General features: G+C 33.7%; 4 protein-coding genes and 4 pseudogenes across 5 annotated transcripts; 2 read left to right on the top strand and 6 right to left on the bottom strand.

Moving 5' to 3' along the window:
- The first annotated feature begins 9,053 nt into the window (after positions 1 to 9,053).
- On the top strand, positions 9,054 to 13,077 carry LOC132170408 (eukaryotic translation initiation factor 6-2). Its single transcript, XM_059581388.2, has 7 exons — positions 9,054 to 9,311; positions 9,442 to 9,538; positions 9,684 to 9,769; positions 9,896 to 9,940; positions 11,086 to 11,216; positions 12,123 to 12,233; positions 12,324 to 13,077. The coding sequence occupies exons 1-7, from the start codon at positions 9,302 to 9,304 to the stop codon at positions 12,579 to 12,581; spliced, it is 738 nt and encodes a 245-aa protein (XP_059437371.1). The 5' UTR covers positions 9,054 to 9,301; the 3' UTR covers positions 12,582 to 13,077.
- A 6,283-nt stretch (positions 13,078 to 19,360) lies between these two features.
- On the bottom strand, positions 19,361 to 20,992 carry LOC132172203 (putative F-box/LRR-repeat protein 23; annotated as a pseudogene). Its single transcript, XR_015909393.1, has 3 exons — positions 20,642 to 20,992; positions 19,802 to 20,274; positions 19,361 to 19,708 (listed from the first exon to the last, which is right to left on the bottom strand). The product of XR_015909393.1 is annotated as a putative F-box/LRR-repeat protein 23 (transcript).
- An 8,659-nt stretch (positions 20,993 to 29,651) lies between these two features.
- LOC132171441 (putative F-box/LRR-repeat protein 23) lies at positions 29,652 to 31,469 on the bottom strand. The gene is made up of 3 exons (XM_059582752.2): positions 31,043 to 31,469; positions 29,970 to 30,460; positions 29,652 to 29,841 (listed from the first exon to the last, which is right to left on the bottom strand). Exons 1-3 carry the CDS (start codon positions 31,360 to 31,362, stop codon positions 29,783 to 29,785), a joined length of 870 nt encoding a protein of 289 aa, XP_059438735.2. The 5' UTR covers positions 31,363 to 31,469; the 3' UTR covers positions 29,652 to 29,782.
- A 5,248-nt stretch (positions 31,470 to 36,717) lies between these two features.
- On the bottom strand, positions 36,718 to 38,659 carry LOC148588136 (putative F-box/LRR-repeat protein 23 pseudogene; annotated as a pseudogene).
- Positions 38,660 to 41,892: 3,233 nt separating this feature from the next.
- Positions 41,893 to 43,717, bottom strand: LOC132172681 (putative F-box/LRR-repeat protein 23). The gene is made up of 3 exons (XM_059584224.2): positions 43,309 to 43,717; positions 42,236 to 42,723; positions 41,893 to 42,107 (listed from the first exon to the last, which is right to left on the bottom strand). The coding sequence occupies exons 1-3, from the start codon at positions 43,626 to 43,628 to the stop codon at positions 42,034 to 42,036; spliced, it is 882 nt and encodes a 293-aa protein (XP_059440207.2). The 5' UTR covers positions 43,629 to 43,717; the 3' UTR covers positions 41,893 to 42,033.
- A 14,587-nt stretch (positions 43,718 to 58,304) lies between these two features.
- LOC132172682 (putative F-box/LRR-repeat protein 23) lies at positions 58,305 to 61,002 on the bottom strand. The gene is given in 4 exon segments (XM_059584225.2): positions 58,305 to 58,447; positions 58,555 to 58,864; positions 58,867 to 59,024; positions 60,592 to 61,002. Coding segments are annotated over 4 exon segments (798 nt in total). The 5' UTR covers positions 60,912 to 61,002; the 3' UTR covers positions 58,305 to 58,437.
- A 5,040-nt stretch (positions 61,003 to 66,042) lies between these two features.
- On the bottom strand, positions 66,043 to 67,151 carry LOC132169497 (putative F-box/LRR-repeat protein 23 pseudogene; annotated as a pseudogene).
- A 3,238-nt stretch (positions 67,152 to 70,389) lies between these two features.
- Positions 70,390 to 71,312, top strand: LOC148588135 (putative F-box/LRR-repeat protein 23 pseudogene; annotated as a pseudogene).
- Positions 71,313 to 72,089: the final 777 nt, after the last annotated feature.

Raw genomic sequence — 72,089 nt, 5'->3', positions numbered from 1 at the left:
GACCAAAATATCCTTGATTTTTGTTTTTTATTTTTTAATAAAAAAAAACATTTTAAAATGAAGGGTAAAGATAAAATTTTATACAAAAATTAGAGGTATAAACGTCATGTAACGTTTAAAGTTTGACGGATGGGTCCACATTAAGAGCAATTGAAAATTCAAAGGTCTAAAGTGAGAGATTTGAAGGTTGGAGGGGGAGAGAGGTTTGTCAAATCGCGTGTAAGTCAAGGGAGCTAAATATGTAGTTTAAGTAACAGTTAAGATTGAATCTTAAAATTGGCTTATTATTATAAGCTTTTAATAGGAGAGAAAAAATAAAGAGGAATTTTGAAAGATTCAATCTTGACCGTTGCTTATAGTACAACATACATGTTGTTATTAAAATATCAACATGTAAGCCGAATCCTTAAAAACGGCCCTCGATGCTTGACACGTGGTGGGCTTGCAGCTATCTAACTAGCCCTCCAATAATTTTCCATTTAGTGGGGGTGATCGAGTGGGGCTCGGGTAGCTTATATCCACTCCTAGATAGATTACGCGTTTTACATTACATGATTCATTCAGCCTGCCCCCCATCTCCTTGCAATAGAACATCTTACAACAACTTGCATGCTTTTGCCATACCGAAATGAGATGTTAAGATATTGCATTTATGTCCTCTCTATTTTGCCACTTCAATTTCATTACATATTTACTTGTTTTGATCCCATCAATGTAAGTGTTAGGCTCCTTTAACGGTATAAAAGCAAACGTATTAACAGACGATTCATAATATAAAATGCTTAAAATTATTTCATTTTTATGTCATGTCACAACAAAAAGAATATATTATTTAAAAAGTTTTGACAAACAAATATAAACAACCCTAAAGAAGTGATCTTACGCCATTACTTGCCAAAAGAGATCAACAAAAATACAAAGTCTTTAACTAATTACTTTATGCATGAGACAAGTTTGTTCCTTAACAAAGCGGTAAAAAGAGAAACACCTTTGCGGATTACTTTCAAATCTCACTTCTATAAATAGAAGAATACTTGGAAACATTCAAACTTTAAGACTAATGAAGAAAAATCTCCCACAAATTCCGTAGCCGTCGATTAACATCTAGGGGGACCCTCATTGATATGCGCCGCTTAGAGGGCGGGACAAGTCGTGGTGGGAGCAAAAGTCTAAGCATCAAGCGGCTTGCTTTATTACTTTTTTTTTAAAAAAAAAAATTATATTTAGTAATTATTTTATTATTGCATCATTGGATGATAATAATTTAGTTGAATACATAGGATAACTGGATTTTGCAGAAGCCGAGGTTGAGAAACAATCTTAGGCCCACGCGCTGACGAGGGGTTTTAGGAGCACGTACGAATCATAGTATGTCGTGTGGAACCAATCATTGGTGTTGGGTGGATTTTGTTGTGTAATAGAGTGGGGAAAAGTAAAGGTGAGTGACAACACATGGAGGTGTCCATGTGACCACCTGCCAACCAGGCAGCCCTACTAGCTCACTTTAAAGCGCTGTCCCCCTTCTTGTCCCAAGCCCCGGGTCCCACCCAACGCCCGGCAGAAGGTGGACCCACTTATCCAATCAAATCCTCACACGTGGCAAATATTCTTCAACTCCCCAAGTTCCCGGTTCCCTCCGTCTGAGTGCATGACTAATTTGCATGTGCGTCCATTTAGCTTTGTTGTTTGGACGTTGAGAAAGGGTCGATGAGTGGGAGAGCACACACAGAGGGACTTGAAGGAGACTGGATGGATGATGATGATGATGATGATGCATCGTGCATGGCTATATATGTCAATGATATAAAGGGAAAGAAAAGAAAAGAAAAGCTTGAGAATGATGATGGTGCTGATTGCATAGAAGAAAAGACATGGTATGATTGAAGAAGACAGGAATAATGATCAATGTAAACGGTAATGGGAGTAGGCTTCACAGTGTATTGCATGGGCTGGAATGTTCTTTTTTTTTTTTTTTTTTCTTTTTAACGGTTCATTTTTAAATAAATAAATAAATAAAAAGTTAAAGAGTATTTTTGATTTTTTGCTAAGACATATGGCCACTCCAAACTAGCCGTAGGAGTGGCTGAACCACCCAATTAACCATGCCAGGAGTAGTAAGAGTGGATCGATCACCACACATATACCAAGTGTTTGGGGTTGGCTCATAACCACTAAAGTCACTTTTTCTTTTTTGGCATTGTTTACTAGATGTGGATCATTCATTTTAAATGAAGGGTTAAAAAAACTGTATTGCATGGGATTGAAATCCATTGGTGTAGATAAAGGTATTTAATGTAACAGATAACATGCTTAGTGTTGGTTATATGGGTAAATGTTGTCACTAAAATCTAGAAATGGGTGAGTACTAGTATTGTCTTGACTTAATGTATAAGATCTATTAAACATTTTTAAAAAAATCTAGTGAGAGAAAGAAGCCATAAAGATAAGGACACAATTTTCCTCTTAATTAACTATGTTGAACTATGTTTCAAGGAACTTGGTTCAACTTAATTGGGAAACGAAAGGAAAAATAGTATGACACATGGCAGGCGGTTAATTATTATAATATGTTGTGATGATGAATAAGGTAAGATTTTGATCTAGAAAGGTTTTTAATTATGCATGTTAAAATAAAAGTCAAACTATTCAATACTTGGCCCCATTGAAAAGAATGCCTCCCCAAAAGAAAGTCATCCCAAATCTCTCTTACCCATGAATATATGTCTTATTTATTTTAATTTTCCTATAATTAATTCAGTTTCCATGAAATATATATATATTTTAACAGAGAATTTTTTTATTTGGGTTAAGAGAGAGAGAGAGAGATGGGGACTTGGACAGGAAAAGTTTCCTAGTTACTGAGATATGATTGAGCAAAAAGGAAAATGCCAGCTATATCGGGTCTTAATTGTTTGACTATTTTATGAAGTGTAAAAATCGAAGTCAGCGACCAAGATGGCAAGATTGAACATCTTCACCTAACTTACAACAATTTTTTTTTTGGATATCGATCTGCCAACATGCATGTTAGCATTGATTGTGTTGTTCTATTTTTATGACAACACGTACATACCATAAAATTTATGATTTTCCATAGATTAAATGGTGAACTCTCTTGGTTAAATTTCGTCAATATTTTATTGGATCAGGTCATGGTTAATGAATCTTCAGTAGAAGTAGACAAAATAGCTATCAAAAAAGTATAAATTTTTTATTTAGCTATTCATTTTTTTATACACACTCCAACAGATTCTTAATTATATTTTTTGTTTTATTTAAATATTATAGATAGTATGAAAGAAAGAGGAGAAGAGAAAGAGTAAAAGAAATAAATGAGAAAAAAAAAATAATAAACAAAGTTTAAAATGTAAATAGTAAATAGGCTAATCAGTTATTTACCGTTCACACTAGAAGAAAAATCAAGAACTTAACTATTCTGCTGGAGAGAATAAAAGCCTCATAAGCTTTTAACTATTCTTTTGGAGATGCTCTAAAGAGAGTATTTTACAGCCTTCGATAAAAAACTAAACTGACAACTCAACTTTTCTCACAAATAAGAAACACGTGTCACTTAATTGATTAAATTAGTTTGTATAATTAGCTACGAATTAATGAAGTTATTGCAAATTTATGTCCCTATTTATAATTGCGGTGGGCTTTGTTTTTGGGCACTACTAATAATTACCCTTCTCTCTGTTATGAGTTTTTCTCTTGAGTTGATTTTTTTTATTTCAGGTACTTCTTGAAAATTTTTCTTTTAATTTTTTAGTCCAATTATTCAACGAAAAAGAAAAGAAAAGAGAGAGCTGCTACATATGCTCCTAAGTACATATTTTTTGACATAATAGGAAAATTCATCACTCTTGCCACCCACTTCTCGGTCGTCTCTGCTGTTCACCAGCAATTCATCACTGCTATTTCCCCCTCCGTATCAGACTTCCAACTTCCATCATCCGTCGTGTACGGTGTCCCTTCACGCCCGGAGTTCTTCACACGTCACACTTCAATAGGCCCATTCCATGCTAACATCCAAGTTTACATTCGCATGACGCCAAATTCTCACTTGTTTAAAATGCATTTGGTTGTAATCAAAGGTCTCAAGGTCGAGTCACACTTAGATTTTGCTTCTTGTCACAGTGGATATACTCCAGTCAAAAAAAAAATCATTTCCTCTATCTTAGTAGTTTGAGGAGGATGTTAGAACCATATTTTTTTCATTTAAATTTGATTGGAATCAAATCTTACCAAAGTGTATTCTTTAACCTACCACGGTTTTTTTTATAGACAGAAACCTCTATATTGTATACATGGATAATATGTAATTCTTCGCACAATTCACAATGGTGCACGTTTCTAACACTGAACTATTTCAAAATTTATTATGTTTTTTCTATCACTTTTGCTTTCGCTATAAATCTCATATTTCATATAAAATTTTACAAAACCAATTACCACCTCATTTAATGCAATATGAAAATTTTAGTAATTAGAAAATCTAGTTAGAATTTAGATTATGTTTTGCCAAAAACGAAAAGAAAAATTACAAAATTACAAAAATTTTGAAGTATAAATAAACTTGGAAACTTTTTCTCTTTTGGTTCTTGAAGCTTAAGAAAAAAAAACAAAAAACATGAATAAAAAATCCAAACAGACAAAAAAAAAAAAACACGACCTCTTACAGGCTTACAGTCATATTTGCTCCTGAGCATTATCTTCAACTTTTTAAAATAGTGACGTCATATTTAAATTTAAATTTTTCAAGACTGTGTCAGAGAGAAGGGGAAAATAGGTACACATTTCGGACGTCAGTAAGTACGTGGCAGTCAGTCGTTCACAGAGAAGAACGCAAGGCTGTGACAGTACCAAAGGACCCCCCGTCCACGTGGCATCCAGGCCTAGGGGTTCGAGGGCAGCGCTCAGGTGTCAGATAAACTGGTACAATCGTCACGATTCGAGAGTCGATGGATGGTGATGATGATGTTGACGTAAGCTTTAAGCTTCTCTCTCGGGTCCTACTTTGTCAGTTTGAACCGCTAGTCGCAACGCCAATGGTGGCTCAGCCTCTGCCAAAGACGGCGTCGCACGCGCTCCTACCTCTTCCATTTAATTTAATTAATTTAAAAAAAAAGGGTAATTACTAATTAGCATTGAAAAGTTCAAAAGAAAGAGGGTGGGGTCACGTGAGGTGTGAATGCACCCAAACTTGTGCCTAGTGAGACTATAAAACCTAGTCTTACGTGGCCTACCTCTGAGAAGTAATTATAAAATTATTTATTTTAGGCTGTTATATAGGCCTGCCACATAGCACAGAAGGTCTATTTATTATTAATTGCTTTTTTTGCGAGAAATGTTTATTACATAAAGTCAACAAGGCTGCAGTGGTGGTGCTACTGATTTCAATGAAAGGTCTTAACTCAATCTTTTCTCTTTACTATTAATGTGGTTATCTTTTTCTTAAAATGATTCAACCAAACTTATCTGAAGGGGATTTTGGGAATTGTATCATGTACGAATTTTTTAAAATTTATTATTATTATATTCAAATTTAATATATATATATATATATGTTTTAAGAAAAAATTACAATTTACTCTTAAAAGTTGACATTATTTTTTAATTCGAATATCAAAGTTTTAATTTTTACAATTTACTCCCATAAAGTTTTAATTTTTTTTTTTTCAGTTTGACCAATATTATTCTAAAATTTCTATATTGCTCATGATTTTTATTTTTATTATTTTATTTTTTATGAAAAAAAAAAACAAATTTGGAGGTGCAAAAATGACCAGATGGCCAAAGAGCCACCCCGAATTTTTTTTTAAAATGTTTTATAAAAAATGAAAAAAATAAAAATTATGGGCAATATGAAAAGTTTTTGATACAATTGGTCAAAGTACAAAACTTTGGAACTTTGAGGGGTAGATTGTAAAAATTGAAACTTTGATGTTCGAATTTAAAAACACTGCAACTTTAAGGGGATAAACTGTAATTTTTCCCTTTTTTTAAAAATATATATCATTCAATAAAAAAAGAAATGAGTTACAAGAAATAGTTTAAGAAAAAGGTGATCCTCCAACATCAAACTTAAAACCGAAGCAAGCAACGCCAAATTAGCAACACCAAACAAGAAATGAGTGTGTTAATGATTCTATAAGGATAGAAAATGTCCCGATATGATTCTTTATTCTTTATACAAAAGCTAAGGAATGAACGGTTTAAAGTAGTATAAGTACCAAAAGAGAGGAAGGTAGTAGCATGACCTTTGCGAAACCTTTCAATTCTACCCAAAGCACTAAAAAAAAGAGATACGAGTAGGGATAAGAAGGAGGACGGTTACTAACCGCACAAACCATTAATTACTTTTGAAGGTGGTTAAGAAAAACTATTAACCGTTAACTGCTAATCGCTGTGTATTATATAATATTTATATATATAAAAATACATGTAACCACGCCCATTTTGTGTTTAAATATATATAAAAATCTATAAATAATGTCATATGTAGTAGTGTATTATCTTATTATCATAAAAATAATATTGTTTTCATTTTATTTTTTTAATTTTATAACCTTTTGTTAAAATAAATTTCAGTTTCTTTAAAAAATGGTTAGCGGTTATTATGGTTATTAATCGCTAACCACCGGTTAATTACATAGGCAATTAGGTACTTTAGTAACTGTCTAGGAGGTTACAATTAGCAATTTTAGCCAATAACCATTAACTTTAAATGCACTTTCACCCCTAAACACGAATAAGGGCATAACCCTTGAAAGACAAATTCAATAGCTAAAATTATAGAGGGTTTTAATTGTTACGCTTGTGAAAGAAAATTTGATTTGAAGACTCCTTTTAAGTATTTAAGTCCCAAACAACTGATAATAGAAAATATAGAATTGGTTTTAACTTGAGGCAATAAGGGGGTCATCGGCCTGCATCTCCTCTTAAAATAATTTAGGAGATTGTGGTTTTGTAGTTTCTTTAGTTGTTTGTTGCTTTCTTTGTAGTTTGATGTGGACATTGGTTTTTTAAATCCAGTGTTTACTTGAGGGATTTCATTGTAATGTTTTGTTTGGTTATAAAAGTTTTAGCTTATTCACCCCCCCAAAAAAAAAAAAAAAGTTAATGAGGTCATTGTGAACAGTAAGATGGTACATGTAGATGCAGATGTAGTTATTTATAATATATGTAGCCGCATTCGTAAAATGTAAATATTTTATTTAGATATCCGTATGCGCATCATACTTTTACTAATTACATTTGTATGGTTATTGTAGTTAATAAATGCATTTATTATCCATTATCCGCATATTAGGTAATATACTTTTTGTGCCTAGGGCTGTTAAGTGAGCGAAGCATCTCGCGAGCAAGTTCAGGCTCGACTCGCATAAGTTCAGCTCGTGTTCGACTCGAATATTAAATGAAGCATTGAACACAAATCCTACCTCCAATATTAAACGAAGCAAGTTCGACTCGACTCGGTTAACTCGTGAGCTCGGCTCATATAAGGCTCGCCTCGCTTATTAAGCTCGGCTCGTATATTTTTTTATTAAGTAACAAATAACAATATATAATCAACATTACTCATTTACTCAATAATAACAAATATACTATATACCTTTGGTTTTTTTTTGTTATTTATGTATATATGTGTCTATATATTATATATATAATATATGTATATATTAATATAAAAACATATAAGAAATATATATATTATCATTAATCATTTTATTATATGATATAATCATATAGTACAAACGCACAAGTTATTGTGTCATTTAATACAATATTATAATTAGATAGTTTATACTTTAGAAATTGGAATCGTATATATCACATAATCATTAATCATTATATAATCATATGATATATCTGCATAAATTATTGTGTTATTTAATCAATACATTATAATTATATACTTTATTCTTATAAAACATATATGATGTATCACATGATCTTAAATCTAAGTTAATATTAATATTAATTGTGAGATAATATGATCATAAAATTTTAGTATGAGTGTACGACCATTAGATCATATGAATTTATTACTTAGAGTTTGAGTATTACTATTAGATTTAATGATTAATAATTAAGTAACTAATGTGTTTTTTTTTTTTTTTTTATAATTTATACATTATAATCACAATTTACGGTAAGTAAAAACTTAACAATTTGAATTTAAATCATATATCATGAATCGTGATAATGAGAACATATAATATAAGTATATAAGTTATAACAATTAACATTAACCCATTACCCATATAAATTAGATAATGATACAATCATATAACCATATAAGTATATAAATGTTTACATATAAGATACAATATATATTAATATTGACATTATATACTTGATCCGTGTTAAGCATTAACATTTTAATGTATTAACTAAATAATACTATATGTAATATGATAATAGTGATTAGTGTGTGTGAGTGTGTGACATAAAGCGTTTTGCATTGTAATTTAAAAATACTTAATCTAAAATAAGAAGAAAAAAAAATACGCGATTGAAAAAAACACAATTTTTTAAATTGTAATTATTAAAATTGAAATAACAAATTGACCATAAATAATACTACATAACACAATTTTTATTTATAATTTCTAAATTTTGAATTTTTTATTGAATTTAATAATTTACTTGAATTTGAATTTGATTTATGGTGTATTAGTGTAACCGTAGCCGTCTAAAATGTTTTGATGATCTAATAGTCGTTGGATGATATTAATGAATGACAACTATCAAGCATTTACTAAGAAGAATGTATATGGTATAATAGAGATACCGTAAACTTGCTTTGTTTGATCTAATCTGACGAGTAATATTAAATGTTGAAAAAGTATATATGATCAATGGATCATATTAAACAAGCACACCAGATCTACGTAGACACAGCCACATGGGATAAGTTTTTGGTAAGAATCCAACCGTTAATATTTAAAATTTAATTATTTTTCCAAATCCAACGGTTGTAAATTAGAGAACACAAATTTAACCTAAATCTATCAGATCTCTCCATTCTCTCGACAGGTCTCTCCATTCTCTCGACTCTCCTCTCAAACTCTCCACCATCCTCCTCGCCTCCTTTCTCTGTTGCCGCTCCTACCACTCTCCCAGTGCCCCCAACAGCATCCACCACCACCACCGCACACCTCGACGCCTGGCTGAAGCTGAGCGGCTCGTGCCCGGTTTCCAACAATTATTTACGTATTTCCCCCTTTTTTTTTTGTGTTTTGTTTTTTTTTTAATTGTAGATAAAGTTGGCAGATATCTGATTTGAAGTTTGATCATGGCGACTAGTAAGTTTTCTGCTATTCGTGGAGAAAATTATTGAAATTTCTCTTTGTATTATTTATTAGTTTAGTTATTTACAATTACGAGAGAGAGGATGACTTGAATTGAATAGAATACGTAAATACATAAATACAGGACTTCAGTTTGAGAACTCGTGCGAGGTGGGTGTGTTCTCAAAGCTCACCAATGCTTACTGTTTAGTTGCTATTGGTGGTTCCGAAAATTTCTACAGGTTTCCTGTACTTTCGTTTCTTTTTCTCTTTCTAATTTCTAATTTTTTACTTCTTATTATTATTACTTTTTACTCCTCTTTTGATCTATTTATTTATTCGTTGTACAATGAATTCAATGCAAATGCACGTCTTTTGCCTTTACAGTACGTTTGAGTCGGAGTTAGCAGATGCTATCCCTATTGTTAAGACCTCCATTGGCGGTACTCGCATTATTGGACGCCTTTGTGCTGGTACTAATACCCTTTTTCTTGATTTTACTATTTTTCTTTTCTTTTATGGTATTATTTTGCTGTTAGAGAAAGATAGATAGCTGCAGAAAACCTTCATATCACTTTGCTTTCAATTGCCATTTGCAGGAAACAAAAACGGGCTTCTCGTTCCTCACACCACGACTGACCAAGGTTTGTATCATTTTAATTTGTTTCTCATGTTACAAATCATTATCTAAGTTGCACCTGATTATTGGTAATGTTTGCCAATAACTTGGAGTGGGTCATGTATTTGTCTGTTGCTCTTGCTTCTTTTTTCTTCTTCCATGTAAATTCATAGTTTGAAAGTTTGTCATCCTAATTGAGCTAAAGTTGCTTAGTGATCATGATAAATTGAAGTAAAATATTTAAGCTTTTTTTTTTTTGCCAAAATATTCTGCAACTTAATATGATGGTTTTTTGATTCTTGTACTTCACTGCTTCTGTTTTATTTGGCTTGAAGATGTGTTATATCATCTTCTGATTTTGTGGAGGAAATGCTATTGGCCTTGATTTAAACTGAAAAAATGCAGTGTGTTTGATGGAGACTATTAAAGTTAAAATTGGATGTTCTATGAAGTTTCTCAGACAGTATAAGGTTTTTCTTGAGAGCAATTCTGTAACTTTGGCTAAAGGGAGGGAAATACATAAGATTATAACTTTAATTTATTCATGTGCACTGGTGATGCTAATAAGAGGATGAGGTGGTATTGGCAATGTGTGAATAGTGTGAACATGGAATGATGAGCTTTGTATAGTTTTTCTTTGTTTTTCTGCTTGAACCATGAAAAAGAAATTTTCATGTGTCATAAACATATGGATCTCAGGTTAAATTATATAGAAACATTTTCTTGTAAATTCATTAACAATGGGAAAGAAACTTGTAACTCATCGTAATAATTACAATAAATGGTGCTGTTCAATTCTCCAATTGTACCTCGGAGACATGAGGATGGTCTCCAACAGTTCATGTCCTTCTTTAAGCTGCATGTATCATATTTAATGATATCTTGGACTCTGCATGAGTGGTCCTTCAATCTCCTAGTATTTGGAATATCTATTGTTATGCTCGACAGTGCCTTAAGTTTTGGGGCCAGCATAATTGATCATTTATCTGTTTATTAAGGAAAAAAAAAAGTAGTGAAAAAAGAAACTTTCTCATTTTTTCTTGATTGCTTATTATAAATTCCATTGGAGGTGTAATTACTACAGATCTCATTGTATTTTTCGATATGCACAAGCAATTTATCTACCGACTGACTTTCTGAGGTCTTATTGTTTTGTGGCTATTGCTGCAGAACTCCAGCACTTGAGAAACAGTCTACCGGATCAAGTAGTTGTTCAGCGCATTGATGAGAGGCTTTCTGCTCTGGGAAATTGTATAGCGTGCAACGACCACGTTGCTCTCGCGCATACAGATCTTGATAGGGTATCATTGTCTTATATTTAGAGCTGATAATTTTGTAATTTCTGACTTACAGCCCAATCTGAAAAAGAGGCTTTGTGATTGCATTCATTTCATGAACCTCTCCTCCCCCTCCCCACCCCTTTTCTTGTCTTCATATGTTAATCTCCCTTGCCAAAGTATTCTTAGAAATTTTGAGCAAGTGACCATAAGTTATCTTTGCATAGACAAACAAACGGAAAATCCAACAGGTTGTAAACCTTAGATACCCTTTGCTTTCCTTTGTTCTGTTTCTGATCAAATTATCTATTGAGAGGTGCTTGATTCTTAAATGACAATTTTGGAAAATTTCTCTGAAAAGCATACAGAATAGATAACATCAAGTGTATTGTAAACTGCGATTAGTTTTATTGCTTTCATTGGTTGTTATAAATCTGTCGAAGTTTGAGGAGGTGATGCATAAGGTTCCTTTGTAGAGGCAACTAAAGTAATTGGATAATATGAAAGAATATGTGGAGTTGAACCCTTAGATACATGCTCATTTTTCCTTGAAGATACCCTAAAAGGTGCCTTGAGAATTTTAATGGGGCAAGGTTTGTTGTGGAAGTTTAGATCCTCTTAGCAACAATTTGGTATAGAATTGTTTAGCATTCATTTTTGTTGGATGGTTGGATTTGGGTTGTTATATCTTAGAATCTTTTAGCAGGTATATTTTGGTTGTATGATTACCAAGGGTTTAGTAATGTGAGCTAGTAGTGTCTTTTGTTAAGAAGCAAGCAATTCTGGGTATTGTAATTTTCTTTTGAGAAGCACAGCTGATGCACCATTCCTTCCACTGAAATCTTGCTCCTTTTTCAGCTGGCACCATTAACCTTGTCAACTTGGAAGTTGGTAAATTATTCAGAATTAATTTATTTTATTTTTGCGCAGGAAACTGAGGAGATGATCGCTGACGTACTGGGAGTAGAAGTTTTTAGGCAGACAATTGCTGGTAATATTCTTGTGGGCAGCTACTGTGCTTTCTCTAACAGAGGTGGTTTGGTAAGTAAAAATAAATGGCTCTCCTCGAAATGGTGTTTATTGAGGCATCATCCGCTTACTAGTGACTTCATCAAACACTTGTTGTTGCAGGTCCATCCCCATACTTCCATTGAAGACTTGGATGAACTTTCAACACTTCTTCAGGTCCCTCTGGTGGCTGGGAGTGTGAACCGTGGTAGTGAAGTGATAGCTGCTGGGATGACAGTGAACGATTGGACAGCATTCTGTGGTTCAGATACCACAGCAACAGAACTCTCTGTCATTGAGAGCGTTTTCAAATTGAGGGAAGCCCAGCCTAGTGCAATCGTGGATGAGATGAGGAAATCATTAATTGACAGCTACGTTTGAGGCTTGAAGCACGTACATGTTAATTTTGACTTGTTTGGCAGTTATAATTTATTCTGTTTTCCTGACGTTTCGATCAAGAAGCATGAATTTTGGAATTCTTTCTTTCAATGGTACGAAAGAATGAATTAATTGTATCTGTTAATCTGACAGACAAACACCTCCTACCTCTGTAAATGCTTGTTTGAATCATCGGATGCTCGCCCAAGTTGGGCAGTTTTGTCGCCTATCGAGAGAGATCATTGCTCATTAGTGATGGGTATTGCTGGCCAGCAGCGTTCACCTGGATGTTCCCTAGTGCTAGGCAATGACTTCTACTCAACTCAACTCAACATATTTTTTAGTGTTCATCTCTTAAGTGTTTCTTTTTCTTCTTTTGTTTTTCTTTTAAAAAACAAGTGGATGTGAATGTGCCATATAAACAAAAATGTTTGAAGATTGTGAATGCTGATTATGGATTTTCCATATGTTATGATTTATGATACATGTTTTGATGTGACATGCTGCCAATTTCATTTATACTATATGCGATAAATATTTTGTAATTGTAAAATCGACACAAGCTTGTCTTAAGAATTTAACCCTTACAAGAATAATTTACTCATTTCACATTGATTGAAGTTGAGTGTTTTAATTACTTTTTTTTTTTTTTTTTTTCAAGTGATTGACATAAAAAAATAGCCAAGAATAATAGCATTAGCCTCCAAGTATTGAACTTGCTTCTGATTCTATAGAAGCTACAACCGTCACAACCTTAAACAACACCACATTTAACTAAACTAGGGATTCAATTTCCGCCATATATGCAACCTTGTCACTTTAACACTCAACAATAGTAAATTGTTTTAAGTATTTCAAAAAAAAAAAAAAAGCGTAAATTTTTTTAAGTGAGTACAAGTTCACAATTGCTCCCATAACAGACGAGAGGTTTCAAACAACAGATGGAAAATGAGTACATGCATGGATCCAAAATTTTCAGGGCATTCAAGTCAAGCCACTCACCTTTTCTATGCCTTCAATAGATGAACTCTTCTGCTTCAAAGTAGCTGAGACAGTTCACCCTGTAGCACCACCTCCAGGAAGAAGTTTTGGATTTTATTTTTTATTTTTATTATGTTCCTTGTTACAGACATGGCATCCTGTAATAGAAATAGACTTCAGAACACATCATTAAGTAGCTGCAAGTTCTTTCCACTTCGTTCAAGAGATCCTTACTGGCACCTCTTAAAAGCTTTTGGATCTTTGCAGTCAACAATGAATGCAAAAAATTCGTCCCCCACCAATTTTCTTCACTTGAAACAGCCCAGCTCCAGTACCAACAACAGACTCATGCCTGGGCTATTCTATCATTGTCTGATTGCACTGATTCCATGCTTGCACAGATAATGGCATGCCAAATCACTAAGACCCTTCTCTGTGATTACTAAGTCCGGTTTGAACATCACTATCTGATCATAATGACCTCCCAATCCTCTTCTCTAACCAGTTCCAGCATTTGTTTGGTTTTCAAGAAGAATGATGCGTGGGTTGACAATCTGTTACTACATCTTTGTTAATCATAACTCCATTAACAACTCTTGAATCAGTGGCGGAGCCAGATAATTGTTATTGTAGGGGCCCAACTAAAAATATGATAAACATAATTTGAAATAAAAATTGAGTAATTTATCACACAATATATGTATCACAAGAAAAGATATCTGAAAAATTTCATAGATATGTGCTAAAATTAGTATATTAGAAATGTAATATGTCGGCATTAGTACAAAAAGAGAAATACAAAAAGCGTCTAGAACTACAATTTTTAGTCTCTTAGAAAAACAAAATCATTAAGTATCGAATCTAAATTGAAGCTTTCAGCAATTTCTCTTTCAATATAGATAACTAAACTGTTTGCAATAAAATCATCTTCCATTTTGTTGCGAAGTTTTGTTTTAACAATTTTCATAGCTAAAAATGCTTATTCGGTAGTCGCTGTAGACACAGTAAGAGTAAAAAAATACAAATCGATCAATCAATAAGATAGTATGCCTTTGATTTTTTTTTTTGTCTTTGCCAATCCTTGAAATAATTCTACATTGAAAAACAAATTTTGTAGTGTCGGATCATTAAGTATATCAAATTCAAAATACCTCAACTGATTTCTCAAATTAATTTTCTCCTGCTAAGAAAAATCAAAAGGATAATACTTCTCCATAAGACTACATATATCGTCAATTTTAACGAATTTATAAGCATTCTTTGGATTCAAAGTTGAGCTAACTCTCAAAAGTTTCATCATCTTTTCACCAAACCTACTATCAAGTTCTTGCAATTGAAAGTTTATAGTAGTATTGAATATGTCAAAATGATAATGATGCTCTACTATAATGTGATTCTTTTGATTATGACCTCGGCCTTCAATATAATGAGCACTCAAATCTGGAATGTCAAGTTTTTTGGAGAAAGAGACACGTTTTCAAGCAAATTATCCAAATTATCATCTCTTAACTTTTGGATAAGTTTTTTTGTAATAGAAACTAAATGAATAGCATTCAAAATGTCTTGATATTTTTGTTGCAAAGCTTGACAAAGAACATCAGTAATGCCCATGATTTCCTTCATTAAATATAAAATAAGGGTTAAATTCACTTTACTCCCCTGAAGTTTCAGGAGTTTTTCAATTCGAACCCAAATGTTTAAAAATTGGCAATGTACCCCTCTAATGTTTCAAAAAATTTTAATTCAGACCATCTGTTACTAATTTCCTTCTAATTAGACGGAAATTATCCTACGTGCGTCTCATGTGAGATTTTGATGCCCTCTATTCCAATTTTGTCATCAATAAAACCTATGAAATTACATAATTACCCTCATTAAAACCTATGAAATTGAGGATAAGTACATAATTTCATAGGTTTTAATGATGGCAAAATTAGAATAGAGGGCATCAAAATCCCATGTGAAACGCTCGTGGGATGATTTCTGTCCAATTAGACGAAAATTAGTAACAGAGAGTCTGAATTGACAAATTTTAAAACATTAGGGGGGTACATTGCCAATTTTTAAACATTGTAGTTCGAATTAAAAAACTCCTGAAACTTCAGGGGGTAAAGTGAATTTTCGCCATAAAATAAATATGAATTCAAATGATATATGCATTTTATAAGCAGCATTTGCATCTCTTTGTTGAGAGTAAGTGCCTCATTCTCTTCTAATATTTTCAAGCACTTTACAAGTAGCATCAAACATCCTTATTAGGCTACAAATAGAATTAAAATGAGAAACCCAATGAGAATCACCAACTAGCTTCAAAGTGCCAATTTGGTTAGCCCCTTTTCCAGTTTCAAGTTCACTAATAGCTCCAATAAATGCAATTTGTGTTGCATGAGAAGCTTGTAAGTAGTTCATAATGACGTTTACATGAACTGTCAACCACATTGATAATGAAATTCAAATTTGTGAAGAACTCATGAACAGAAATCACTGTAATACCTCGATAAAACACTAGTTTTAAAAGGCTAACAAATTACTACAAGGCAACATAAAACATAGTTTTATAACCCTAAAATCTAAACCCCTTATGAGTAGCCCAACTCATTGAGCTCTTTTAAGCAAAACCCAAGACACTCACTCTCTGACCAAACGTACGCTAGGAGGACCACCCGAATGTACGCTCTTGACCTAAGTGCGAGCGTACACTAGGGGGACCACCACGAGCGTTCATTGACCAGTTTTTGAACCATTAGGTAATACGCAAACGTACGCTTGAACCCTTTTATCCATTGTGTAATAGTATACGAATGTTTGCCCCTATAGTATTCGAACGTTTGCTCACAACTCTAAAGATTATTTTTAACTCATTCTCCACATTTTCAGAAGAGAGCACGCCCCAAGCCCTTATATAAATCCTTCCCTTCGACCCTCAGCCCTCCTTACACCAAGAAACCCTAACCCTAGAATGAGGAGTGATTTTGAAGAGAACATACGCTCTTGACCTTTCCCTTTGCCTTCATTTTGTTATTACTGTTTTTTTGGTATTACAAGTTTTAAAGATGTTTTGACAAATTCTTGCACCAATTTGATTTCTTTAAAGTTTGCATGTTAGCATGTTTTGTACTTTGCATGTGTCCATTAGGAGCCTAGAATAAGATGTACCATACCCTAAAAGCATAGAACCATGTTTGGAGCTTCTAGCCGAGAGTTTTCACTCTCTGGCCGAACGGTAGCCCACGGGCCCAAGCGTTTGCCTAAAGAGCACAACACACGCCCAGAAACCCGAATGCGCAGGCTTAAGGTTTCGTCGACCCCCTTTCTAACGATAGAACTTATTGTGTCTCTCGGAGAGCTCTCTAGTACTGCATATAACGATGTGTCGTATTTTGTTATAGTAAGGATTTGTGATGTTAGAAGACTCAAGCGAGCGCACGAGGTAAGTAAACACTTACGACTGTTTTCCTTCAAAACGTGCGATATGTCAGCTGACTGAACATGCATATGATATGAGCATGCCTTAGAGTCAATGTCGATGTATCTTTAACATGAACAAGATCAAAGAAGTGTTCTTGTATTTGTCAACAAATCTCAAAACAATAGCCATTTGCTCTCTCTTAGACTCATCCCGTGCCTCATCAACAATAATGCAAAATTTAGAGTCTCCAATATCTTCATGAATTTTATCTCGCACTTTATTTGCAATAACTTGTAAAATCTCCTTTTGAATTGTATGCGAATTATACTTTGCATATTTTGGAGCATTTTCCAAAAAAACATGCAACAATATCATTATATGATGGCAAAATGTTAATCAACTCAAGAATCTCTATTTTTTGAATCAAGAGTCTCATCATGACCTCTAAAAGCACATCTTTGAAATGCACGCCACCAAACAACATCAATAGAAGTTTTCACACTTACTCGATTATTTAGAATTTATTTGGTAATTTGTGCATTCAATACTTTATTGATATGCCATGATTGCTTTCGTAAATCCTCACAAGATTTCACAGCATATTATGAGGTCAACAAGCATCCTCCCCAATATGAGTAAAAAAGACACAATTCTTTCCATTATGAACCTTTTTCCAATTTTTAAATCTTTTGATATATATAAAAATCTAGAAATGATGTTATATGTAGTAGTGTATTATCTTATTATCATAAAAATGATGTTGTTTTCATTTTTTTTTATAAATTTTATAACCTTTTTTTTTTTTTTTTTTTTTTTTTTTTTTTTTAATTTCAGTTTATTTAAAAAATGGTTAGCGGTTATTATGGTTATTAATCGCTAACCACCGGTTAATTACATAGGCAGTTAGGTACTTTAGTAACTGCCTAGGCGGTTACAATTAGCAATTTTAGCCAATAACCATTAACTTTAACCGCACTTTCACCCCTAAACACGAGTAAGGGCATAACCCTTGAAAGACAAATTCAATTGCTAAAATTATAGAGGGTTTTAATTGTTACGCTTGTGAAAGAAAATTTGACTTGAAGACTCCTTTTAAGTATTTAAGTCCCAAACAACTGATAATAGAAAATATAGAATTGGTTTTAACTTGAGGCAATAAGGGGGTCATCGGCCTGCATCTCTTCTTAAAATAATTTAGGAGATTGTGGTTTTGTAGTTTCTTTAGTTGTTTGTTGCTTTCTTTGTAGTTTGATGTGGATATTGGTTTTTTAAATCCAGTGTTTACTTGAGGGATTTCATTGTAATGTTTTGTTTGGTTATAAAAGTTTTAGCTTATTCACCCCCCCCCAAAAAAAAAAAAAAAAAAAAGTTAATGAGTTCATTGCGAACAGTAAGATGGTACATGTAGATGCAGATGTGGTTATTTACAATATATGTAGCCGCATCCGTAAAATGTAAATATTTTATTTAGATATCCGTATGCGCATCATACTTTTACTAATTACATTCGCATGGTTATTGTAGTTAATAAATGCATTTATTATCCATTATCCGCATATTAGGTAATATACTTTTTGTGCCTATTTTAGTTTTTTTTTGGCATTATGTGGATCTTCATTAGAGCCTATTTTAAAACCATTTTGAAAATAATTTAGACTGATTTTTAGTGTTTTGAGCTTATTTTAAACTTCTTTTAAGCCCTAATATTTTGAAAATATATTGATTTTACATTACTTTTGAAATGAAAACAATGTAAACATAACCTATACTTAATACAAAAAAAAGTTATTTTGGTGAATATATATAGGGTATGCGGTTAAGAAGAACCACAACCGCATACTTTAAAACCTCTATCTGCATCCAAATAGCGAATCGCATGGGAGGACAATATATAGTTGCTGATAGCGGATGTGAACGGTTTAAAATTTAAAATTTCTTCTAAATTAATATATTTTTTTTAATGGATAAACCTTCCAAAACTAATTTTTTTACTCTACCAAAAAGTCATTCTTTTAAAATAAAATTTCCTACCTCTAAAAGTACGCACCTGACAAAGCATATTTCAGCAATGTTTTGCTATATATGTTCTTTGTGCTATAAAAGTTGCTTAACATCAAAATTGGTCGCATGGTGTGAAAAAATAGAGCAGATAAAATTAATAATCATTGTTCTTCTTATTTCTTTAGTATATTCGATCGGTGGTTCTTATACCCATCCGGCCATCATGTTTCATGCTCTTACCCATTGCAACTTTAGTTGTGGATTATATAGGCAAATCCATGGAGGATCACCGTACGTTGATTAGTTTTTGAAATATGTAAAGACTTGCACAACATATGGCCAGATCAAGATAACTTGCTTAGGGAAAATAAATAGATTATATGACAAATAGTTTAAAGCTTACCATTTCTTCCATTTCAAAAGCACACCCGTTAAATACAACTGTACAATGAAGAAAGATGATGGAATTTGCGGACAAGGATCATCGAAATTTAAAAGTAGTGCATTTAACAATGGAGAAGAAGCAAAACATTGAAAATATTGGAAGACAAGATCAGTTGGGTACGTACAACATAGGAATCCTTCCTTTTATGCTGGTCAAAATAAAAACCCCCATTGTAAAAATCTCAGTAGATGGGGTCAACGTAGTAGTAGTCGTAGTCGGAGAAATTGCTGCCACCTGAGTTGTACTAGGAGAAACCGCTGCCACCTGAGCCGTAGTCGGAGTAATTGCTGCCACCTGAGAATTCATAATATACTCATAAGTATCAGACAAATGATATATATATATATATATATATATTAGACAAATCATCTATGTCCGAAAACCCACCAGATAAGTCATCAAAAGAATAACAACCATTAAATTCATAGTCATCAATGGAATCATAGGGAAGACGCAAGTGTTTAATCTGTTGAGCACATCTTCTTCCCAAATCCCCTGCCAGAGTGACATTCAAACATCGGCGTAGGTCAAGCGATTCAAGGTGAGGACAACCATCAAGAATGGCCTGCAAGCCCAGATTAGTCAGATCATTTCCAACAAGCTGGAGGCGGCGCAATTCACTCATGTTCTCTGCAATAGCAACTGCCTCCTCATCTTCATTACTCTGCCTCCAGCTGTTGAATTTGAGTGATTTTAGGAGAGGGCAACAGCGGCCCAGAGCTTCCAGAGCTTCTTTTGACAATGGACAACATGAAATGGAAAGCTCCTCTAGTAATGGAAGTTTTGCAGCCACATCACTCAATCCCTTGTCTGAAATGTCATAGCAGTATGCAAGCTGAATGCGTTTGAGCTGACTTGAGCTGTTAAAATACCATGAAAGGAAATGACAAAAACAGACCAGCAAACACAAATATGTGGAAGAATATTTCTACATGAGCCAATTCATCATTGGGAGATTGAATCTACAACATAGACTGTGAAAATGGTGGCAGAAATTCTTTTTTTGATGAGTAAACTTTATGGTGCCAGAAATTCAATAAAAGATGCATTTGTATCAACATGGCGTGGCATCAAGCCTTTCATCTTTTTTGGGTAAATAAAGACATACTCTTCTAATTTGTTGTTTCAATCTACAACAAAAAGGCACTCGCTATTAAAAATTAAACATAAACATATTAATCAACATAAATCAAACCAAATCCGAACAAAAAATATAAAATAAAATACCTGTCAGCAATGTGCCGGAGGAGCTCGTCGGTGCCGAATTTCCCGACGTTGATCTCGACCAACTGGCCGCAGCGACGGCGTCGCGGCACATCCTCTCGAGTTCGTAGTCGACCCATGGGTAGCCACGGTTGCCCATGTCGACGGCACTGCACATAGACGGGTCCTTGCAGAGTTTGAGCCACGGCGAGCACACCCTCTGCGCGCGCGTCAGGATCTCGATGGCACCCAGTTTCAGCAGGATCGACGCCATCACGTCCGGGGGCAGCTCCAGCCAGTTGCGGAACTCACCTGCGGAGTCAGGAGGAGGGTCCATCGCGAGATTTTCTTGAAAAGGCTGGATTGTGTCACTTGTGTGTGTGAGGGGGGGGGGGGGGGTCGAGATTGAGACCCCCGTTAATTGGGAAGATTGTGTGTGTGTGTGTGTGTGTGTGTGTGTGTGGAGGGGGGAGATTGAGATCCCCGTTAATTGGGAAGAAATTAAAAATTTTCTAATTGTTAGTGTGTGTGGGGGTTGGGGGAGATTGAGATTCCCGCTAATTAGGGAGAAATTGAAAATTTTTCAATTGTTAATCGTAATCCTTCATTTTAAATTTAGTGGTTTATAAAATACTAGCTACTTTTGTATAATCGAGGCATTAAATGCTGACTTTTATTTTACTAAGATTTAAATGATTTTATAGACCATTGGTTTAAAATGAAGGGTCACGATTAACAATTAGAAAATCTCTAATTTCTTCCCAATTGGAGGGGATCCGGATCCCGGAGGGGTTAATTGAATTCAAAAATGAGTTGTCCTTTCAATTTCCACCTTGAGAATTGCAAAGGATTGAGATCTCCGGCTATTTTTCAAGAATTGTCCATTTTATTTTTTTGAATTATTTTATTTTTTAATAAATTATTTTATTATAAAATTTAAATAATATTTTGGAGGGGGATCCCTGCCAATTGGGAAGAAATTGAAAATTCTCCAATTGTTAATCGTGACCCTTCATTTTAAATTTAATGGATTATAAAACGCCGGATACTTTTGTATAACAGATGTATTAAATACTAACTTTTGTTTTACCAAGGTTTAAATGATTTTATAGCCAATTAGATTTAAAATGAAGAGTCACGATTAACAATTGGAGAATCTCCAATTTCTTTCCAATTGGTGGGAATCCGGATGGAGGGTTTAATTGAATTCAAAGATGAGTTGTCCTTTCAATTTCCACCTTTAGAATTGGAAAGAATTGAGATCCCCGGCTATTCTTCAAGAATTGCCCATGGATTTTTTTTTGAAATCCTAGCTACTTATTTTCATCCAACAGCCACAAATCCGTCACGTGTCCCACCCAATATAAAACAATAAATAATTCATTAAAAAAAATAAAATAATTAAAAAAATAAAATGGGGTGGTTTGGCCACCCCATTCTCCCCCTAGGGGGTGGAAGGCCACACTAGCTCAGCCTTCTCCATGGCCTTTGGGGGTGGTCGACGCCACCCCCTAGGCTGAGCTGGGGTGGCTGGCCACCCCTTCGGGGGAAAATGGGGTGGCCAAACCACCCCATGCTTTTTTAATAAATTTTTATTTTTTTATTTTATATTTATTTTTAAAATTTAAATAATATTTTATTATTTTATATTAAGTGGGACAAGTGGCGAATTTTTAGTTGTTGGATGAGAATGGATAGCCAGGATTTAAAAACAATTTGATGGACACTTTTATGAGTATTGCTGGGGATCCCATTCTAAGGGTGCGTTTGGGAGTGCGTTTTTTAAAAAATAATCTGCGATTTTAAACCAAATCGCAACTTTAGGGTGTTTGGGATTGCGATTTTAAAAATGTAAATTTTAAAATCGCAAAAAAATCTGCGATTTCCATAAACTGATTAGAGGGTGCTTATTTGAAAAAATGCAAATTTAAAACAAAATCACGATTTCTATTAAAAAGATATTTGGTGCAATAGTTACCTTTTTTAGAACGGGAATGAAAAAAAATACCAAGAATACCCACCTAAAATATATTAAAACCTTTTTTTTTTTTTTTTTTTTTTCTTCATCCTCTCTGTCTTGTTCATCCTTATTGGTAATTTGGTCATGAAACCGCAATTATATGCTAATGTTATCCAAACACTCAATTGATAAAAAAGTTTTAAAAAGTAGCAATTTTAAAAACACAATTTTTAAAATCGCATTTATTGAAATCGCATTTCCAAACGGCCCTTACTCATTTCCAATTTCCAATTACTACTATTCCACTTGCCCGCACTTAACAGAAAATTCTTGCTGTTTGTATTATTTGATTTAAATTCTTGTATAAAGTTTAGAGATAATTTATAATCATTAACAAAATCCAAGAGCACAATAATGTTCACTTTTCACGAAACTATTTGTTTGCAAACGATTGAGTTTGCATTGAATTTCTTTAATTATTTTAAAATATTCTTATTCTAGGTACCCCTAGTTAGCCTTACCAACGTTGCAATTTTCAACAAACCAAGGCTGAGGCGCTACTAGGATAACTTACTAGCGTTGTCTCCAGCTGACATTATTGGGGTGTTTCGGCCGTTGTCACCGGTGTTTCTTGACTATTGTCCAACAACTTATTTCGACAATTACCAGTCGTCTCCAAAGAAACTACTTGGTCCTTCACTATCAGCCAATAGTCATCTCCTTCAATTCGTTGAGAAAAAAAAATAATTGTTTTTCTTTTCACTTTGAGTTTGAGAAGATGTTAGAATATATGTTTTCCATACTAGGTTGATGCTAAAACAGTATTAATTTAAGTTTGATTGTAATCTAATTTTACCATACTTGTATTATCTTACATACCATAGTTTTCCTATAGATTGAGATCTTTGGGTAATTTACAATGGGTAATTTAAAATAGTATTAATATTGACTGTCTAACACCAAACCACCTCTAAAAATATTTGTGTCTTCTCTTTCTTTTTGCTTCCGCTATAATTCTCAAATTTTATTTATTTATTTAAAATTCTACAAAACCAATTAACACCTTGTTTAATTAGAAATTCTACTTAGAATTTAGATTATGTTTTGCCAAAAAACAAAAAAACAAAAACACAAAATTTAAAAGTATAAATAAACTTGGAAACTTTTTTTTTTTGGATCTAGAAGCTTAAGAAAAAAAAAAAAAGGGTTCTTCGAAAAAAAAAAAAACATAATAACAAACAATCCAAATACAAAACAATCTTATAAATATTAAAGATGATAACTTATAGGAACTTGTCATAAATCAGCCTTTTTGTCCACTCCAAAAAAAGACAATCACGCCAGTGTGAAACAATAAGAGTGTGTTAGACGAAAACACCGAATCTTTTTATTTTCTTCAATAGTTCATGAAAATCCCTACTTCCTTATGTCGCTGCTTTAGCACCCGTAAAACCAACAACATCAAATATGACAATAAAGCAATATTTTATTTATGAGAAATGCTCATTTGTATTCTCTCGTCATTTTCTATTCTCATCTTTTGAAAATGAATTATTAGATTTGTAGGATTCATATAAGTGAAGGTGTAGGTCCTATAAATCTAATGGTTACAACAAACCTTGAAAATGATTGTCATTCAGCTATGACCAAAAATCAAAGCCCCTCATTCTTTCTTACTTGAGGAAGGCCTCACCATTATTTTCTTTATTAAAGTAAACATTATTTTATCTTACTATGTTCTAATTATTGCATTTTATATTTAATTGTGAAACAATATTTAATTATTAAATGTTAAGCTTAAAATGATATTCTAATGAAACTAATTGCCATTTTGTTTTAAAGGAAAGGAATAAGCAAAAAGGGTAAAGATGCAACATCGTGAACATCAGACTTTTTTTTTTTGCTTTAATTTTTTTAAATTTTTATAAGCAAAAAGGGAAGGAGGGAAACATCAACTGAAACTATTCTATTTGGGCGTGACTAGAGTTACAGCTATCCGTTGAACCACATATGAGAGGCTTAGACGGTGAGAATCATAAGTATTCTCTCAAATCCGACCAAACCATAGCCTAACCTAGCTCCATCACGGCATTAATAGAAATCAAGGTGTTTCACACTAATCAAGCATGAAGATTTTCATTGCGGGATTTAAATCTATGCCTTACTATATACACAACTATTTTAAAATTTTTCTTGGACAATTGAACAATTATTGGTTGGTGAAAATAAGACTTAAAAAGAGAAAAGAAAACGAAAAGAAAAGAAAAGAACAGGCTTTTTCGTAGATAGGAGGGGGCAAAACCCGTTTATACCTGCACAACCCGCCCTGCGCCACCCAATTTTCCCTTTAAAATAGATATTGATTAAAAGCTTTAAGATACCAGCTTTTCTTCACCATTTTTCCACTCATTTTATGAACTTTTATGAACAATATGTTCAACTTCCTTGCAATCTTGAATAGCGAAAGCATACGAATGATGGAATGAGACTTTTTGTTCTGTTTGTTTGTTCTTTTTCCGCTCATTTAATTTATTATTTGCTCTGTTTGTTCAATCATAAAAACCCAAATTCATCAAACTGGAGATATTTTCCACGAACTTGAAAACATAGAACCACTGATCTCATCCATAAAACCCGCTCTGCCCCGCCCCATTCTGAAACCCACCCCCGCCCCTGCGTTGCCCCGATCCAAAAAACCTGAGGCCCGGCGAATACTCTTCATTAAAGCCGGGTCTTGGGTGCCATTTTAATACCTGCCTGCTACAAATAGGGTTTTCTAAACTTCAGATCCGACTCGATCTAACCCGTGCCCGCCCTCGTGCTAGAGGGCATCCAGCTTTTGATTTGAAAAGAAGAAGAGGCAAAACTTTTACTTTTGCTATGCGTGGAGTTCCAAGTAAAGTCAACAAGATTTTGATTAAACAAAATGGAGCAAGTCCTACAAAGATTTATCTAGATGGTTCTCCATCTAGATAAATACCACTGTAATAAGTTGTTTATAGTGGATTGATCGGAGTTAATCCCGTGGATGTAGGCCCACTGCCGAACCACGTAAATACTGTGTGTTGATCTCTTGCATTTATTATTCAATTATTATTCTGTGGAGTTTGCACAATCATTGATTCATGGGTTTGTCCATCCCTAACAAATCTCTCTATTCCTCTGCCTCCTGCCATTGAATTTGAATGATTTCAGAAGAGGGCAACAGCGGCCACAACTTCCAGAGCTTCTTTTGACAATCAACAGTATGAAATGGCAAGCTCCTCTAGTAGTGGAAGTTTTGCAACAACTCCATTCAATCCCTCATCTGAAATGAGAAAGCATCTTACAAGACCAAGGCGTTTGAGCTGACTTGAACTGTTAAAATACCATGAAAGGAAATGACAAAAATGAAGCAGCAAACACAAATATGTGGAAGAATTCTACATCAGCCACTTCATCATTGAGACATTGAATCCACAACATTCTTACTTTTTTAAACAAAAATATTATTTGACTCATTATTTTAAAAGATCAATTAACGCTATTCCACTTCCCCGCACATAACAAAAAATTCTTGCTGTTTATATTATTTGATTTAAATTCTTGTAGAAAGTCTAGAGATAATTTATAATCATTAGCAAAATCCAAGAGCACCATAATATTGTTTTCACTTTTCACGAAATTATTTATTTGAAAATGATTGAGTTTGCATTGAATTTCTTTGATTATATTAAAGTAAATATTCAGATTCGTGGTACCCCTAGTTAACCTTACCAACGGCCCAATTTTCAACAAACCAAGGCCCAGGCGCTATTGGGATCCCTTATCGGCATTCTCTCTGGCTGACATTATCTGGTCTTCTGGTCGCTATCATTGGTGTTTCTTGGCCATTGTTAGTCGTCTTCCAAGTAACTACTCGGTCCTTTACTATCAGCCAATAGTCATCTCCTTCGTTCACTCGCAATTCATCGAGAAAAAAAAATTGTTTTTCTTTTCACCTTGAGTCTGAGTAGATGTTAGAATATATGTTTTCCATATTAGGACGTTGATACTAAAATATTATTAATTTAAGTTTGATTGTAATAAAATTTTACCATACCTGTATTATCCTACATACCGTAATTTTCCTATAGATTGACATCTTTGGGCAAATAAACGTATGCTATAATAATGCTCTTTTTTTTTTTTAATTTAAAATTCTACAAAAGCAATTAACACCTTGTTTAATAATTCAATATGAAATTTTTTTGTAATAGAAAGTCTAGTTAGAATTTAGATTATGTTTTGCAAAAAAAAAAAAAAAAACAAAAATACAAAATTTTAAAGTATAAATAACCTTGGAAACATTTTTTTTTTTTTTTGGTTCTATGAGCTTAAGGCGGGAAAAAAAAATTTAGTTTGTTAAATTTTTGGTTTTTTCCCTTTTTTTTGTTTTGTTTTTTTTTTTTCTCAAAATAAAAATAATAACAAACAATTATAATACAAAACAATCTTATAAATATTGAAGTTATATAGAGACTTGCCATATATAAATGAGCTCTTTTGTTCACTCCAATGAAAAACAACCACGTCATCGTAAAACAACAAAAGTGAGTTAGACGAAAGAGAAATACTATAATCTAATAAAAATTCTATATTTTGCCTATAAAAGTCCACATGGCAAGATGTCACATTATTTTTTTGTGGTGGGAAAAAGATAAAATAAAAAGAAAATGATATGGCATCTTGCCACAAGAATTTTTATGGGAAAAATATGTAAAATTCTAGCATATCTCTAGACGAAAACACTGGATCTTTTATCTCAAATGAGTAACAAAACCTGAGAAAACCCTCCTCACCATTATTTTATCTATTAAAGTAAGGGTAACTTCACTTTAGACCCCTGAATTACCACACGATTTGACAAACCCCCCAAACTTCAAAACCTTTCAATTTGAACCCCTTAACTTTCAATTGCAGTCAATTTGAACACCTCCGGTAGATTTTAAATGTTAAAAGTGAGACAATGATGTTTATAACCCATGAATTTTTTATAAAATTTCAAATTTACCCTTAATTCCAAATTAAAAAAAAAAAGTAAAAAAAAAACAGAAAACAAAAAACTAGGGATATTTTTGTCCTTTTAGGTATTGCTGTTAGAAGTTAAGGGTTAAATGTGACGAAAGAGTTCAAATTGACTACAATTAAAAGTTCAAGGGTTCAAATTGAGAGGTTTTAAAGTTTGAGGGCTAGTCAAACCGCATGGTAATTTAAGGGTCTAAAGTGAAGTTACTCCTTAAAGTAAACATTATCCTATCTTTTTATGTTCTAGTTCTTGCATTCTATATTTAATTAATTGTGGAACATTGTTTAATTATTAAATGTTGAGCTTAAAATGATATTCTAATGAAAGCAATTGCCTTTTTGTACGAAAAGAAAGGAGTAAGAAAAAGGGTAAAGTGGCAACATCGTGAACATAAGATTTTTTTTATTCTTTATTTATTTATTTATTTTTTTAAGTTAAAAAGGCAAGCGGGAGAGATCAACTGTGGCTATTCTATTTGGGTGTGACCATAGTAACACCTATCTGTTGGACCACACAAAAGAGACCTAAACGGTGGGAATTGAAAACACTCTCTCAAATTTGTCTAAATGATAGCCTGACTTAGCTCCACTACGACAGTAATAAAAATTAAGGTGATTTACATTAATCAAGCACGGAAATTTTTATCGTAGGATTTGAATCCATGCCTTTAATATATTCACAACCACTTTAAAAATTTTATTGAACAATTACCCTAATGGTTCGTGGAAATAAGACTTAAAAGCAAAAGAAGAACAAAAAAAGAACAGGGCTTTGTCGTAGAGGACATCCGGCCATTGATTTGAAAAAAAAAAAAAAAAAGCTGGCAAAACTCTTACTTTTGCAAATTATTACTATTCGTGGACTTAAACCTTTTCTCTTTACTATTTATCTGTAAATCTTTTTCTTAGAGCATTCATAATGGAGAAGTCAAATGATATTTTTATCTAAAATAGCTAATTCGATTTGTAAAAAAAACCCCACTTTAGATTAGCAAAAAAAAAAAAAAGGCAAAATAGATATTTGATTGGATTAACCCAAAAAAAAAAAAAAAAAAAATTCATTAGCTAAACTATATAAAGTAAGTTTTGAGGAGCTATTTTGCATAAAAATTTGGCTACTCCATTGTGAATGCTCTTAAAATGATCCAACTAAACTTATCTTCATTAGGTTAAATACTTTATTAGTACATGAGTTTGCAAATTATTATTTTTTTACCTAGGGTTCAAATCTTATCATAAATGATACTTGACTTACGGGAAAAGACCAACTTAATACCTTTATTAGGTTCCGTCATACGTGTCATCACATAGAAATGCCACGTGTCCTATATGATGCCACGTGTCATCACATATATTTTTTTGGGTGGCCGGCCACCCCCATTTTGATCATTTGGGGGGTGGCTGGGCACCCCAAAAAAATTTCATTTTTTTTTTTTTTAGATTTTAGTTTTTTAATTAATTTTAATATTTTTTTTAGACACGTGGCATTTCTATGTGACGACATGTGGCATTCATTTAGTTTGGGCTAATGAAGGTACTAAGTTGGTATTTTCCCGTAAGTCAGATACCATTTATGATAGGATTTAAACCGTATGTAAGAAAAAATAAAAATGTGCAAACCCAAATACTAATAAAATAAGCCTACTATTAACTCATAAATATTTTTCTTAAAATGATCCAACCAAACTTATCTTAAGGGGATTTTTTTTTTTTTACATGTCCACATAAGGGAAGACGGAGGGGAGATTTCGAAATATTGATCTTCGCTTCATGAGGCGTGGTTCACAACCGATTGAACTACTATTTAGGAACCTTCTTAAGGGGATTTAGGAAATTGTTTCATGTACGATTTTTTAAATTTTTAATTATTTTGTTAAAATTAATAGCTAAAATTTTATCAAATCAACATTTATTATTTTTATTAGTCCAATATTTAACGCTCAATAATTATCATATTCTACCATATTGATATTTCCTTCAAATTTAGAGTTAAGACCAAGTTGCATCATGCCGATAAACCAAAACTCAAAAAATAAAAAATCTTCAAAGAACTCGCAACAAACAAGGCCGTATTGCCATGTTATTTAACAAACAAGGCCTTAATAGTAGTACAAAGTATCTAACAATTTCCAGCATAGGAATCATTCTATTTATGCTAGTCAAAAAAAATCATCGTCGAAGCAGCTGTCGAAGTCGAAGTCGGGGGGACTGGCGAGTGCTGAAAATTCATAATATACTCATAAGTATCAGACAAATGATCTATATAGTCCCCCTTTCCTTGTTCTTTTATTTGAATTAAAAAATATATATAAGTATTAGACAAATGATCTATGTCCTTAAACTTACCAATGCCAGCTAGGTGTTCAAAAAAGTACTTTTTGAATTCATAGTCATCAATGGAATCCTGGGGAAGACGCAAGTCTTTAATCTGCTCAGCACACCTTCTTCCCAAATTCCCTTCTAGAGTGAGGTCCTTACATCGCCGTAAGTCAAGCGATTCAAGGTGAGGACAACCATCGAGGATGGCCTGCAAGCTGTCGTTAGTCAGACGAAAAGTTCCAACAAGATTGAGGCAGCGCAATTTACTCATGTTCTCTGCAATAGCAAGTGCCTCCTCATGACACTGTTCAGGAAACCGACACCCCCCCCAGTTGTTGAATTGGAGTGATTTCAAAAGGGGGCAACAGCGGCCCACAGCTTCCAGAGCTTCTTTCGACAATGGACAGTATGAAATGGAAAGCTCCTCTAGTAATGGAAGTTTTGCAGCCACTCCACTCAATCCCCCAACTGAAACGCCAAGGCAGTTTGCAAGTCGAAGGCGTTTGAGCTGACTTGAACTGTTAAAATAACATGGAAGGAAATGACAAAAAAATCTACACATACATTTCATGGACCTATAAATAAATAAAACCTTGCATATTTTCTGATACTTAATTATACATCTAATTAAGGTAGACGATGGCGATAATTAATTACAGAAGCGTAATTATTTAAACATGAAGAAGTGAAACCAGATGTCCTGGGATTTATTATGCATAGGAAGATTTTAATTATAATTGGTTCAATGGTGCTGCAATAAGCACTCATTGTGCACAAGATTCCCCCCCACCCACCCACACACAAAAAAAGAATTTATGGTGGCAGAGGTTCTTTTTTTTTGATGAGTAAACGTTATTAAATAATAAAGATGCACAACAAGTAAAATTTAAATTTTTTATGATCATCAAAACTACATCCTCCAATCAAATTCCCGCTTTATCAGCCACAAGGATTACATGTACAACTCAAGGATAAAGAACATCAATCAATCACATTGTGCAACAAAAAGGCAGATTAAACATAAGCATATCAATCAAAACCTTAATTTCAGGCGCGTTATTCAAATCAAATCCGAACAGAAAAAAAAAAAAAAAAAAAACCTGTCAGCAATGTGCCTGAGGAGCTCGTCGGTGCCGAAGTCGTCGACTTTGATATCGACCAACTGGCCGCAGCTGCGATCCACTGCGTCGCGGCACATCTTCTCGAGCTCGGGGAACGTCCAGTGGTCGCCGGGCTTACGCATGTCGATGGCGAGCCACATTGACGGGTCCTTGCAGAGTTTCCGCCACGGCGAGCACACCCACTGCGCGCTCGTCAGGATCTCGATGGCGCCCAGTCTCAGCAGGATCGACTTCGTCAAGTCTCTGGGCAGCTCCAGCCAGTTGCGGAACTCGTCTGAGGGGTGAGGAGGAGGGTCCATCGCAAGATTTTCTCGGAAAGGCTGGGATTTTCCGGGAAAATCAAGTCGGGGTTTCGGGGACTGCTTGTGTTTGTGTGGGGTTTTTATTTGCGAAATAAATTAGCTAAAAACCGGTTCACTGTTGATTCACATGAAAAGTATTGTGTTTTTTAACCAGTTGAGAAGCACTTTTAGTTGCCTCATGTTTGTGAATAATAATTAATAAATTCTTGCTATTTTTTTTGTTTTCTATGAAATTCTTTCTGCTTATATTATTTGATTTAAATTCTTGTAGAAAGTTTGGAGATAATTTATAATCATTAACAAAATCCAAGATCACAATAATATTGTTTTCACGAAATTAATTATTTGTTTAAAACAATTGAGTTTGCATATTGGATTTCTTTGATTATTCTAAAGTAAATAGTCATATTCTTGCTACACACTCTTTAGTTAGCCTTACCAACGACCCAATTTCAACAAACCAAAGCTCTAAGATCCCTTACCCGCATCGTCTCCGACTAACATCATCATTAGGATCTTCCAGTTGCTGTCAATGGCGTTTCTTGGCCATTGTCCAACAATTTATTTTGGCCACTGCTCGCCGTTTCCCAAGTAACTTCTCCGTCATTAACTATTGGCCAATTGCCGGCTTCCACCACTACTACCCACCTCTTAGTTGTCTCCTCCTTTCATGCACAATTCATCGAGAAAAAAAAAAAAAAAATTTCTTTCCACCTTGAGGAAGGAATGTTAGAATATATGTTTTCCATATTAGGCTGATACTAAAATATTATTCATTTAAGTTTGATTGTAATCAAATTTTACCATACTTGTATTCTCTCACATACCATAGTTTTCCTATAAATTGACATCTTTGTATTGTATATATAAATGAAGATAATAATAGCAAGATGCAAAATGGTGAACGTAAGGGTCTAATAGACTAATACCAAACCACCTCAAAATTTATTGTGTCTTTTTTTTCTCTTTGCTTCCGCTATAATTCTCATTTTTTTTTAAAAAAGGAAATCTACAAAATCATTTAACACCTTGTTGAATTCAATATGAAAATTTTCAATAACTAGAAAGTCTACTTAGAATTTAGATTATGTTTTGCCAAAAAAAGGAAACCATTTTTTTATTTTTTATTCTAACAAGCTTAAGAAAAAAAATGGTCCGGTTTGTTAAAATTTTTGTTTTTCATCTTTTTTTTTGTTTTTCTCAAAACACAAACAGTAACAATTAACAAACAATCCTATAAATATAAAAGATGATTACTTATATAGGGGTTTGGCATAAATCAGCTCTTTTATGATCTCCAATAAAAGACAAATACGTCAACGTGAAACAACAAAAGTGAGTTAGACTAAAACAACGGATCTTTTTCTTCTCTTCAATAGTTCACTAAAATCCCTATTTCCTTATGTCAATAGTGGTAAAACCAACAACATTAAATATGACAATGAAACAATATTTCATTTATGAGAAACGTTCTTTTGCATTCTCCCATCATTTTCTCTCCTCATTTCTTGAAAATTAATTTTTAAATTTGTAGGGTCCACATAAATGAAGGTGTAAGTTCTACAAATCGAATGATTAATTTTTAAAAGAAGATAATAAAAAAATGATAATAGCTTAAATGTGGGAAACCCTCCTCACCAATTTTACTGATAATAATTTTTTATTTAATTGTGAAATATTATTTAATTATTAAATGTTGAGCTTAAAATGATATTTCTAATGAAAGTATTGCCTTATTTTAGGAAAAGAAAGGAATAAAGAAAAAGGGTAAAGATGCAGCATAGTGGAAAGAAGACTTAAAAGCAAAAGAAAAAGAAAAAAGAAAAAGAAAAAGAAGAGGGCTTTGTTGTAGAGGACATCCAGCCGTTGATTTGATAAAAAAACATCGAACAAGAAAGGCAAATGTCTCCTACATCTGCCAGCTATAAAAGAGACCGGATAAGACAAAATAAAAGAAAGCAAAACTTAAGGGAAGCAGCAAAGAGAAAAGAAGAGGTGTAAACGAAATAGGTCACGTACGTAAAAGAGAACGTTACCCAACTAAGAAGGAAATGGTTTTGTACTTTTGTTTAACCCTCAATAAAAAGATATCTGATTCTTTCCGGTTCAAATGAGCAGGAAAAGGTCGGTTTCTTAAAAAAAAAAAAAAAAAAATGTTAATTATTTTTTTAGTACTTAGATTTGAGCCATTTGCATCATTTGAGAATTTATTTGTTTTCAATTGAATCATTTGTATCCGGACTAGTGGATTTGGCCATTTGGTGGTGATATGCCTCTAGCTATGCCTGCTTTGCTCTTTTGTCTTTTCAATTTTTTCATTTGTATGGATTAATTAATGGATTTGGACCATTTGGATGTGTATGTGAAATATATAATGTGGTATGTGATGATTTGGGTCATGCCTTTTCAAAAATATTGTCTAGCCCAAAAAACTGCATGTTTTTTCATCTTTTTGGAGTCATTTTGGCCTAAAATGATAATTTTATTTTGAAATTAAGTTTATGTTGACAAGAGTATTTTGATTCATTATGATTTTTGTTTATATCAAATGCTTATTTTTGGTTTGAAAAATATATGCATACTTAATTTATTTTGTAACACGTTATTGAAATCAAATTCTTAACCTAACTAGTTGAGTAAAAAAATATGTCTCATGAATATGTGTTTGATGCATGTTGCTTCGTTTTCATATGCTATCCCCAAAACACACATAACAAAAAATTCTTGCTGTTTATATTATTTGAATTCAATTATTGTAGAAAGCTTTAAGGTACCAGCTTTTCTTCTCCCTTTTTCCATCCGCCACCTTCCGAAACCCGCCCCCACCCCCATGTCGCCATGATCCAAAAAACCCAAGGGCAAGAAAATACTCTTCATTAAAGCTGGGTCTCGAGTGCCATTTTTAATACTTGCCTATTACGAATAGGGTTTTTAAACTTCAGACCCGGCTCGATCTAACCCATGCCCACCCTTTGTCGTAGAGGGCATCCAGCCGTTGATTTGAAAAAGAAAAAGAGGCAAAACTTTTACTTTTGCTTTGCGTGGAGTTCCAAGTAAAGTCAACAAAATTGCAGTGGTGCTGCTGATTTCAATGAAAGGTCTTAACTCAATCTTTACTATTAATCCGTAAATCGTTTTCTTAAAATGATCCAACAAAACTTATCTTAATGGGATTTAGGGAATTTTTTCAAATTCAAATAGTTAAAATTTTATCAAATTAGCACTTATTATTTTAATCAATCCAATATTTAACACTCAATAATGATCATATTCTACCATATTTCCTTCGCAGTTAGAGTTGAGACCAAGTTGAATCATGCCTATAAACCAAAACTCATGATTAAATATATAAAATTCTTAGAAAAGATTCACAACAAAATAATTGGCTTAAACGCTTGTAATTATTTGAGTAATAGACTCACATGTGAAAGAAAATGTGGGGTTCGTCTGTGAAACTTCTTCCGGTCCCCTAATTACTCACTTTATTTTATATAGTATTACTCATTGGACACTAGATCAAAGCAAGCAGAACTACAGGCCCCCGAAAATTTAAAATTTCTTCTAAATTAAATTTTTTTTAAGCATAAACCTTTCAAGATTAATTTTCTACATTACCAAAAATTCAATCTCTTAAAATAAATTTTGCGGCTTCAAAAATTCTAGTTTAGCCTGAAAAGCATATTTCAGTTCGTTTGACTATGCTCTTTGTACCCACAAAAGAAAAACCATGGAGGATATAACCATCGGTTAGTTTTTAAAATATGTTTTTAATTTTTATAAAGATAAAGACTTGTACAATATATGCCGAGATCAACATAATCTGCTTAGGGAAAATAAATAAAATATAAAGATTATATAACAAATAAGATATAAATGAGATAAATCGTTTGAAGCCTACTTGTTACAAGCCTTTGATTGTGATCTTGTAACTGGACAGTGGATGGGTAAACTAGCAGGTTTGGTCTTGTTGTGCTTACCTATGATGGAATGAAGAGATGGAAAAATAGGGTTTGAGGTTAAGAGGACCTCACCTCACAACACAAGGTTGATTTAGGTTAAATATTCTCTGCCTCTTTATTTCAATACTCCTCCTTATATAAGGGTTACAGCTGACTCAAATTAGGTTAGGAATTGTAATCCCACCTTGATTAGGACTAAAAATTATAAACCTACTAGGATATGGACTACGACACTTACAAGGAAAGAAATAACTATTACATGCAAATATCAAATAAAGAGACCTAAGACTATTATTATGGAAAGAAACTATAACTCTTGCATATAAAAAGACTAATATACGTAGGTAGAGATATTTTAAAGAGAGAAGCGATTGTAACACTACCATTTTTTCTCTTCCAAAAGACTTCATGAAATGAAAGTTACCAGAGAGTGGACGGTATTTACAACAAAGATTCTTTCCATTTCAAAGAAAAAAATAAAGGGTTAAATACTCTAAAACCCCCTGTGGTTTCACAACTTTATTTTTTCCCTCCTGGGGTTTCATTTTTATCACAGGAGGTCCCTGTGGTTTTGATAAGTGACCAAATTAGTCCATCCGTTAGTTGACCGTTAGTTGACACGTGGACCAATCAGACGTCGACACGTGGCACATATATTAATTTTTTTTTTAATTTTTTTTAATTAAAAAAAATATTAAAAAAAAAAAAAAAAGAAAAATCGGAAGAAACTGGGGGTGGCCGAGCCACCCCCTTGGCAATTTGGGGGTGGCTCGGCCACCCCCTTTGGCCATGGGGGTGGCCAGGCCACCCCCATCTGGCCGGATGGGGGTGGCCGAGCCACCCCCTCGTGCTTCCGATTTTTTTTTTTTTTTTTTTTTTTTAATATATATTTTTTAATTTAAAAAAAAAAACATTTTTTTTAAATTAAAAAAAAAATTAAAAAAATTAATATATGTGCCACGTGTCGACGTCTGATTGGTCCACGTGTCAGTCCGTACAGTCAACTAACGGATGAACTAATTTGGTCACTTATCAAAACCACAGGGACCTCCTGTGATAAAAATGAAACCCCAGAGAGGAAAAAATAAAGTTGTGAAACCCCAGGGACTAATTTAGTATTTAACCCAAAAATAAATTGTATCACCAAAATTTAAAATTAGTGCATTTAAACAGGCACAGAAAGCCAATAAGGTATTAATACTAAAAACAGGAATCATTTCATTTATGCTTCTCAAAATAAAGACCTCCATCCAGAAGTCGTTTTGGGGATCATCGTATTCTTCAAAGTGCTCGATGTTGTCCCCCTCCTGAGAATTCATAATACTCATTAGTATCAGACAAATGATCTAGTCCCCCTTCCTTTATTTGAATATATACATAAAAAGAAAAAGTATTAGACAAATGATCTATGCCCGAAAACCGACCAATTAAGCCATAAAAAAAAACAATGATCATTAAATTCATAGTCATCAGTGGAATCATGGGGAAGACGCAAGTGTTTAATCCGTTGAGCACATCTTCTTCCCAAATCCCCTTCTAGAGTGAGATTGAAACATAGCCGTAGGTCAAGCGATTGAAGGTGAGGACAACAATCAAGGATGGCCTGCAAGCCCTCATTAGTCAGCTTATTTCCAACAAGCTGGAGGTGCCGCAATTGACTCATGTTCTCTGCAATAGCTAGTGCCTCCCCATCATAATCTTGTTAGCTGCCGACAAGGTTTTTCCCTACTTAAGATGAGATTTTGATTAAATAAAATGGAGCAAGTCCTATAAAGATTTATCTAGATGGTTCTCCACTTATCTAGAAAGTTCTCTACAAAGATTTATCTAGATGATTCTACATCCATCTAGAAGGTTATTTACAAAGATTTATCTAGATGGAACCATCTAAAAGGTTCTCAATTTGTCTTCATCATCTAGATGGTTCTAACTTTGGCTATAAATAGTCAAGGGGCCTTATGCCTCAAACATGATTGATGATGATTAACAACAACACACAATAAGAGAAGCTAGGAGAGGAGAGCTTCAGTTATACTCTAGAGAGAGAGTTAAGAAAATAATGTTTTAATACACTACTGAGAGTATATATTAGTTTTAACAGAGGTTGTTTCTCTCTGTATTATTTTACTCTTGTATTAATTCAAGTTTTGCATAACTTGAGTAGACACTACTATAACAAGTTGTTTATAGCGGATTGATCGGAGTTAGTCCCGTGAATGTAGGCTCACTGCCGAACCACGTAAATACTATATGTTGATCTCTTGCATTTATTATTCCATTATTATTATGTGGAGTTTGCACAATCATTGATTCAAGGGTATGTCCATCCTTAAGAAATCTATCTATTCTTCTGTCTCCGATTGTTGAATTTGAATGATTTCGGAAGAGGCAACAGTGGCCCACAACTTCCAGAGCTTCTTTTGACAATCAACAGTATGAAATAGCAAGCTCCTCTAGTAATGGAAGTTTTGCAACAACTCCATTCAATCCCTCATCTGAAATGAGAAAGCATTTCACAAGACCAAGGCGTTTGAGCTGATCACTTGAACTGTTAAAATACCACGAAAGGAAATGACAAAAATGAAGCAGCAAACACAAATATGTGGAAGAATTCTACATCAGCCTCTTCATCACTGCGATATTGAATCCACAACATTCTTACTTTTTAAAACAAAAATATTATTTGACTCATTATTTTCAAAGATCAATTAACGCTATTCCACTTCCCCGCACATAACAAAAAATTCTTTCTGTTAATATTATTTGATTTAAATTCTTGTAGAAAGTCTAGAGATAATTTATAATCATTAACAAAATCCAAGAGCACAATAATATTGTTTTCACTTTTCACGAAATTATTTGTTTGAAAACGATTGAGTTTGCATTGCATTTCTTTGATTATTTTAAAGTAAACCTTACCAATGGCCCAATTTTCAACAAACCGAGGCCTAGGCGCTATTGGGATCCCTTATCGGCATTCTTCTAGCTGACATTATCTGGTCTTCCGGCCGCTGTCACTGGCGTTTCTTGGCCATTGTTAGTCGTCTTCCAAGTAACTACTCGGTCCTTTACTATCAGCCAATAGTCATCTCCTTTGTTTACTCGCAATTCATCGAGAAAAAAAAAAAAAAAAAGTGTTTTTCTTTTCACCTTGAGTCTGAGTAGATATTTGAATATATGTTTTCCATATTAGGACGTTGATACTAAAATATTATTAATTTAAGTTTGACTGTTATAAAATTTTACCATACCTGTATTATCTTATACATACCATAATTTTCCTATAGATTGAGATCTTTGGGCAGTTTACAATGATAAACGTATGTGTTTAACATCAAACCACTTCAAAATTTTGCTGTCTTTTCTTTCTCTTTGCTTCCGCTATAATTTTCATTTTTTTTTTTAATTTAAAATTCTACAAAAGCAATTAACACCTTGTTTAATAATTCAATATGAAATTATTTTGTAATAGAAAGTCTAGTTAGAATTTAGATTATGTTTTGCAAAAAAAAACAAAAACAAAAATACAAAATTTTAAAGTATAAATAACCTTGGAAACGTTTTTTTTTTGGTTAAGGGGGAAAAAAAAAAAGAAAAAAAAAAGAAGTTTGGTTTGTTAAATTTTTTGTTTTTTGTTTTTCAAAACAAAAATAATAACAAACAATTATAATACAAAACAATCTTATAAATATTGAAGAGAATAACTTATATAGAGACTTGTCATATATAAATCAGCTCTTTTGTTCACTCCAATGAAAAACAACCACGTCATCGTAAAACAACAAAAGTGAGTTAGCTCGACGAAAGAGAAATGCTAGAATCTAATAAAAACTCTATATTTTATATATAAAAGTCTACATGGCAAGATGCGACATCATTTTTTTTGTGGCGTAGGGAAAAAGATAAAATAAAAAGAAGATGATGTGGCATCTTGCCACATGAATTTTTATGGGAAAAATATGGAGTTTTTATTAGATTTTAGCATATCTCTAGACGAAAACACCGAATCTTTTATCTCAAATGAGTAAAAAAACTTGAGCAAACCCTCCTCACCATTATTTTATTTATTAAAGTTAGGGGTAATTTCACTTTAGACCTCTGAATTACCACACGATTTGACAAACCCCCCCAAACTTCAAAACTTTTCAATTTGAACCTTTTAACTTTCAATTGCAATCAATTTGAACCCCTTCGGTAGATTTTAAATGTTAAAAGTGAGACAGTGATGTTTATAACACTTGACTTTTTTATAAAATTTCAAATTTACCCTTAATTCCAAATTAAAAAATAAAAATAAAAGTAAAATAAAAAAAGCAAAAAATTAGGGATATTTTTGTCTTTTTCGGTATTGCCGTTAGAAGTTAACGGTTAAATGTGATGAAATGGTTCAAATTGACTGCAATTTAAAAGTTTAAGGGTTCAAATTGAGAGATTTTGAAATTTGGAGAGTTTGTCAAACTGTGTAGTAATTTAGGGGTTTAAAGTGAAGTTACTCCTTAAAGTAAACATTTTCCTATCTTATTATGTTCTAGTTCTTGCATTCTAAATTTAATTAATTGTGGAACATTGTTTAATTATTAAATGTTGAGCTTAAAAAGTTAAAATGATATTCTAATGAAAGCAATTGCCTTTTTGTAGGAAAAGAAAGGAGTAAGAAAAAGGGTAAAGCGGCAACATCGTGAACATAAGATTTTTTATTTTTATTTTAAAGTCAAAAAGGCAAGCGGGATGGATCAATTTTGGCTATTTTATTTGGGTGTGACCATAGTAATACTTATCTGTTGGGTCACACAAAAGAGACCTAGACAGTGGAAACCGAAAGTGCTCTCTCAAATTTGTCTAAATTATAGCCTAACTTAGCTCCACTACGATAGTAATAAAAATCAAGGTGATTTACACTAATCAAGCGTAGAGATTTTTATTGTGGGATTTGAATCCATGCCCTTAATATATTCGCAACCACTTTAAAAATTTTATTGAACAATTACCCTAATGGTTAGTGGAAATAAGACTTGAAAGCAAAAGAAGAACGAAAAAAGAACAGGGCTTTGTCGTACGTAGAGCACATCCGACCATTGATTTGGTAAAAAAAAAAAAAAAAGCCGGCAAAACTCTTACTTTTCCTGATTATTACAATGCGTGGGCTTAAAAGTAAAGTTAACCTTTTCTCTTTACTATTTATCTGTAAATCTTTTTCTTAGAGCATTCACAATAGATGAGTCAAATGATTTTTTTATTTAAAATAGTTAATTAGATTTTTAAAAAACTCCCCACATTGGATTACCTAAAAAAAAAAAACACAAAATTGATATTTGATTGGATTATCCAAAATTAAAAAAAAAAAATGCTACATATAGCATTACTTTTTAAGAAAACCATTTTATTTTTTATTGTTTCTTTCACCTGTTTTCTCTTCTTCAAAACTTTTTCAACTTTTCAAGTTTGAAGAAAAGAGAAATTTGGGGTGATTGGTTGTTTAATTTGGCGGTTTTTTTTCTTTTTTTTTTTTCATGGTTTTTTGAATTAAAATGAATAAAAAATAAAAAAATAAATATTATTTTAATAGAATAGATAGAAATATAGCTAATCAGATGTAGATGCCTTGAAAAATTTATTAGTTTTTTTTTTTTTTTTCTAAGCTTGAAAAATTTATTAGTTAAACTAGATAAAATAAGTTTTGGGAAGCTATTTTGCATTAAAATTTGGCTACTCCATTGTGAATGCTCTTAAAATGATCCAACTAAACTTATCTTCATTAGGTTAAATACTTTATTAGTACATGAGTTTGTAAATTTTTATTTTTTTACCCATAGTTCAAATTTTATCATAAATGGTACTTGATTTATGGGAAAATACCAACTTAATACCTTTATTAGGTTCCATCATACGTGTCATTACATAGAAATGTCATGTGTCCTAAAAATGAATAATAATAAAAAAACTAAATCTTATTATTATTATTATTATTATTATTTTTTTTTTTTTTATATTTAGTTTTTTTAATTAATTTTAATATTTTTTAAGGCAAATGGCACTTCTATGTAACGACACGTGGCATTCCTTTAGTTTGGGCTAACGAAGGTACTAAGTTGGTATTTTTTCGTAAGTCAAGTATCATTTATGATAGGATTTGAACCTTATGTGAGAAAAAAAAAAAATGTGCAAACCCAAATACTAATAAAATAAGCCTACTATTAGTCCGTAAATATTTTTCTTAAAATGATCTAACCAAACTTAACTTAAGGGGATTTTTTTTTTTTTTTTTTTAACATGTCCACATAAGAGAAGAGGGAGGGGAGATTTCGAAATAGTGACCTTCGCTTCATGAGGCATGATTCACAACTGATTGAATTACTACTTAGGAACCTTCTTAAGGGGATTTAGGAAATTGTTTCATATACGATTTTTTAAATTTTTAATTATTATGTTAAAATTAATAGCTAAAATTTTATCAAATCAACATTTATTATTTTTATTAGTCCAATATTTAACGCTCAATAATTATCATATTCTACCATATTGATATTTCCTTCAAATTTAGAGTTCAGACCAAGTTGCATCATGCCGATAAACCAAAACTCAAAAAATAAAAAATCTTAAAAGAATTCACAACAAACAAGGCCGTATTGCCATGTTATTTAACAAACAAGGCCTTAATAGTAGTACAAAGTATCTAACCATTTTCAGCATAGGAATCATTCTATTTATGCTAGTCAAACCAAAAATCCGCATCGTCGAAGCAGCTCTCGAAGTCGAAGTCGTAGTCGTGGGGACTGAAGAGTACTGAAAATTCATAATATACTCATAAGTATCAGACAAATGATCTATATAGTCCCCCTTTCCTTGTTCTTTTATTTGAATTAAAAAATATATATAAGTATTAGACAAATGATGTATGTCCTTAAACCTACCTGTGCCAGTAATTTTCAATTCACAAATGTCCTCTTTAAATTCATAGTCATCAATGGAATCATGGGGAAGACGCAAGTCTTTAATCTGCTCAGCACACCTTCTTCCCAAATTCCCTTCTAGAGTGAGGTCCTTACATCGCCGTAAGTCAAGCGATTCAAGGTGAGGACAACCATCGAGGATGGCCTGCAAGCTGCCGTTAGTCAGAGTATAAGTTCCAACAAGATTGAGGCAGCGCAATTTACTCATGTTCTCTGCAATAGCAAGTGCCTCCTCATGACACCTTTTAGAACCCCGAAACCAGTTGTTGAATTGGAGTGATTTCAACAAAGGGCAACAGCGGCCCACAGCTTCCAGAGCTTCTTTTGACAATGGACAGTATGAAATGGCAAGCTCCTCTAGTAATGGAAGTTTTGCAGCCACTCCACTCAATCCACCATCTGAAACGCCAAGGCAGTTTGCAAGTCGAAGGCGTTTGAGCTGACTTGAACTGTTAAAATAACATGGAAGGAAATGACAAAAAAATCTACACATACATTTCATGGACCTATAAATAAATAAAACCTTGCATATTTTCTGATACTTAATTATACATCTAATTAAGGTAGACGATGGCGATAATTAATTACAGAAGCCTAATTATTTAAACATGAAGAAGTGAAACCAGATGTCCTGGGATTTATTATGCATAGGAAGATTTTAATTATAATTGGTTCAATGGTGCTGCAATAAGCACTCATTGTGCACAAGATTCCCCCCCACCCACCCACACACAAAAAAAGAATTTATGGTGGCAGAGGTTCTTTTTTTTTTTTGATGAGTAAACGTTATTAAATAATAAAGATGCACAACAAGTAAAATTTAAATTTTTTATGATCATCAAAACTACATCCTCCAATCAAATTCCCGTTTTATCAGCCACAAGGATTACATGTACAACTCAAGGATAAAGAACATCAATCAATCACATTGTGCAACAAAAAGGCAGATTAAACATAAGCATATCAATCAAAACCTTAATTTCAGGCGCGTTATTCAAATCAAATCCGAACAGAAAAAAAAAAAAAAAAAAAACCTGTCAGCAATGTGCCTGAGGAGCTCGTCGGTGCCGAAGTCGTCGACTTTGATATCGACCAACTGGCCGCAGCTGCGATCCACTGCGTCGCGGCACATCTTCTCGAGCTCGGGGAACGTCCAGTGGTCGCCGGGCTTACGCATGTCGATGGCGAGCCACATTGACGGGTCCTTGCAGAGTTTCCGCCACGGCGAGCACACCCACTGCGCGCTCGTCAGGATCTCGATGGCGCCCAGTCTCAGCAGGATCGACTTCGTCAAGTCTCTGGGCAGCTCCAGCCAGTTGCGGAACTCGTCTGAGGGGTGAGGAGGAGGGTCCATCGCTAGATTTTCTCGGAAAGGCTGGGATTTTCCGGGAAAATCAAGTCGGGGTTTCGGGGACTGCTTGTGTTTGTGTGGGGTTTTTATTTGCGAAATAAATTAGCTAAAAACCGGTTCACTGTTGATTCACATGAAAAGTATTGTGTTTTTTAACCAGTTGAGAAGCACTTTTAGTTGCCTCATGTTTGTGAATAATAATTAATAAATTCTTGCTATTTTTTTTTGTTTTCGATGAAATTCTTTCTGCTTATATTATTTGATTTAAATTCTTGTAGAAAGTTTGGAGATAATTTATAATCATTAACAAAATCCAAGATCACAATAATATTGTTTTCACGAAATTAATTATTTGTTTAAAACAATTGAGTTTGCATATTGGATTTCTTTGATTATTCTAAAGTAAATAGTCATATTCTTGCTACACACTCTTTAGTTAGCCTTACCAACGACCCAATTTCAACAAACCAAAGCTCTAAGATCCCTTACCCGCATCGTCTCCGACTAACATCATCATTAGGATCTTCCAGTTGCTGTCAATGGCGTTTCTTGGCCATTGTCCAACAATTTATTTTGGCCACTGCTCGCCGTTTCCCAAGTAACTTCTCCGTCATTAACTATTGGCCAATTGCCGGCTTCCACCACTGCTACCCACCTCTTAGTTGTCTCCTCCTTTCATGCACAATTCATCGAGAAAAAAAAAAAAAAAAATTTCTTTCCACCTTGAGGAAGGAATGTTAGAATATATGTTTTCCATATTAGGCTGATACTAAAATATTATTCATTTAAGTTTGATTGTAATCAAATTTTACCATACTTGTATTCTCTCACATACCATAGTTTTCCTATAAATTGACATCTTTGTATTGTATATATGAATGAAGTTAATAATAGCAAGATGCAAAATGGTAAACGTAAGTGTCTAATAGACTAATACCAAACCACCTCAAAATTTATTGTGTCTTTTCTTTCTCGTTGCTTCCACTATAATTCTCATTTTTTTTTAAAAAAGGAAATCTACAAAATCATTTAACACCTTGTTGAATTCAATATGAAAAATTTCAATAACTAGAAAGTCTACTTAGAATTTAGACTATGTTTTGCCAAAACATGGAAACCATTTTTTTAAAAAATTTATTTTTTATTCTAACAAGCTTAAGAAAAAAAATGGTCCGGTTTGTTAAAATTTTTGTTTTTCATCTTTTTTTTTTTGTTTTTCTCAAAACACAAACAGTAACAATTAACAAACAATCCTATAAATATAAAAGATGATTACTTATATAGGGGTTTGGCATAAATCAGCTCTTTTATGATCTCCAATAAAAGACAAATACGTCAACGTGAAACAACAAAAGCGAGTTAGACTAAAACACCGGATCTTTTTCTTCTCTTCAACAGTTCACTAAAATCCCTATTTCCTTATGTCGTTGCTTTAGCACAGGTAAAACCAACAACATTAAATATGACAATGAAACAATATTTCATTTATGAGAAACGTTCTTTTGCATTCTCCCATCATTTTCTCTCTTCATTTCTTGAAAATTAATTTTAAAATTTGTAAGGTCCACATAAATGAAGGTGTAAGTCCTACAAATCGAATGATTAATTTTTAAAAGAAGAGAATGAAAAAATGATAATAGCTTAAATGTGGGAAACCCTTCTCGCCAATTTTACTGATAATAATTTTTTATTTAATTATTAAATGTTGAGCTTAAAATGATATTTCTAATGAAAGTATTGCCTTATTTTAGGAAAAGAAAGGAATAAAGAAAAAGGGTAAAGATGCAGCATAGTGGAAAGAAGACTTAAAGCAAAAGAAAAAGAAAAAAGAAAAAGAAAAAGAAGAGGGCTTTGTTGTAGAGGACATCCAGCCGTTGATTTGATAAAAAACAACGAACAAGAAAGGCAAATGTCTCCTACATCTGCCAGCTATAAAAGAGACCGGATAAGACAAAATAAAAGAAAGCAAAACTTAAGGGAAGCAGCAAAGAGAAAAGAAGAGGTGTAAACGAAATAGGTCACGTAAAAGAGAACGTTACCCAACTAAGAAGGAAATGGTTTTGTACTTTTGTTTAACCCTCAATAAAAAGATATCTGATTCTTTCCGGTTCAAATGAGCAGGAAAAGGTCGGTTTCTTTAAAAAAAAAAAAAAATTGTTAATTATTTTTTTAGTACTTAGATTTGAGCCATTTGCATCATTTGAGAATTTATTTGTTTTCAATTGAATCATTTGTATCCGGACTAGTGGATTTGGCCATTTGGTCGTGATATGCCTGCTTTGCTATTTTGTCTTTTCAATTTTTTCATTTGTATGGATTAATTAATGGATTTGGACCATTTGGATGTGTATGTGAAATATATAATGTGGTATGTGATGATTTGGGTCATGCCTTTTCAAAAATATTGTCTAGCCCAAAAAACTGCATGTTTTTTCATCTTTTTGAAGTCATTTTGGCCCAAAATGATTAAAATAAGCCTAAAAAATGAGCTCATTGATGACCCAAAATACTTAAAAATCCCAAAAGCTCATATAAAAAAAGCGGTTATAAAACCTCCAGTTATTAGTTTGAATAACCACTAATCACCGGTTATAAAATAACCACTAACCACCTAGGCGATTGGGATTATTAAAAATTGATAATCACCCAAGGCGGTTGCGGTTAGCGGTTATAGCCAATAACTGCTAATCGTAAGCGCTTGTGTAGTCCTAGACTGAGATTTTTTTCAAAGATAGTTTGCTGGTTTAGTTCTAGTTTCTTTTATGTTATTTGTTTAGTTTAATGTTTTGCATTTTGATTATGGAATTTATTTTCAAGATTATGAGTGGTTAATCCTCTAGTTAGGGTTAGGGGTGAAACCTAGTATTTTTATTATGTGTTTTTAGACTATTTTATCTGTTATTTATAGATTAACAATTGAATGCTGGGGATAATTTTATTTTGAAATTAAGTAAGTTTATGTTGACAAGATTATTTTGATTCATTATGATTTTTGTTTATATCAAATGCTTATTTTTGGTTTGAAAATATATGAATACTTAATTAATTTATTTTGTAACATGTTATTGAAATCAAATTCTTAACCAACCCTTGTTTAATTTACTTTATTTTTTTATTAGTGCTTTATTGTTTTATCTTCCTATTAGAAAAAATTGATTTTCTATCTAATTGAGTAAAAAAATATGTCTCATGAACATGTGTTTGATGCATGTTGCTGCGTTTTCATATGTTATCCCCAAAACACACAGAACAAAAAATTCTTGCTGTTTATATTATTTGAATTCAATTATTGTAGAAAGTTTAGAGATAATTTATAATCATTAACAAAATCCAAGAGCATAATATTATTGTTTTCACAAAATTATTTGTTGAAACTTGAAAACAATTGTGTTTGCATTGAATTTCTTTGATTATTCTAAAGGAAATAGTCATATTCTTGCTACACACTTCCTAATCAGCCTTACTAACGGTCCAATTTTCAGCAAACCAAGGCCCAGGCGCTACAAAGATCCCTTACCCGCATCGTCTCCAATTGACATCATCAGGATCTTCCTGCCACTGTCATCGGCGTTTCTTGATCATTGTCCAACAATTAATTCCAGCCATTGCTAGTTGTCTCCCAAGTAAGTACTTGGTCCTTGCCTATTGGCCAATAGCCGGCCTCCATCGCAGCCACCCACCTTTTAGTCATCTCCTGCGTTCACTCGCAATTAATGGAGAAAAAAATAATTGTTTTTCTTTTCACCTTGAGTTTGAGAAAATGTTAGAATATATGCTAGGTTGATACTAAAACATTATTCATTTAAGTTTGATTGTAGTCAAATTTTATCATACTTTTATTCTCTCACATACCATAGTTTTCCTATAGATTGAGATCTTTGTATTGTACACATGAGTCAAGTTAATAAGAGCAAGATGCAGTTCTTTGGGCAATTTACAATGGTAAATGTAGGTGTCTCACACCAGATCACCCCAAAATTTATTGTATTTTCTTTCTCTTTGCTTCCGCTATAATTCTCTTTTTTATTTTTTTATTTATTTTTTATTTAAAATTCTACAAAACCAATTAAAACCTTGTTTAATTCAATATGAAAAGTTTTAGTAATTAGAGAGTCTAGTTTGAATTTAGATTATGTTTTGCCAAAAAAAAAAATCAAAATTTTAAAGTATAAATAAACTTGGGATTTATTTATTTATTTTTTATTTTTTTATTTTTTAGTTCTAGAAGCTTAAGAAAAAAAAAAAAGGTTCAGTTTGTTAAAATTTATGCTTTTCATCTTTCATTTCTTTTCTCAAAACAACAAAAGTGAACTCCAACAAAAGACAAACACATATGTGTGAAAACAACAAAAGTGAGTATGATGAAAACAACGAATCTTTTTCTTCTCTTCAATAGTTCACCAAAATCCCTATTTCCTTTTTCTGCTTCTTTTGCACCCGTAAAACCAACAACATCAAATATGATTCATGTAAATGAAGATATGAGTCCTACAAATCTAATGGTTAATTTTTTAAAAAAGAGAATGAAAGAATGATGAAAAAAAATAGGGAAAATTATCATTTTCTCCCATAAACTATCACTTGATTACCATATATCTCCATCAACTACCAAGTTGACATTACGATCCCATCAAACTATCATTTCGTTACCAAAACCCCTATTTCGTTAGTCAAGGTCGTTAAGTTGGACGGTCAACCTATCACGTGCACGTAAAATTCGTAATTGATGGGGGTATATGGTAATCGAGTGGTAGTTTATGGGGGGAAATGATAATTACCCAAAAAAAAAGGCATACGCATTCAAGGCATGTGACGCGCACATGATGGGCTGACTGTTCGACTTAACGACCTTGACTAACGAAATAGGGGTTTTGGTAATGAAATGATAGTTTGATGGGGTCGTAATGTAAACTTGGTAGTTGATGGAGATATATGGTAATCAAGTGATAGTTAATGGGGGGAAAGAATAATTACCCAAAAAAATACTAATTAACATTTAAGAAGGAAGAAAGTTACAAGTTACAACTAACATTCAAAAGGATTGCCAAAAATCAAAGCCCCTCATTCTTTCTAGCTAATCTTTTATCTCAAAACAATAACAAATTTTGAGGATACCTCCTCACTAATTTTAGTGATAATAGTTTAAATATGTATATTTCTTTATCAAAGTAAACGTTATCATATCTTATTATATTTTACATTTAATTGTAAAATATTTTTTAATTATTAAATGTTGAGCTTAAAATGATATTCTAATGAAAGTAATTGCATTTTTTTTTTTTTTTTTTGTCTTAAAGGAGTAGCTCAATTACCTTGAAATCATGTCTCATGAAGCGGAGGTCATTAGTTTGAATCCTCCCTCCATCTCTTGTGTGGGCATGTAAAAGAAAAAAAAAAAAAATTTGCCTTTTTTTTTTTTTTAAGGACAAGAAAGGAATAAAATAAAAAGGGGGTAAAGAGGCTGCATCGTGAAAAGAAGACTTATTAAAGAAAAAGGCTTTGTTGTAGAGGACATCCAGCCATTGATCTGAAAAAGAACAACGAAGAAGGCGGCAAATGTCTCATAAATCTGCCAGCTAAGCGACCGCATAAGACAAAATAAAAGAAAGCGAAAGCTCAAGGGAACCAGCAAAGAGAAAAGAAGTAGGTCAAGTAAAAGAGAACGTTACCCAACTAAGAAGGAAATGGTTTTGTTTAACCCTCAATAAAAATAAATCTGATTCTCCCCTGTTCAAATGAATGGAGAAGAGCCGACTTCTTTAAAAAAAAAAAAAACAAAATTGTCTTTTAAAAAAAGTGAAATGATTGTTTTGTCTATATTTTGTAAGGAACTGACGAATTAGGGAGGATTCGGTTCCATGAACAAAAAAAAAAAAAAAAAAAAAAAAAAAGGCGCCGAACATAATGAAATTTTTATTTTTATTTTTATTTTTTTATGTTTATCAAGGTTTTATCCTTTTGGAGAGCCAACCGGGAGACTGAGATTTTTTTCATAGATAGTTTACTAGCTTAGTTTTAGTTTCTTTTCTGTTATTTGTTAAGTTTAATGTTTAGCATTTGATTATGGAATTTATTTTCATGATTATGAGTGGTTAATCCTTTAGCTAGGGTTAGGGGTGATGCTTAATATTTTTATTATGTGTTTTTAGACTATTTTATTTGTTATTTATAAATTAATAATTTTAATTTGAAAGTAAGTTTATGTTGACATGAGTGTTTTGATTCATTAAGATTTTTGTTTATATCAAATGCTTACTTTGTTTGATTTGTTATGATTCGAAAATATATGAGTACTTAATTTATTTTGTAACATGTTATTGAAATCAAATTCTCAACTCACCCTTGTTCAATCTACTTTTTTTTTTTTTTTTTTAATTTTTTTTATTAGTGCTTTATTGTTTTATCTTCCAATTAGAAAAATTGATTTGCTACCTAGTTGAGTAAAAAAATATGTCTCATGAATATGTGTTTGATGCATGTTGCTTCATTTTCATATTGTTTTGTTTCTTTTATGTTTGTAAAAAAATAATAATAATAATAAAAAAGACAGTACTTTTTGTTTTTATCTTTTTAGTCCCCCCCCGCCCCCCTTTTTTTTTTGTGTGTGTGTTTTTAGTTAAAAAATTAATAATAATAAAAAGTTTTTATTCCTTAGTATGAGTTATATGTTTTAAGTTCATTATGCTCGTGAATAGAAAGACCCTTTTTTTTTTTTTCCCTAATCGAAAATGACAGGCAAAATAAACTAATTGTGTCTATTTTATTTAGGTATTATTATAGTAGCACTTATCCGTTAAGAGTCGCACATGCATGGCCTAGACGGCGGGAACCACCAACCTAACTTACACTAATTAAACATGAAAATTCTTATTACAGGATTTGAACCTAGCTATGCCTTAGTCTATACTTAACCACTTTAAAATTTATTTTGGACAATTCAACCACTACCTTCGTCAAAATAAGACTTCACAGCAAAAGAATAATAATAATAATAATAATAATAATAATAAAACAGGGCTTTGTCGTAGAGGACATCCAGCCGTTGATTTGAAAAAAAAAAGGCAAAGGCAAAGGCAAAATTTTTACTTTTGCTATTAAGTCGATTAGTACTTAAAGAAAAGGAAAAAAAAATGTATAATGAGTCCATAAGTCAACCCTTTAAAATTTAAAACTCCCTGAGCTTTTTTTTATCTTTTTTCTTTTCGAAAATTTACTCACTGGGTCAATTAAAATGACAATAAAATCTCCGTCGTCAAAATTTTTTAACAGCTATTAGAGCCACTCAAAACGCACCGTTTTTCCTGATTAAAATATTAATGTTTTATTAATTTAATTTAAAAAATTAAATCTAAAAATAAAAAATTAAAGGGTGGCTAGGGGTGGCGCTGCAGGGGTGGCTTGCGGCCACCCCATGGGTGGAGGGGTGGCCCGCGGGCCACCTCAAACCCCCAATGGGGTGGCCGCGAGCCACCCCTAGCCACCCTTCAATCCACCCCTCCACTGCAGCCACCCCAAACCACCGAAGGGGTGGCTCGAGCAGATTCCCTTCCAACCATCTGCAAGTGGATCACATCCTACTCAATCACCAATACCTACACAAGGTAATTGAGACAACCTACTTGTTGTATTTATAATTTGTACATCTAGGTGAGTTACTATGAATTTCATGATGTTGATTGTGATTTTTATTATGATTTTGATTGTTATTGGAATCCTTATCAACAAATGCAACCTGCACAAGATAATATATCAAGGCCCAATAAGAGACAAGCATCTACTACTGATTATGTATTTATTAGTAACCTTTGTTTAAGTAATAAAATCATTTGTTTTTTGTTTTCCTAATGACGATCTTGCACGTGCAGATTGCTTTAACCAAAAGGATGAAGACAAGGGCAGGTAAGGGCAGGGTGACACATAAGGGTATCACACAAAAAATTAAGTCCACATTGCCATCCACTACAGCTGATGCACGACAGAAGAACTTGGGACTTAGATCTGGAAGAGTGGTTGTACCAATCGTGGAGAAGGGAATCCGGCGAATGGAAGCAAAGAATAAATAGAAAAGACCTACATGACAAAATTAATGGACATTCAAGTTTGACTTTTGTTTAGGTTGTTAGACACCATATCAAACTTTTTTGTTTGGATAAACCTCCTATGCGGTCGGGCTGCAAAACTGCTGTTTTGCAACATCCAATAGCATGCGTACACATCAGCTAGTAACACAGAATCAAATAGGAACAAAAGCACTGGATTTTAAATCCAAAGGCAAAAAAAAAAACCATTTTTTTATCACATACCCTCTTTTTCTTTCCTTCTCTGTTTCATCTTCACCTATGGTTCATCCTCAGCACCCAATTGGTTCATCTTTCTTTCTCTCTCTCCATTTTCACCTTCTGGAAAACCAGAAAGAAATCAGACTTCCTTTGATTTCTTTTGTCATAACCAAAAACACAAGCATTGAAGATCTTTTGTCATAACCAAAAACACAAGCATTGAAGAAAGCACAGGATTTTTCGCAAACCATCGCTGGCCAACCGTTTGAGAAAATTTTTGTTTTTTCGTGGAAACAGTAGTGACCCTTCTGAGAAAAAAACAAGGTTTCGTGACTCTTTTTTTGAGAAAAAAAAAAAATCAAGAAACTTTCCATCTTCTAAATCTCCCTGTGTTGGCTTATAGAGAAAAATGGATTCTTCATCGTCTACGGCTGATATTGGTGTAGAAAGGATCAACGCCTATGGAGCGCCCTCAAGTTGCTTTGATTTTCTCTAGTTGTATTTGATTTTGGAGTTTGGCTATGCATGCTAGAAATAGATAGAAACAGATTGGCTTGATAGGTGAGTCTGGAGTGATATTGTGAGTTTGGAGTGTAATTTGGCTTGAATATGGTGAGTCTAGAGGGATATTTTGAGTTTGGAGTGATATTGTGAGTTTGACTTGAATTCCATCAAATTGTGCACCATTTTAATCTGTTTTGCTTAGTTAAATTATAAGGCTTTGCTGTTTTCTATTGTTTCTGTACTGCTTGGATTGGCCATTAGCATTGGCCATTGTATTTGGTGATCGGATCTAATACTTGTACTTGTTGCATTGTAATAACACGTTCAACAAGACTTGGCTTTCATTGTAAAACACTCGAGAGAAAAGTTGCAGTGTATCCCTTGTGAAGGCAAACTTAAAATAATCGCCTAGATTCTCTCATAAGCAATCCAGTGTCCCTTTCTATTGTTTCTGTACCAAACCATAATCAATTTCAACCGAATCAATACTCAGTCATTCCTTCAAACAATTCGACTCATCTGCACAAAACCTTTCTTAACAAAATTCACAATGGCTAATACATATGGCTACAACTCAAGTCAACTCAGAAAAATGGCTAATACATATGACAATCCCTTTGAAGCTCAGCTTCTCCTTGGTCCCCGCTTGGTCTAAAAAATTTCAGGTGCACACACTTGGTCTCAATCCACCTGCTCGGGCGCCAGCAAACCCACAACCAGACACCGGCGCTGGCCAGCATCCCAGCGTGGGTCTGCTGGGCGTTCAGCCAGACCAGAAAAAAAAAAACAGAAAAAACACAACCCCAATCAGCCAAACCAGAAAAAACAAAACCCAAACTCCAAATCAAGAGAGACCAAACAAAATCAACAAAGAAAATTTCCTAAGCTGCTAGACCCACGGTGTTCACAGACCCAAAACGCTGCTGGGTGTTCGCCAGACCCACGGCGCCATAGGTCTGGAGAGAACCATTCGTGTGCGCCGCAACCCATTTTGTACATGGAAAGATCGACGAAACCCATTCATGTGTACCGCAAATTCGAAACCCATGAACGAAAGCTGTAGATAGGGAGAGACTTTCAAAGAGGGAGAGCCTTCTTGGTGAAAGAGATGGTGTTTCAGGGAGAAGAGGAAGAGTATTTTTGATTGTTTTTTTGATGGGTTTGATTTATTAAAGAGAAGAGGAATTAATTGGTGTTTCAGTTGTATTGTGTAGTTGTGCAATAAGGTGAGGTGTCAATCAACTATTGGATGCTGCCAAAGGTGGAGTTTATAGACGGACCGCATGGTAGGGGCACTCTTTTTGTTTAGCTGTAATCTTTTGGTTTGGTTGTTAACTACTAATGATGATGTGGATGTTAGGCCCCTACTCAGAAGGCGATAAACTGATGTGAATTGTTGTTTAATGTGAATGGTTGATTAGGTATGGTGAATATTGTAACCATTTTGGTTTGGTTGTTAACTACTAATGATGATGTGGATGTTAGGCTCCTACTTAGATGGCGATGAACTTATGTGAATTGTTGTTTAATGTGAGTGGTTGACTAGGTATGGTGAATATTGTAACCATTTTGGTTTGGTTGTTAAGTACATGTTTAATTTTGTAATGTTCCAATCTTTTTGTGTGCATGGATAGACCTAAAATGTTGAATGAAATAGTTAGCATTATCAATGATGGTCAATTCCTATCATATTTACAAATTGCAAATGATAGACAAGGAACTTACAAATTGCAAAGGATAGACAAGGAACCAAGTCTACTACTCACGATAAAATTTATCAAAACAAAAGCAGTTGCAATAACATGCAGATTGTTAGTTGGCTTACAACACGATGAATAAGTTCATCTTTTTTTTTTTTTTTTTTTCTAATTAAAAGAGGGGGGAGGGGCAACCAGTGTAGATTTCCCCCCCTGGGCGTGACCATAGGGGCCTCCCCTCGCCATGGAATGTCCGGTTTGAGCCATAGCTACTGCCTAAGCGGCGAGCCCGTCACCACAGCCCCACAAAGGTGCGAGTTGGTAAAGCCCAGAATTGAGCACGCACTACTACCGCAAGCAGGTTCGAACTCGTGCCCCTGGAGGGGGGGGTTTACCCGGCTGCTTTACCATCTCGACTACCACCTTGGTGGTATGAATAAGTTCATCTTAACATTAGCTTACTACCACTATATTGATTGTACCCACTAACATAAAATAGTATAATCATAATAAAAAAACCTAAGGCAGCTTGATACATCTTCTCCCTAGACTGGTACAACTTTACCCTAGTTTGGTACAACTCTAACTTCAATTGAAATTGGATAGATTGATTCTCCATCTCAGCACGCATTGTATCTCCTTTGTCGTGTAGTTGTTTAATTTCAGCACGCATTCTTTCTTTGTAATTGCACATTTCGTTATCAGCCCTCTGAAAAAACTTACAATTTGCAAGATAGAAAAAAAAAAAAAATGAATCTCATAAATTATCAGCCTAAACAGAAAACACAGACAGTTAGTAAATTAAAACAATTACCTGGTAGTTTAGACACCCGTACCACTTTCTACCAAAATTTATTTCTGTCAAGAAGGTCCTTACATAAGCAAGAAATCCACAATAACATTGCAGACGTCCACTGGACGCATCGCTATTTGTAGACATTATTTTTCTGTGCCTACACAAAAGATAAAAGCTTACAAAAGCTTCTTTGAAACCATGTCCCACCATGTCCGAATTTACACAATGTGTTCCAAAAAAAAAAAAAAAGCCTGACTATCTTATGAAGCATAACTTCTAAAAGTGTGATGATAGATGCTTCTCTAAAGCATAACTTCCAAATATGAAAACAAAACCACACAAAACCACACAAAAATTCACTTATTTCCTTCTATATGGTTTGGGCTGGGGGAAGATTTTTGGAAGAAGTCTCTGTGGAAGAAATTAAAGAAAAGTAGGACTGGGGAACAAGGTGTTTTTCCCTAAATTCAGAGGTGAAGTGGTATTCTACCATGGTGTGTGTGTCAACCATGTGGTGAAGTGCTTAATTGGCTAAGGTGCAGTGATACTATACATGGAGAACGATTTTGATAGTTCTCCAACAATGCTTGAACCATTACTAACACATACATGAGCTAAATAGACAAAGATACAAGCTTACAAGAAATTTTATGTTTAACAAGAGCTTCTTACAGGGCAGCGGCGCTGCTGCTTCGTGGCGGCCGGATGATGGATTGTGGTGGCCGGCAGTTTGGGAGAGAGGGAGAGAGAAATTGGGTTGGGGTCGGCGAAAGGACTGCTTCATGGTGGCCTGACATTGAATTGTGGTGGCCGATGATACTGCGTCGCCACTGGATGGTGTGGCCGGCGGTTGTGGTGGTGGGTGGGAGGGGGAGAGAGAAATTGAGAGAGAGAGAGAGAGAGAGAGAGAGAGAGAGAGAGGGGGGGGCAAGGCGGGAGGTGTGGGATTTAGTGGGTAAAACTAAATGTGCATTTTGTTTTTTAATTTTTAATTAAAAGGCTACTTAAACCAGGTATGCGCAAAATCTGGAGAGAAATCCAAAAGCTGGCACGTGACGCGTGCGTGACATGTTGACCGTCATGTTAACTTCTTCGACTGACGGAAGGGGGGGTTTTGGTAACGAAATTGTAGTTTGATGAGGTCGTAATGTAAAGTTGGTAGTTGATGGGAAAAATGGTCATCAGGTGGTAGTTCATGAGGGAAAAGGATAATTTCCCCTATTTCTTTAGTATTATCAGTGGCTGCTACACCCATCATGTTTCAAGCTCTTTGAAACTTTAGTTGTGGCTTATTTAGGCAAATCCTTGGAGGATCATCATTGTCTAGTTTTTGAAACATGTTTTTCCATTTTTTTTTTCAAAAAATAAAATAAAATAAAATAAGACTTTCACAATATATGTACAGATCAAGATAATATGCTTAGGGAAAAATAAATGTGTAGATTATATAACAATAAAGGTATAAATGAGGCCGTAGTTGAATTTGAGCTGTGCATGTGGGTGCGTGGAGGATCCAATGAGGCCGCAGTTGGCGGATATAGACTCACCGGGTTCTGATATGTCAATTGGCGCTATTATTGAGTCGATCGCCGCTTTTTGGCGGTGCATAACTAAATGGGTAGATTCTTTAGGGACCGTGGCGGCTCGTTTGGACACCGTTGGTGGCAAATAGACTGACTGGCTCTTAGTCTATAGACTTGGAACGACTTTTGAGGTTATGGGCAGTAGAAATTTTGGAGGCGCTTGGTGTAGGGCAATGAAACTGAAATTCGTCAAAACAGAACGCCAAAAGAACTCTGATACCATGTTAAATATATTGAAGAGATATATTAAAGAAGAGAGAAGAGCGCGAAAATATATAATTGACTACATTGTAGTAAGATTATATTGTATGAAGGATTACATAGGCCTCTGTATATAAAAAGTCTATGAGTGATAAGCAAGTAACCTAGTAGACTAAAAAAACCCTAGAATTATATCTAATATATCTAATTATATCTAAATTAATCTATGGTGATCCTTATGGAGGATCACCATAGATTAATTTTATATTTTTTTATTTTATTTTTTAAAGATAAAGACTTGCACGATATATGCCGAGATAAACATAATCTGCTTAGAAAAAATAAATAAAGGGAAATTATATCTAAAATTCTTAGGTAAACGCGATTTTATTAAAAACTCCCTGGGTATTTTTTTTTTGGAAATTTAGTCTCTGGGTCACTCGAAACTACTAGAAAACTCTCTACCGTCAATTTTTGTTAACTTCCGTTAGTCTACTCAAAACTCACCATTTTATCTGATTAAAATATTATTTTTTTATTAATTTAATTTAAAAAATTCAATCTAAAAAAAAAAAAAAATTTGAAGGGTGGCCATACCACCACCACCACCCCCCCAAACCCCTATGGGGTGGCCGCAAGCCACCCCAAGGGTGGGCGAACCACCCCTGGGGTGGCTTGCGGCCAGCCCCAGGTGGTTTGGGGTGGCCTGCGGGCCACCCCAAACCACCTATGGGGTGGCTCGAGCCACCCCTTGGGTGGCTTGGGGTGGCTCGCGGCCACCCCTTTCCACCCATGGGGTGGCTTGAGCCACCCCTTGGGTGGCTTGGGGTGGCTCGCAGCCACCCCCTTCCACCCAAGGGGTGGCTCGCGGCCACCCCATGGGTGGAGGGGTGGCCTGTGGGCCACCCCAAACCCCCAAGGGGGTGGGTCGCGGCCACCCTTTGGGGGTTTGGGGTGGCCCGCAAGCCACCCCTCCACCCATGGGGTGGCCGCGAGCCACCCCAAGCCACCCAAGGGGTGGCTCGAGGTGGTTTGGGGTGGCCCGCAGGCCACCCCAAGCCACCCCAGGGGTGGGCGAACCACCCCTGGGGTGGCTTACGGCCACCCCATATGGGTTGTGTGGGGGAGGGTGGCCAGGGGTGGTACCATGGGTTGTTTTTTTTTTTTTTTAAGATTGAACTTTTTAAATTAAATTAATAAAAAAATAATATTTTAATCAGATAAAACGGTGAGTTTTGAGTAGACTAACGGAAGTTAACAAAAATTGACGGTAGGGAGTTTTCTAGTAGTTTCGAGTGACCCAAGGACTAAATTTCCAAAAAAAAATACCCAAAGAATTTTTTTAAAAAGCGCGTTTACCTAAGGATTTTAGATATAATTTCCCATAAATAAAATATATAGATTATGTAACAAATAAGGTATAAGTAAGATAAATAATTTGAAGCCTACCATTTCTTCCCTTCAAAAAGCTTCTTGACATGCAATGGCTGTGTTTGCCAAAAGACCCAAAGGACCCCAAAAAAATATTTCACACTATTCATCTTAAAGTTAACCCCCAACATTCTTACTTTTTCCATTACATCAATAATTTTATATTATTATTTAAATAAAAATATTACTACAAAACAAAAATTTTCAGTTTTTCATTCAAAACATTCTTACAAAACATCTTTTTTCACTTTTTCCTACAAAACATCTTCAAAGTATTCAATGTCGATTTAGCGGTGGTGGTAGTAGACTTGGTCCGAGAAATCACCGCCACCTGAGATGTCATAATATACTTATCAGACAAATGATGCAGTTCCCATTCCATTATTTGAATAGGAAAACAAAAAATATCAAACAAATGATCTATGTCCGAAATCTCACCAAACAATAAATTCACGTTTCCACCAAACAATAAATTCCCGGTAATCAGTGGAATCACCGGGAAGACGCAAGTGCTTAATCTGTTGAGCACATCTTCCCAAATCCCCTGCCAGAGTGACATTCAAACATAGCCGTAGGTCAAGTGATTCAAGGTGAGGACAACCATCAAGGCTGGCCTGCAAGCCGTCGTTAGTGAGCATATTTCCAAAAAGCTGGAGGTGGCGCAAGTCACTCATGTTCTCTGCAATAGCAAATGCCTCCTCTTCATACTTTCCATACCTCCGGCTGTTGAATTTGAGTGATTTCAAAGAGGGCAATAACGGCCCACAGCTTTGAGAGCTTCTTTTGACAATGGACAGTATGAAATGACAAGCTCCTCTAATAATGGAAGTTTTGCAGCCACTCCACTGAATCCCTCATCTGAAATGTCATTGCAATGCACAAGCCGAAGGCATTTGAGCTGACTTGAACTGTTAAAATACCATTAAAGGAAATGACAAAAAAATGAACAAGCAGCTATCAACAGACAGGCAAACACAAATATGTGGAAGAATTCTACATCAGCCACTTCATCATTGAGAAATTGAATCCGCAACATAACTGTGCACTGTATCAGATACATTTTTCTACATTGCAGCCCCCCACTGGAGCCTATAATTCAACAAGGAGGACAGCTGCAAAGTGGTGGTGTGCTGCCTACTTTCTATTCCGTATAGAAAAATTATTCAGAGAAAAGAAACACAATGTCTAGTTGGGAACATCCCATAACTTCATACATTTGAAGCCATAAGTCCAAGTATCTTGTGACTTTTGAAAATACCGAGGAACTATGCCAACATCATATGCGAACTTGCCTGTTTATAAAGCACAAGCAAACTACCAAGTTTGTAACTCAGCTACAGTTAACACAAGATACAACGTTTCTTTTGTAAGTAATTTTTTCCTCAAGTAGAAGGGAAAAATAAGATTCGAACTAGTGATTTCCGCTTTATGAGGCGTGGTCTTTAGCCGATTGAGCAACCCCTTGGGCTCTACAAGATACACATTATAGTAGTTCAGTCTTAATCTACATATATTCATGGACCTAGAAATAAATATAACCTTGCATATTTTCTGATACTTGAAAGAAACTAAGCTTTCTTTAATATAGGCTAAGGATATAACAAAATTGCACTTATGACACAATCTTAGAGAAGTCATTGCTGCACCAATTACATCTAATTAATATAGACCATGGTGATAATTAATCACAGAAGCCTAATGATTTAAACATGAAGAAGTGAAACCAGAAGTCCTGATCCTTGAATACTAGGTATTTATTATGCACACAAAGATTGAACAGTCAGCTTGACCAAAGTCAGTCGTCAAATTGTTGGCAAACCAATTTTATTTAAAATTGGCTCAACGGTGCTGCAATAACCACTCATTGTGCACAACATTGCCCCCACTGCAGTTTTCATCAAAGAACAACTCTTTTTCAAAGGTAATTGCCTACCATTCAGGAATCCAGCTTCTATTGCTTTAGTTAGAATCTTTGACTTGAGCACGCGATGGGCTTTCAATATTATTTATGGTAACTTTTGATGATCATCAAAAGTACATCCTCCAATCAAATTCCCTTTTTTTATCTTTGCCTTAAATGTGCTCTAGGCTTACATGTAACACCTTACACTATGAAAGCTACGCACATCAATCCAAATGTTTGAACAAAGTGATTTTCATAGTCTTTTTCCAAGAAGAAAAACAATGAGTGAAGCAAGACAATCACAAAAACATGGTTTTGATAGAAATTGATAAACACAGATATCTCAAATTTACCAAAAAACCCTAAACCTCTAAATCAATTAACTAGAATTACACGAAGAAGTTACCAAAATCCAAACAACCAAAAGACTCGTAGCAATCACATTGCACAACAAAAAGGCCATCAATATTAAAGATTAAACATAAACATGTCAATCAAAACCTTTATTTCTCGCGCATAATTCAAATCAAATCCGAACAGAAAAAAAAGAAAAAAAAAAAAAAAGAAAATACCAGTCAGCGATGTGCCTGAGGAGCTTGTCGGTGCCGAAGTTTTCGACGCTGATATCGACCAACTGGCCGCAGCTGCAATCGACGGCGTCGTGGCACATCCTCTCGAGTTCGTAGTTATTCCAATAGTTGTCGGTGTTGCAAATGTCGACGGCGCGCCACATCGACGGGTCCTTGCAGAGTTTGCGCCACGGCGAGCACACCGTCTGCGCGCTCGTCAGGATCTCGATGGCGCCCAGTCTCAGCAGGATCGACGCCGTCACGTCCCGGGGCAACTCCAGCCAGTTGCGGAACTCGTCTGCGGGGTCTGCAGGAGGGTCCATCGCGAGATTTTCTCGAAAAGGTTGAGATTTTCCGGGAAAATCAAGTCTTGGTGTAATTAGACCATTCAATTAAAAACAATATTTTTTTCACCAAAATCCCTACTACCTCCTGTCGCTGCTTTAGCCCCGTAAAACCAACAACATCAAATAGGACAATAAAACAATATTTCATTTATGAGAAAGGCTTGTTTGTATTCTCTCGTAATTTTTTATGGAAAATGTTAACGTCACAACATAAATTCAACTTATGACCAACTTTTTTTCTACGTGTCATTTAAATAAAAAAAATTGATAGAGAGAATTTTGAGATTCTGAAAATTTGGGAAAAAAAACAATTTGTTTAGTTTAAAATTCAATTTTTTTTTATACGTAGGAGAGAAGTTAGCTATGAGTTGGGTTTGTGTTGTGCCCGTATCAAACCTCATTTTTTATTCTCATCTTTTAATTTTTTTTTATACAATTTGGAATTTTCATAATTCAAATATTATCAATGACATATACAAGCCTCTCACGCTATTGTAGGACAATATCTACGAAAAGTCACCGTTCCAATCAGTTTTAAATTTACAGCAAATTTCGACAAATCACATCTCTATTAGCTGTCAAGTCATTGAGATTCCCTTGCTTTTTCTATCTCTACTAGCTTTATCAATCGCCAACTTCATGGCCCCTTAGGAGCCCACCCCCAAAGGACCATGTTTTCCCATAATTTTTTTAAATTTTGTTGAAAATTAGAATTTTACCCCTAAATTTTTTAATTTTGCCCCCCCCCCCCCCAAACTCCAAATGCTAGTTTCGCCCTTATCAATTGCAGTCCCCTTTGTTGCCTCTACTACAGTGAGAATTTTTATTTATGCCTGATAACTTCTTTGTCTTCGGTGTATGGTTTGCTCCCAGAAAATGAATCATAAGGAAACAAAAGGCCAACCGAAAACCAATTCCATTATTCTTAAGGATTCGTGAAAACAAAAATTAAGAAAACGAATAAAATTTCACCCCATAGATCTCTATTAAAAACAGATCTAGAGAGAATACATTCTTATTTAAAAACAATGAAAATACAATAACAAAAACCTAACTCACCCTCACGCGCCACTAGAATGCACCCCGAGGACCATTGACACATGCGCCCTGGTCGATCTGCAGTGGAGGCGGGAAAAATGGGGGGGAAGGAGAAAGGAGGCGGGGAGGAGGGAGTCGTAACTCCTTCCCCCCACTTTGCTATGCTCTCCTTGCGCTACTCTCTTTCTAGGGTTTGACCGCTTTTCCTCCAATGATGGAAGAATACTAAATAGCAGTTATATTCGGTTATAGGAAGAGAGTTACAACCAAACCAACATTCAAAAGGATTGTCATTTAGCTATGACCAAAAATCAAATCCATGCATTCTTTCTTGCTAATATTTTATCTCAAAAAAGTAACAAAACTTGAGGAAGCCTCCTCCTCATTATTTTCTTTATTTAAGTAAACATTATATAATTATCTTATTATCTTCTAAGTCTTGTACTCTATATTTAATTGTAGAACATTGTTTATTTATTAAATGGATATTATAATGAAAGTAATTGCCTTTTTTAAGGAAAATAAAGGAATAAGAAAAAGGGTAAAGAAGCATGAAGGTGAGACTAATGGTGACTATTTTATTTTGTTGTGACCAAAATAACACCTATCCACTATACTAATACAACAATTAAATATCTAAAGACTTATTTCCAATGTATGTTATAAACTTATAAGTCTATATATGTTATAAGTCTACATATGCATATGAATAATATAAATGTATAATATCAATACTTAATCATATGATTCAATGACAATTCAAATACTTTATTCAAGACTTCAAGTGAATCATATTATTAATGTAAAATGATGATATGATTCATATAATATCAAATTAAGTAATTGACATTGGATTAAACAATGACCAAGGTGTTACTTATAAACAAAATTTAAGTATTAATGTATTATCATTATAATTTTAGTAATTTATATATTATCACTATAATTGATATGATTATATCACATTATGACTTGATCATTAAATTATATGATTATATAATAATAAATAATACATATATAATATGACATAACTCATAAGTAAGTCTACAAGTTAATCATATGATTCATGTATAATCACAATCACAATTGATTAAATTGAATTAAACAATATATTACTTATAACTACAATTTAATTAAAGTATTATTAGATACTTTAGGAATTTAGGATTTAGGAGTTTGAACATTACCATTTACCATTAGATATTAAGTTCAATTCAAATATGTATATGGAGGACAGCTATCAAGCATTTACTAAGAAGTATGTATATGGTGTAACAGAGACACCGTAAGCTTGCCTTGTTTGATCTAATTTAATGAGTAATATTAAATGTTGAAAACGTATATATAATCAATGGATCATATTGAACAAGCACACCAGATCTAAGTAGAGACAGCCACATGGGATAAGCTTTTGGTAAAACGAATCAAACCGTTAATATTTAAAATTTAATTATTTTTCCAAATCCAACGGTTGCAAATTAGTTATTTGCAACTTCATTTAGTTTTCATTATTTATTAATTTATTCTAATTATTTATTCATATATGTGACTCAACCTTCAAGTTCAAGTGTTGCTTCATCTTTTGCCTAGAGGTTTGTTAGTAACGAAGGTTATCATTTTTTGAATTGTCATAGTATTTTAATTACAATACAATTATATTAAGCACGTTTTGATATGTGTACATGCTTGTGCCTTAATATTATTATGTTTAAGTTTATAACTTTTCTTCTTTTGATGTCTACAGGATTTGCTAGAGGACCAAATGAGAGAATTGATGAAGTTTTAATGTTTTATTTGCCATCATTTAATGTTTTATTTGAACTTATTTTATATGCTTTGTGTTAAACTTTTTTTATATGCTTTTTTTATATGTTGTGATAGTTGTCTGAATTCTGAATTTTTTTTTTTTTTTTTTTTTTTTTTTATATGTTGTGTTGAATTTTTTTTTTTTTTATATGTTGTTTTTTTTTTTTTTTTTAAAAAAAAGTTAACCGGTTATGATTTAATATATATTTAAGGAAATTTTTTTAAAGTACAAGTAAATGTAAATTTTGGGTCAAATATTTTTTATTTTTCAATATGGGCTCTTTTTATAGCAATTGGGCTCAAGAAGACACTAAAAATACCAAAAAAAAAAAAATTAGGGTAAAAAAAAGCCTAAAAAGGCTCAAAAAAGCCCAAAAAAGGAAGCCCAAAAAGGCCAAAAAAGCTCAAAAAGTCCCAAAAAAGCCCAATTTTGAAAAAGCGGTTAGCGGGCGGTTATCTACTTCATTAACCGCTAACTGCTAACCGCCGGTTAGTGAAATTTACTAACCGCTAAGGCGGTTACGGTTAGCGGTTATTGCCAATAACCGCTAATCGTAATCGCCTTGAAACCCCTAGAATATATAGAAAATATTATATATTTTATGCATATTCCGTAATTGGGTTGATATGGTAATATTCTCTATTAAATATCATTTCTCATTTTAGGATTAGAGTTGAGACTGTTAGAATATGCATATTCCGTAATTGGGTTGATATTGAATATTCTCTATTTAAGGGTTGATTGTAATAAAATATTGAGATTGTAATCAAATTAGTGGATTTGATTACCATACTTGTACTTATTCACTACCCTATAAATATGATCCTTTGTATTGTGGACAAATCAAGTTAATTAGCACAATGTAGTCCTTATGTGTATTTCGAATGGTAAATGTAGGTGTCTAACACCGAATCACTTGAAAATTCTTTGTGTTCTTTCTCTATATTGCTTTCGCTCAAATTTTCGCCTTGTAATTATTTCAACAGAGACAAAGTTGCATCATGTCGGCAAGAGTAATGCTATTTAGTAGACTCTCATACGACTATTATACAACTATGATAATGTGACACTGAAAATCAACTTTTAGATTAACGAAGACTTGTTAAAAGACAAAATCAATAGCTAATATTTACTACCACATCATTATAGATGGTTATCGTATGAGAGTTTACTAAATATCATTTTTATGCCAAGAAAGCAAAACCCATAAAAAAAAAATAGTAAAAAAAAAATCTTAGAAAAGATTCACAACAAAATAATTGGCTTCAAGGATTGAAACCGTTGGAGTTCTACATGTGAAAGAAAATTTGATTTGAAGACTCCTTTCTAAGTTTTTAACTCCCAAACAACTTATAATAGAAAATATTGAATTGGTTTTTACTTGAGGCAAATGTAGTTGATTGACGTGAAAAGAAAGGGGAATTTTTTTTTTCTTAAATATTTTATATAATTTACTCACATGAAATTTGGAAACAATTTAGACTTGTCTCAAATATTAAACATAAGTAAAGCTATATACTATACAATTATTCTATCACTATTTTATTACATCAATTCACTATTAGATTATACATTGTTAAAAGAAAGATAAATTGACAATTCATGTCAACATATATAGTGAGATAATGTTGTGGAATATAACATTACTCATCAGATAGTTGATTAAAGCACGCAAAACTAGTTGCATACATCTCCCCAAAAATTTAAAATTTCTTTTAAATTAAATTTTTTTTGTAGGATAAGCCTTCCAAGATTAATTTTTCACTCTACCAAAAAGTCATTTCTTTTAAAATAAATTTGGCCTATTTCTGCATTGTTTAACTATGCTCTTTGTGCTAAGAAATTTGCTTAACATCTAAATTGGTTGCATGGTGAGAAATATTAATAATAATTGTTCTTATTTCTTTAGCATCTTCCGCGGTTCCCTTTTTGCAACTTTAGCTATGGCTTATATAGGCAAACCCATGGAGGATTACCATAGAATAGTTTTATTATTATTATTATTATTTTTTTTTTAAGAAAAAAAAAAGATAAAGACTTGCACAATATATGCCGAGATCAAGATAATCTGCTTATGGAAAATAAATAAATATATAGATTATATAACAAATAAGGTATAAATAAGATAATAAATCATTTGAAGAAGCCTACCATTTTTTCCCCTCAAAAGGCTTCTTCAAATGCAATGCAATGCTACCATAGAGTGAGGCATTTGCGGACAATGGAGTTGATTCTCTCCATTTCAAAAGAAAAAATATATTATCACCATAGATTAAAATCACTGTTTCGTAGAAATTCCTGCCACCTGAGAATTCAAAATATACTTATCAGACAAATGATGGAGTTCCCGTTCCTTTATGTGAATAGGAAAACAAAAAAAAAAAAATGAAGCAAATGTCCGAAAACCCACCGGACAGTAAATTCACGGTCATAATAAGTGGAAGCACAGGGAAGACGCAAGTGTTTAATCTGTTGAGCACATCTTCTTCCCAAATCCCCTGCCAGAGTGAGATTCGAACATCGGCGTAGGTCAAGCGATTCAAGGTGAGGACAACCATCAAGGATGGCCTGCAAGGTGTCGTTAGTGAGCATATTTGTAAAAGGCTGGAGGTGGCGCAATTCACTCATGTTCTCTGCAATAGCAAATGCATAATCTGCATAATCTTCATACTCAGCATACTCGTCATACCACACCATCCGGCGGTCGAATTTGAGTGATTTCAAAAGAGGGCAACTGCGGCCCACAGCTTTGAGAGCTTCATGTGACGATGGACAGTTTGAAATGGAAAGCTCCTCTAGTAATGGAAGTTTTGCAGCCGCTTGACTCAATCCCTCGGCTGAAATGCCATTGCAATACACAAGCCGAAGGCGTTTGAGCTGACTTGAACTGTTAAAATACCACGTAAGGGCAAGAAAAAATTTAGTTTATCTGGACCTCTATCAAACACATCGTACAACAAAGATCACCATTAAAAATTAATTTCAGGCACATAATTCAAATCAAATCCGAACAAAAAAAAAAACAAAAACAAAAACCTGTCAGCGATGTGCCTGAGGAGATCGTCGTTGACGAAGTACTCAACGTTGATATCGAACAACTGGCCGCAGCTGCGATCGACGGCGTCGCGGCACATCTTCCGGAGCTTGCAGATCTCCCTGTTGTTGCCGGAGTTGCGCATGTCGATGGCGCGCCACATCGACGGGTCCTTGCAAAGGTTGAACCACGTGGAGCACACCATCTGCGCGCTCTTCAGGATATCGATGGCGCCCAGTCTCAGCAGAATCGACGCCGTCACGTCCAGAGGAAGCTCCAGCCAGCTGCGGAACTCGTCAGCGGGATCAGGAGGAGGAAGGTCCATCGCTAGATTTTCTCGAAAACGCTTTGGGGTGTGTTTGTGTTGTGTGGGGTTTTTATTTATTAGCCTCTTGTTTATCAATAATAATTAATAATTAATAAATTATTTGATTTAAATTCTTGTACAAAGTTTTGTCGATAAGTTATAATCATTAACAAATTCCATGATGATAACTAATTATTTCAAAACACAAGAAAATGGTCCCCAAGAGGTAGCTCAATCGGCTGGGACCACGCTTAATGAAGCGGAGGTCACTAGTTCGAATCCCCCTCCCCCTCCTTGTGCGGACATGTCAAAAAAAAAAAAACACAAGAAAATGATAAATAGACTTGTTTGAGTGAGTCGAGAACTCTCAAAATACAGAAACTATATTATAGTATCAATTTTCAACTTCATTTCATTTATTAGCAAATGTCATTAAATAATATAAATAGTCGTAAGGTGATAGATGTCTATAACTTATAGAACATTATCACTTAACTCCTAAATATCCTAATAAAATATTACTACTTGCATTCTCACGTAGAGATAACTCTTACTAATAACTCTTACCATATCTACAATTCTTTAGACCATATCTCTAATTACTAGGATAAGAGCACTATAATATTGTTTTCACGAAATTATTTGCTGAAAACAATTGAGTTTGAAGAAAAAAAAAAGCGCCGGCAAAAGTATTACTTTTGCTAACTATTACCATGCGTGGACTTTAAGTAAAGTCAACCTTTCTCTTTACTATTAATCCGTAAATCTTTTGCTTAAAATGATCCAACCAAACTTATCTTAAGGGATTTAGGGAATTGTATAATGTACGATTTTTTAAATCTTAAATCAATAGTTAAAATTTTTATCAAATCAGCATTTATTATTTCTCTCAATCCAATATTTAACGCTCAATAATTATCATATTCCACCATATTTCCTTCAAATTTAGAGTTTAGACAAAGTTCCATCAAGCCGATAAACCAAAACTAAATAAAAAACTACCTTAGTTTTGAAAAGACCCCTTAAAATTTAAAAACTTTCAATTTACATCCTTAAACTTTTAATTTCAATCAATTTACCCTCTTTGTTAGTTTTAGCCATTAACTTCTAACAAAAATATCTCAAAAGACCAAATTATCCTTCGATTTTTTTTTTTTAAAAAAAAATTGAAATCAAGAGTAAATTTGAAATTTTATAAAAAAAAAGTTATGGGTACGTCATTTACGTTTAAAATCTTACAGAGGGGGGTAAATTGATTGAAATTGAACATTCAAGGGTTAAATTGAGAGATTTTAAAATTTAGGAGATCTTCTCAAAACGCGTAGTAGTTCAAGCGAGGCTTCCACAAAAATTCACAACAAAATAATTGGCTTAAAGGTTTGTATTTTTATTTTTTTATTTTTAAGTGACATGAGCGAAACTATTATTAGAAATAACTTAAGCACAACGCTCAATAGAAATAATATCAGAAATGCAATGGGGGACATCTTCAATAAGACCATGTTCCACGCTAAGATATAAGACATCTTCAATTTAACCAATTAATTCAAAACACAGGAAAATGATAGATAGACTTGTTTGAGTTTGCATTGAATTTCTCTGATTATTCAAAAGTAAATAGTCACATTCTTGCTACAAACTCCCTAGTTAGTCTTTGGACCATTTACAATGGCAAAAGTAGGTGTTTGACAGATGGCACCAAACCACCTCAAAATTGTTTGTCTTTTATTTCTCTTTGCTTCCACTATAATTCTTTTTTTTTTTTTTTTTTTTTTATTTAAGATCCTACAAAACCAATTAACACCTTGTTTAATTAAATATGAAAAGTTTCAGTAATTAGAAAGTCTAGTTAGAATTTAGATTATGTTTTGCCAAAAAAAAAAAAAAAAACAAAAACAAAAACAAAACAAGAACACCAAATTTTTAAGTATAAATAAACTTAGAATTTTTTTTTTTTTTTTTTTTTTTTGATCTAGAAGCTTAAGAAAAAAAAAGAAAGAAAGGTTTCGTTTGTTAAATTTTTGTTTTTTTTGTTTTTTTTTTTCTCAAAATAAAAATAATAACAAACAATCATTATTAACAATCCCACCAAATTTTACTCACCAAAATAACCAAAAGTATATTTTTCTCTTTTTTAACTACTCACTCTTTTAGAGCATCTCCAGCAGTGTAGCTAAAAGGGAGATATTAGTTACATTTAGCTATTTTTGCCCTTTTTTTTGCTTCAAAAGAATAGCTTCATATTAGCTATTATTATATCTTAACTGCTACAGTGAATAACTGCATATTGCTATTCACTGTAGCACACTAGATTGTTGAATATAGTATTATTTTCACATTATTTTCTCTCTCTTCCTCAACGTTTCTCTCTCTTCTCTCTTCTCTGTTCATAAATTTATGATACAAATTCAAGTCTTTTGAATCATTAAAATCTCCTAAAAAAAAATTGAATAGCAAAGCGAGAGTGAGAGAGAGAGCTAATTGCAGAGCTGGCCATGGAGAGTTTGGGTTGAGTTTGGGTTGAGTTTGGGTTAAGAGGAAATAGCTGGTCATGAGAGGTTTGGGTTTGGGTTGAGAGGGAAGAGGCACAGAGAGAGAGAGAGCTAATTGTAGAGCTGGCTATGGAGGGGTTTGGGTTAAGAGGAAATAGCTGGTAATAGAAGGTTTGGGTTTGGATTGAGAGAGAAGAGTGAGAGAGAGAGAGAGAAAAGTGAAAAAAAAAAAATAAAGAAAGAAAGATTAAAAAATAATATTTAAAAAAAATAGAGAATGAAATAAATAATTTGTTAGAGTTGGTATTAAAAAATGAGTAGCTAAAATAGAGAATTGTGCTTCTTGACTAGGTAGAATACCTTTTGGAAATGATCTAATAGCTATTATGAAGCTATTCTGTTGGAGAAAAAAAATGGCAAAAATAGCTAAATGTAGCTAATATCTCTCTCTTAGCTACATTGCTGGAGATGCTCTTATGACTGTTTATATTATTTAATGGCATTTTCTAATGAGTGAAATGAAGTTGAATATTGATACTATAATACAGTCCCTGTATTTTGGAAATTCTCGGCTCACTCAAACAAGTCTATCTATCTACCTGTGTTTTGAATTAATTGGTTATAATCATGGATTTTTTTAATGATTATAAATTATCTCCAAACTTTGTACAAGAATTTAAATCAAATAATTTATTAATTATTATTGATAAACACAAGGCTAATAAATAAAAACCCCACACAACACAAACACACCCCAAAGCCTTTTTCGAGAAAATCTAGCGATGGACCCTCCTCCTCCTGACCCCGTTGACGAGTTCCGCAGATGGCTGGAGCTGCCCCGGGACGTGACGGCGTCGATTCTGCTGAGACTGGGCTCCATCGATATCCTGAAGAGCGCGCAGATGGTGTGCTCCCCGTGGTACAACCTCTGCAAGGACCCGTCGATTTGGCGCGACATCGACATGCGCAACTCCGGCAACTACTGGGAGTTCCCCAAGCTCCGGCAGATGTGCCGCGACGCCGTCGATCGCAGCTGCGGCCAGTTGGTCGATACCAACGTACGTTGAGTATTTCGTCAACGACGATCTCCTCAGGCACATCGCTGAGAGGTATTTATTTATTTATTATTATTATTTTTTGGTCGGATTTGATTTGAATTATGCGCCTCTTTGTTGTACAATGTGTTTGATAGAGGTCCGGATAAACTAAATTTCGTGGTATTTAACTGTTCAAGTCAGCTCAAACGCCTTCGGCTTGTGCATTGCAATGGCATTTCAGACAAGGGGTTGAGTCAAGCGGCAGCAAAACTTCCATTATTAGAGGAGCTTTCCATTTCATTCTATCCATTGTCAAAAGAAGCTCTGAAAGCTGTGGGCCGCTGTTGCCCTCTTTTGAAATCAATCAAATTCAACAGCCAGGGGCAGAGGTATGAAGAAGAGAATGATGAGGAGGCCGTTGCTATTGCAGAGAACATGAGTGAATTGCGCACCTCCAGCTTGTTGGAAATATGCTCACTAACGACGGTTTGCTGGCCATCCTTGATAGTTGTCCTCACCTTGAATCACTTGACCTACGGCTATGTTTCAATGTCATTCTGGCAGGGGATTTGGGAACAAGATGTGCTCAACAGATTAAACACTTGCGTCTTCCCCGTGATTACAATGAGGACTATGAATTTAGTGTTTGGTGGTATTTCTGACATTTGCTTGATCATATATTGTTTGGTGGGATTTTGGACATTTGTTTGATCATTTGTTACCTTTGGTAGGCTTCAAATTATTTATTTATCTTATTTATACCTTATTTGTTATATAATCTATATATTTTATTTATTTTCCATAAGCAGATTATCTTGATCTCAGCATATATTGTGCAAGTCTTTATCTTTCAAATAAAAAAAAAAAAAAAAAACAAAAACAAAAAAAACAAAAAAACAAAAATTAAAAAACTATTCTATGGTCATCCTCCATGGATTTGCCTATATAAGCCACAGCTAAAGTTGCAAAAAGGGGAACCACCGTAAAGAAATAAGAACAATTATTATTAATATTTTGCACTATATATGCAACCAATTTAGATGTTGAGCAAATTTCATAGCACAAAGAGCTAATGATGAATTGAAAATGTCACATTAACCTAATAAAATAATGATAGAATAATTGTATAGGATATAACGTTACTTATGTTTAATATTTGAGACAAGTTTAAATTGTTTCCAAATTCCATGTGAATAAATTATACAAAATATTTTGGGTAAATATATTATAAGTCCCTGATCAACTCTCCAAAATTAAAAAATTCGTAAGTTTTTTTTTCCCTCGAATATTTACTCATTGGGTCAATCAAAATGTCAATAAAATCCATACCGTCAAAAAATTTTAACTGCCATTAGATTGATTGAAACGCACCGTCTTGAAGAAGACCATATCAATCGAATTTGTTGATCCTATGAACACGTAGAATCAAAACTCACCGT

This window comes from Corylus avellana, chromosome 1, assembly GCF_965113065.1.
Source record: "Corylus avellana chromosome 1, dhCorAvel1.hap1.2, whole genome shotgun sequence".
In the NCBI taxonomy this organism is placed as follows: domain Eukaryota; kingdom Viridiplantae; phylum Streptophyta; class Magnoliopsida; order Fagales; family Betulaceae; genus Corylus; species Corylus avellana.
The sequence above is the reverse complement of the archived record's forward strand: the minus strand, read 5'-3'. Positions and strand labels throughout refer to the sequence as shown.

What these genes read in the sequence shown, in the direction of transcription:
- LOC132170408 (XM_059581388.2), top strand. An exon ending in TCACACCACGACTGACCAAG is followed by an intron (nt 9,941 to 11,085) that starts GTTTGTATCATT and finishes CTATTGCTGCAG; the next exon opens with AACTCCAGCACTTGAGAAAC. An exon ending in CGCATACAGATCTTGATAGG is followed by an intron (nt 11,217 to 12,122) that starts GTATCATTGTCT and finishes ATTTTTGCGCAG; the next exon opens with GAAACTGAGGAGATGATCGC.
- LOC132171441 (XM_059582752.2), bottom strand. Translation starts at nt 31,362, where the DNA reads ATGGACCCTCCTCCTCACCCCTCAGACGAGTTCCGCAACTGGCTGGAG. An exon ending in CTCAGGCACATTGCTGACAG is followed by an intron (nt 30,461 to 31,042) that starts GTTTTTTTTTTT and finishes TTATTTTAACAG; the next exon opens with TTCAAGTCAGCTCAAACGCC. An exon ending in TGAACACCTAGCTGGCATTG is followed by an intron (nt 29,842 to 29,969) that starts GTAAGTTTAAGG and finishes ATGAATTTTCAG; the next exon opens with CACTCGCCAGTCCCCCCGAC.
- LOC132172681 (XM_059584224.2), bottom strand. Translation starts at nt 43,628, where the DNA reads ATGGACCCTCCTCCTCACCCCTCAGACGAGTTCCGCAACTGGCTGGAG. An exon ending in CTCAGGCACATTGCTGACAG is followed by an intron (nt 42,724 to 43,308) that starts GTTTTTTTTTTT and finishes TTATTTTAACAG; the next exon opens with TTCAAGTCAGCTCAAACGCC. An exon ending in ATTGAAAATTACTGGCACAG is followed by an intron (nt 42,108 to 42,235) that starts GTAGGTTTAAGG and finishes ATGAATTTTCAG; the next exon opens with TACTCTTCAGTCCCCACGAC.